This window comes from Rhipicephalus microplus, chromosome 5 (genome assembly GCF_043290135.1).
Source record: "Rhipicephalus microplus isolate Deutch F79 chromosome 5, USDA_Rmic, whole genome shotgun sequence".
NCBI lineage: Eukaryota > Metazoa > Arthropoda > Arachnida > Ixodida > Ixodidae > Rhipicephalus > Rhipicephalus microplus.
Window position 1 is genome coordinate 76,432,296 of NC_134704.1, and position 72,089 is coordinate 76,504,384.

Here is a 72,089-nt window from a genome sequence, read left to right on the forward strand (position 1 = left end):
CGGTGGTTACGGTACTGGAGATGTTACGAAAAAGTCGCGAGGACTTAATGCTGTCGCTTTAGTTGAGTGTAGAGGGAATTCAGGGTGTTTTCTTGTCTGTTTAACGTCGCACACTGCTCCTATTAATGATTTCGTGGAGTGGACTTCTATACCATCTTTGTTCCTTCTCGCTGTAGTTTCCCGATTATCATTTACTTTTATTCATTATTGTTTGTAGAGTCCTTTCTGAAGTTGTTGCTGTTTAATCGGTTGCTCCACTGTCCCTCCAAGATTCCGCTAGCAAAAAACAGGCTTCGCCCTTTCTGTAGGGCGCCACCGTTCAGACGGAAGATTAAGAGCAGCATCAAGGCCGCACTATGCCCTTTTTTGCTCCTCTATCTAGTGCGATGGTTCCCGACAATGGCACCACTCTTTTGCTTTTCCTTCTGAAATCCCACTGCACTTATTTTTATTTATGTCTCCCGACAGACTTTTCTTTGACACGCTTCCCACTCGGCAACTTCTTTTGTGGGCTCGCAACATTGGTAATTGACGTTGGAAAGTTCCCCACCGCTAGCCTCGTTTTTTTCTCTATGATGGCACTTTGTCATCGGCCTTGGGAGCAACTTTGCCCCTGTCTCCCTTTTCCACATAATTAGTGCTATTGACATTTTCTTGGGGTGCCGTGAAACCAAAGTAGACTAGCCATTGAAGGTTAATTGCAATATTGGTATCGAAGTTATAAAGTGAGCGTCTTGGTTTCAACCTAGGTCTCTTCATGAACAAAGGCCACTTAAGAAAGTGGAAACTTCGCTCTCCTCTTGTGAACTCCCCTGGCCGTTTACGACTGAAAAATATGGCTGATCTGCTCACAGCAGCGTCTGGTTTTCGCTGTATTTTAACGACAAAGCTATTCAAGGTGGAGGCTAAGTGGTAAGGTGGAGGTAAAATCAGAAAAGGTGGTGGTTAATTTTTGGCCGATCGATGACGTCATCTAGCAAGACGTTGGAGCAAAAAAAAGGAGAAAGAGGAAAGGAGGAGGGCTACACCCCTAGCTCTCGTGCATGAACAGTCTTGGCGCATCTACAGTGCGAAACTCCCCCAACTTTTCTTCTTTCACCAAGCACGACCGACGTTTCAGGATCCGTTTAAACATAAAGTGTATGCTGCTACAACAAGAGCAACTTCATCGCCACATATATACAGTCTTAGCGGCTCTACTGACACTACCAAGCACAAATACTAAGCGTGTAAGTACAGTACAGCGAGTGTCAAAGTCCGTTCCTTGTTCGTACTTTTGCTTGCGTTTCTTCGTGGTTATAATTTCTCAGCTTGCATTATGCGTTCTCAATAGGGTAACCATTCTTTATCTTCAATTAAAGAAACAATGCTATTTTTCGCACTTATCTACCAAGTCTCAGTACTGCTGGTGTGAAGGCTCAATTTATTAAGTAGGACTTGGCGTTAGGTACCGTATAAAAGTAGCATCCGCCAAATGTGTTTAGGCGGTCACGCCTGAGCCATTTGGTCAAGCTGTTTTTGCGTGATTCAGAAGTCTGCATGTGCTTCGCGGTGAAGTTACCACTGCTACGTGCATTATAAACTCTCAATAAAGCTTAAATAACGCTTACAGTTAAGCGGCAAGCGCAAACTGCATTGTTTGTCGTAGGATTAGCTTGTAATTGTTTTGATTTGAAAATGGGAATCAAGTCGTTTCAAGAACGTTTCCACCTTTTTTTTCTGGAGAATGAGCCACAGCGCAAAATATAGTTTTGTGAAGCTTCGTGTGCGGAAATAACTTGTAGTTGCTTTCCTTGCTATTTAACTGTTTGTCGGTGCTTCCAAAACTTGCGCCCGATTTGACTCATGGGCTTCCATTTGATTTCTCGCTCAATCTGTTACAAAAGTTCTTGACAGTTAAAAGAAAAAAAAAGATAACTCCTAAAAGTCCGAGTAATACTGTTTGCAGCTGTACAGAAATGTTGGTGTTTTCCGGTTTCTAGTTGTATGATTCTTAAAGCTAAAAAAATGACAAAAAAGTTAAAAGAAGTACCTAAAGTGGTATCTGGTAGCTCGGCTGCCAGACTTTCTCTCAGGTTTTAAGCAGAAAGCTTCAGCTACAAAAAAAAAAAACTAAATTCGGGCTGGTTACCTAAAAGAAGGGTGGCATGTGTTTTATAGAAGTTATTATTTATTCCGCACTTGAACTTTTATTTGCACACCTACACCTAAGCTGCAAGAAATTATTACCGCAGGCCTTCCTAAAATGCTATGCACCGATTCGACCGTAAAAAGTCATAGACTATCACTTCATGTAGCCTTCCTGATAATGATGTCGTGGATTTAGATTAGGACTTTTTTTATTTGATGTAAATGTAAAAAAGAATTAAACATGGATGTCTTTTCGACCTCGTGGTGCACACTGACAGGTAGTCTACAGCACGATTCATTATATTTGAAAAAAAGGGATTTATATGGCATCTCTTGCGCTCAAATGTAGTACTACAATGCATAAAATATAAAAAAACAGTGAAAATACCAAGCGAATAACAGAACAAGCTAAAGCATGTAAGTGAACAACATCGCTAATTTCAAATCCCAGACCAGAAAACGAATGCGAATGTCCCAGCCACTTCTAAGAAGCCATCGACCACCACCTTGGTGATAACGAACAACGTTTGCGAAAGAAGTAAGGCACTTCAACTTTGGTATTAGTCATTCAGATATACTTAGAAATCTTTTCCTAGAACTTACGCAAACTCATATTTGCGGATGCGTATTCACCGAAACCACCGGGTAACATTCGATTTCCCTGGAAAAACTTCGCCACGGTGCCACTTTTGTGCATTACGAAACCGTCCCCACTTACTTTTTGACGATGATTCTTGAAAACCTTCCTTTTTTTTCTTCTTTTTTGTCAAGACAATTTACGTAATAGAGAGAGAGAAGATAAACAAAAGGCCCTTTTCTCAGCTTTTTCGTCATGTGTCAAGCCGAAGACGGACGGAGAGACATAGGCTCATAGCCATGTTCTTCGAACTGATTAAGCCACAAGACTCCCATCCGATGCTAAGTAGTAAAAACTTATAAGCGCTTTCTAATCGCGGAGCTCGTCAGTTAACTCTTTTCCCTTCGCTGCATAATTTTCTCCCCTTCGCCCCTGTCAGCCGCATCCTCGCAACTTAGTCTTTATCGCGCACGTTGTCAATAGATGAATGTCGGTTGCAGCTATCACATGTCGTGGACAGAAGACATCGCAACTAAAAGCGGCGAAGGCACTACTGAGCTTTTAGGGGCGAAACTCCTTATAGCGGCACCCGTTCGTCCCCCGTAGTATCTAACAAGTATAACATTTTGACCTCCAAGGTGGTGCCGGTGAGAGACTTCTTCTGTGCGTTTTTGAACAATAATAAATAGTGCTCAATGTACATGTCAATGGCTGCTAGTGAGGAATGAGAGACAGGAGCATTCGGCTTTTAGTTAACGCGCAGGCTGCGATCATAATTAGCAGCCATTGGCATGTACATTGAGCACTATCTGACAAGAAAGGGTTGCTACGTTATACTCGCTGGGGTGTAACCTCCTTAGCTTTAGAAAGGTTTAGCGAGCGTTGAGCCGCAGTGCCATGAATACAATGAACTTGTATATACCATGAATGAACTCGAGGTGGTTAAAAATGGGAAGTAGATAAGAAGCGCAAGCCGTAAGAAAGTAAAAGCCGAATTTTCCGCCTCTCATTTCCCGTTAGCAGCCATTGGCATGTACATTGAGCACTATCTGACTGAAAAAGTTTGCTACATTATACTCGCTGGGCGTAACCTCCTTGGTTTTCGAAAGGTTTAGCGAGCGTTCGGCCGCAGTGCCACGAATACAGTGAACTAGTATATACAACGAACTCGAGGTGGTTAAAGGTGGGAAGTGGACCCGAAGCGCAAGCCGTAAGAAAGTGTGCGTGTGCCACCTCTCGTTTAGTCCTTGGAATGTTCGGTGGATGGCGGTGCTTCTATATGGGGAATATATGATGAAAAGATGCGAGATGGTGGTACTTGGAGTGTTGAATAGATGGACGAACGGACACATAGACAGATGCATGGATGGACGCATGAATGGACGCAGGGTCGGCTACATGGACGAACGCAGGGACGGACGCACGAACAGACGCACGCACGGACGAGCTGATGGACGCATGGATGGTCACACTGACGGATGCAAGGACAGACGGAAGCCAGAACGAATGTACGGACGAATTCTTCGCCCCACTCTCCATCATTCACTCCGTGGATATGCTGCCACTTTTTAAAGAAAAATGAACATGTGGCTGTGACTAAGAAGTTGCGTACCACGCCAGAGCGCCGGACTGTGACTGTTAAGCCTAGTTCACACTGAAACATCCGCTTTCTACAGCGACCGAAATTCCCCTGCCGCCAAAACGCAGCGTCTTTCGCACTGGACGCGCCCCGCGCCGCCGAATATGCCATCTACTACGGGGCGAATGCGGCATGGGTGGTGGTGGTGAAAACATTTAATAACCATTAAATGGTTACAGAGAGGTGATTGGGTTGGGGCCTTATTGGCCTCCTACCCTCACAGCACTAGGTGGAACCCCTATTCCGGGGCTCCATTGGCAAGCAACGCCGCCCGCGCACGTTGAACCAGAGCCTCTTGGGCCTTCAGGTCTTGACAGCCGAGCAGGGCCGCCTCCCAGTCCTCTCTCGTGGGATTGGGGTTGGGGGGGATAGATGGATTAGACTGGCACGCCCAGACGATGTGAAAGGTGTCAGCCACCTCACCACAGAACTGGCACGTGCCATCAAAGGATGAATTGAAATGTTTTAGCACCGCCGGGCACAGTACAGTATTGGTAAACAGTTTTAAAAGGAGGCGCTCGTCAGCGCGATGCAGTCCCTTACAAGGGTCTGGATAGCGCCGGTGCTCCTCCTTGTAGTAATTGGTAATATCTTTGAATGAAAGGGCCGAATTGTCTGATTGCGAGTAGGCTTCCAAAGACAGGGAGATAGCCCGGGAAGAGAGTGCGCGGGCGGCCTGATCGGCCTGTTCGTTACCCCTGAGTCCTTGGTGACCGGGTGCCCAAACCAGATTTCGCGGAGTTGGATTAACGTATCGGCAGCTAGGTTCCAGTATGCGCTGAGCAAGCGGTGAAGCCCACCCTAGCTGATAGTTCCGACAGGCCCCTCGTGAGTCGGTGATGATATGTTTAGAAGAGGGATAGGTGAGAGCCAGAGCGATGGCAACCTCCTCCGCGTGTGTTGCGCTGTAGGCTTTGAAAGTGAGCCCGTTTACGGTGTTTGCGTTGTGTATGACTGCGGCAGTATACCACCCCCCATGGTGCGGGCCGGCAACGTCCACGTAGCACACGTGTTCCTCTTGACCAAAGTGTCGCTGCAACGCTTCCGCGCGCGCCTGGCGGCGACCACTGTGGTTTTCTTTGGACATGTTGCGGGGAAGGGGTCGGACCCGGAGGGCGCGTCTCCAAGGTTCTGGCACTCTCACCCTTTCCTCAATATAGTAATCGTGTTTGATGTGTATTCGGTCCAAGAGGCGGCGACCGGAATGGGTCTGTGCAAGGCGCGTGTATTGGTTAACGAGGTGGGCTTCTTGAAGTTCCCGGTAGGTATTCACCACGCCTAGGGCCAGAAGTCTCTGGTTGGACGTGGTGATAGGGAGGTCGAGAGCCCGCTTGATAACTTTACGGTGGATGACCTCGAGTTGATCATCCTCGTGTTTGCGTAGGTGCAAGTAGGGAGTCGAGTAGAGTATTCTACTCGTTACGAAAGCATGGGCAAGCCGCATTGCATCCCTGCTTCGTAATCCGCCCCGCTTGTTGGAGACCCGGCGGACCATACGGCCCACCTGGTCTCCCACCGTGCGAAGTTTGGCTATTGTGGTGTCGGCCTTGCGTTGGTGGTGTATGAAAAGGCCAAGGACGCGGATCTCCTTGGCCTCACGGATCGGTCCCGAGGGAAGACTGATATGGAGCTGAGTTGTGTCCTGAGGGGAGGGACGTACGTGCACAAATTCTGACTTAGCCGGGGCACACTGGAGTCCGCAGTAGGTTGCGTAGTCGTCGACTACAGTCGCTGCTGCTTGCAGGCATGACTCCATGTGACCCAGGTTACCTTGCGTGGCCCAGATCGTGATATCATCCGCGTAAAGAGCGTGATGTATCCCTGGTAAAGAAGCCAATTTGGGGGGAAGATGAAGCATGGCTATATTAAATAGGAGAGGAGATAGGACCGCGCCTTGAGGAGTTCCCCTCGAGCCGATGACGTAAGGCCCATGTTCCTCATCTTGTATGCGTATGTAGGCTCGACGGTCTGTAAGAAACTGTCTAACATAATTGAATGTTTTATAACCACAGTTGGTCTGACTGAGGTGGTCAAGGATTACCTCATGCTTCACGTTGTCGAATGCTCCTTTAAGATCCAAGGCCAGGACTACCTTGTCATTGTGGGGGCATTCAACAGGATCTAATATGTCATGGTGGAGCTGTAGAAGTATATCCTGGGCTGACTTCTGAGGGCGGAATCCAAACATGGTGTCCGCAAAAGTGTGCTGTGTTTCTGCGAATGCGGCATGGATGCGCTGTCACCCGGTTGTTGTCGCGGCTCGCAAACGCTACTACGCTATCCGGTGGTGTATGCTTCGACGATTCTCGTACGCAAGAAGCAAGAAAAGGCAGTACTGCTTACTTTGCTGGCAAGTGGCTGTCTTGTAATGCACGAAGAGCAGAAAAACCGCCGACGCCAGCGGCGTTGGTGGGTTCGTTTTGCTCTGCAAGACCGCAACAAGCTCGGTCATGCCAACAGCAAGCTCGGTCACCTCTTTCACGAAATACGGAGGCGGAGTAGGCACAGAGTAGGTTAAGCTCCCGTTGGTTTCAACATTCAGTTACGTGCACTGCGGCATAACAAGTGAGTAGGGCTTGGCCGCCATTTTTCGAAATTCCTTGACTAGCGCTCCTATTGGTCCGCGGTGACCGATTCGGCGGCAGACGCCGCAAAAATCGTTCCGAGAGCGATCGGCGCGGAAAGGGCCCTTTCGGCGGATCTCGCCGCCGCCGAACCGGATTCGGAGCACTTTCGGCGGCCGGAATGCTCAGTGTGAACGCAGCCTTAGGCGCGGCTTTCTTCTCTGTCTCCTTTCTGTCATTTCCGTCAAAGAACATCTCCCATGCTGTTCCCATGTGTGGGGTAGCAAATCGCACTTATCAAACTGGTTCATCATCATTCCTTTTCTTCTCTTTTATTTATTCTTTCTTATTGTAGCTTTCTTGAAGGTTTGAGCTATAGATGATATATTGGCCACAAAAAGTTGTCTGTTATGTCTTTGTGACAGCACAAAACACCAAAAATTGTGACATTAGGACAAAGTATAACGGTGCCACCTCCGCGACATTGTCTAGAGATGAGCAGCCATAAAGAACAATGTAACTCCTAATCACTTCGTTGCTTGCATTGCATTTTTGTTTTATTAACCTGCAATTCTTACCTCGATGTCTTCAGTTAGTATACGTAGAACTGCGATAGCAATTATATGCACACTTTCGCTAGCGTCTCGCCGTCGCTGTCATGTTATATATATATATATATATATATATATATATATATATATATATATATATATATATATATATATATATATATATATATACATTAGCGAAATCTCACAGACAAGAACGCCAAGAAATGTAAAGGGAAGTTATCAGACCAATTGTTTTGTGAATGTGGAGAAAGAAAAGTGGTTGAAAAAATGACTTGCCGTGGGCAGGAACCGAACCTGCGACCTTCTAAAAATGCGTTCGATGCTCTACCACTGAGCTACCACGGCGGCTATCCTCCCAGCCTCTTTATTGGGTATATGTGTGAATTGAAATGTGGTAGTGCCAGTCAGCGCCATCAGTAGCAATGGCGGCGAGTGTGGCACACTCTTCTTGAGCCTGTGTGGTGTCACGTAGCACGTGAACCTATTACGAGCTGGCAGCTGACCAATAGTCCCTCGTATACAACCTAAGGCACCAAGTTTGCCAGTACAAAACCCTCGTTAATGAATAAGAAAAAGAAGTGTATACTTGAGGGCTCGTCGTTTTTCCGTGTCTTGGCACTATAATAATGAAATCTAACACAAAATAATGCCAATGAAAGTATAGGGAAGTTTATAACACTGAATCGTAAAGTAAATATGAAGAAAGAAAAGTGGGTTAAAATATAACTTGCCGTGGGCAGGAAGCGCACCTGCGACCTTCGAATAGCGCGTTAATAAATAAGTATGTATATATATATATATATATATATATATATATATATATATATATATATATATATATATATATATATATATATATATATATATATATATATATATATATATATATATATATATATATATATATATGCAGATGAAGCGACAGAGCAAACGAAAAACGATGCTTTATTGCCAACGTTACGGCCGGTCCCCGGCCGTAACGTTGGCAATAGAGCATCGTAACGTTGGCAATAAAGCATCGACCAGCCTTCTTCGGAGGATGTAAGTGAAATTCACTTACATCCTCCGAAGAAGGCTGGTCCACCAGCCGAAACTGTTAGGATTGAATAAATATTTTATTGTTTTGTTTCCTATACTGCACTATTCTCGAAGTTTATAACTATATATATATATATATATATATATATATATATATATATATATATATGCACAACGAATATATTCTTGCTTTCGCGAAGCGTCAGCATATGAAGTGAGCTCTAGTTATCTTAGTTCTTATAGTTGTAGTTAGAGTTGCCGCTGTTTTTGTATGCAGGGAGTGGTATATGTGTTCTTGTGACAGTGTGTACTTCCGAGGCTCATATCTAAGTTGAGAAAGAAGCCTAGAACACAAAGGCCACGGGTTGAATACCACAGTTAGTATGGGATAAGCGCCCGCCGATCACACAGTTATAGAGTTTCCCAAAAAAACTAGAGGGCACTCTGGCGCTGCGATCGTTCAGCGACCATGCGAACGATGGGTAGTACGCACATTTGCCTAGTCTTCGTACTTGCGGGTGGCGAACCGTACTTGCGGCTTCGTTTATTGCTGTGTTTCGATTTTGTTGTGAAAGATGGATTCAACCCTTTTAAACATTGCGACCCAATTTGAAAAGGTAATTAAAAAGTAGGGTGGCGAAGCGCAATCGCTGAACATTTGCCCATTTTTGTTTCATGAGAAAACAGCTTCAAGCCACACGAACACACGCGGAGTCAAAAGCATGCCAGAAGTACAAAGTATAGACAAATGTGTGTACTACCCATCATTCCCGTGCTCGGTGAAGTGCTGTGTACTGCAGCTCCCATAGACACTAGCGCCAGAGTTCCCTCTAGTAAGTATTGTGAGAAACTCTATGCACACAGCTACTCCGTGCTCACATATCGAGTACTCAGTGGTAAGAGCTTGCACGGTGGTCATAATTTTTGTTCGATTTTTTTTTCTCGCAATGTGACAGCACATCATATAGAAAGAGGCATTCAAAAAAAAAGAAAAAAGTATGTGACCGTGGTCTTTGATTTGAACGTCTGGTGGTAGCGGTGCTCTAACGTCGGCGTTCATATATGGCCTGGTGCATTGGTTAACGTGATGTCTCGTGGCAATGCCGAGGTAGATCTCAGAGACCATGCAAAGAGACGCGCGTGGTTGTGATAAGCTCCACCAAGGTCGCACCGATCCCAACGGCGCATAATAAATTCACCTGCTAATTAAACACTTTGATTCCATTACTAATAATAAATTATTACAACAACCAATCGTTTATTTGTTCTGCGGTGTACTTGCTGTCCAGTATAACATATATCGGAACACAAATTTCTTTTCCGGTCTTTTTGTACTATGTGAGCACTTCTAATGTGAGTACTGACTGCCGTAGAATTCGTTCCTTTTTCATTGTTTGGCATATCTTACGAATGTCGTAGGTTCGAGAATATTATTTCATGTATTTTTTTTCTTTGCGATTTGCAGTGCTATTCAATACTTCGAGCTTGTATTGTGTTACTGTGGTGTCTATTTTTGCTCCAATCTTGCATAAGTGAACTATAGAAGGCGGGCAGTACGCAACGAAATAAATAAAAAAATATTTATTTTTACTTTTTACTTGATTCAGAACGTCAGTTTATGTGAGTTTTATTGTTTAAAATACTTTCTTTAGAATATTTGGTATGAGCTTGACCAAAAGTGCATGAAAACAAAATTATCTAGTGGCTCCTGCCACTGCGCCTAGACATCAACAACTTTAGCGAGAACAAGCTAAAAATACCCGGGATATACTTTTTCATTTATTTCATTTTTCTTGTTTTCGGTCGATAAAGGGTGAAAGGCTGACAGCAAGACAGCAAGACTTCTATATCTTGACCTGGACGAGAAAGAAATAATGAAACTGCGAATAAGCGAGAGGCAACCGATCTGAGGCGACTGATCATTTAGAAGCATTAGGCACTACCATCGTCTCTATGAGCTCTACTTGACTTAAATGACCGGATAAAGTGGAAGCAACTTTTTTTCCTCTTTTGTTACATATATATTTTGCAGTACTTGTTATAGTACACTCATCTGATGTTTTAACGTTAGCCGAAGCAGTCGAGGCACCCTTTGACATCTGAGAGTCACAATCGAGAGAAAACGATGATGCATGGATGCTCTCTCTGTAGAGAAAATAACAGAACTGCGAACGTAAGGATACTATAGTGGTGGCGCTTTATGACTAAATAAAAATAAAATAAAGGCATGCGTTAGAGGACTTGTGGCACTCGTTGAGAAACTTTTGAAATTCTTGGGGGAAGTAGTGCGCTTATTGATGGCCGGTGTTTCGCGCTTCTTATATCTTTCGTTGCTCTATAGATGTTTATTGGGCTTTACCAGATGAAGTTGGCGTCTCTTATTTTATTATTTTGCCGTTCGTTCTCGATAAAACATGGGAATAGACATATTTTACGCATATTTCATCGTATATACACATTAGCAGGCTTCAGCCTGTCTAAACGTACAGAGCACTCAACGAAGTTATCGATTCCAGCCTAGCCCACCATATGCAAGAAATTGTTTTTGTAGGTCTAAACTGGAGCGACATAGTGACGAAGTAGTTGGAAATAGAAGCTGGCGCCAACAGCAGTCTTTTTGTGTCTCTTGTTTTCTTGTTCTTTTTTTTTAGTTTACCGCCCAGTTCTTTTCCCCGGCACTCGTACACTTTTTGTGCATTTTATCTTCTTTTTGTGAACCACTCTATTGACCACATGTCTTTTCTCATCAGGTTGGTTGTGTTCTGCTCACATTTTTGTTTACGTTCACTGTACGTTTGACACAGCACACTCTGTTGGTTGGTGATCTATATTGTAAAAAGTATTTAGCCCCATCTTCTGCCTTATACACACCTGTATACATGGCAGACAAGCGCAGATATGGCGAGTTTAGAGCAAGAGTCTAAAACTCGCCTCAACTAGCCGGCCTCAGTACATAATTTAGTCACGAGAGGGCAGGGACAAGAGAATGAGAGGGAGGGGGCATGAGCAAATATTCACCTAAAGCTGCCTTTCTCAATACTGATCTTCAAGATGGCTGAAATAAAGACGCCTATAGTGAAATAAAGAGATTTTGTTGCGTGGGTATCCTTCAAAATATGATGACCACATGGGTAGCCTCACGGAAAAAGAACAACATTTGGGACCTGTTGAGTGTCTGCAGCTCACCTCAACAAAGTGTTAGGGTAGAGTGGGGTAAAATGAGACATGGGGCAAAGCGACATTTTTACTTTACCGGTCTCTGTACGTAATACAACTACTTTCTTAGAGATGAGTGGCGGGTCTTGTCACCCTTTTGATGTGCCAAAGTGTTCGCGCTGGAAACATTATGGTGCTGGTGTCAGTGTGTTCGTGACGTGTCAAAAAGCGGCCAAATACTGCTCGACCAAACTTTCAGATACGTGCATATAATAAAATGAAATCAGTCTATATTTCAGAAATGTATAAATAAAAACATGGCTGTGGAGAAGGGGCTGCTCAGTAGCGGCTTGATGAAGCTCTCTTCTCCCGTACACATCTGTAGAGCAGAATACACGGGGCACAAATAGCACGTACATAAAAGAAAGTAGATGAAACAATTGAGAAAAACACGGTGTACCACAAAAGTGGACAATTATACAAGTGCACTTGTATAATTGCTTGTAAAGAACTCGTGCGTCAGCACAGCAACGAAAATACTCATTGTGTTACTCTAAACTACAAGCCCCGCCAAGGGGGTCTAGTGGATAAGGTACTCGGCTGCTGACCCACAGATCGCGGGATCGAATCATTGCTGCGGTGGCTGCATTTTCGATGAAGGCGGAAACGCTGTAGGCCCGTGTGCTCAGATTTGGGTGCCCGTTAGAGAACCTCAAGTAGTCGAAGTTCCCGAAGCCCTCCACTACGGCGTCTCTCATTATCATATGGTGGTCTTGAGACGTTAAACCCCACATATCAATCAATTATTTTAAACTATAAGCTACATAACACCGAAAATTTAGTTTTTTTGGTGCCTGGGAACAAAGCAAAATTTTTTTTTTATTCTGGCGTGTGAGAGGGGCAAAACACGACAAAAAACATCTAGTTACCTTAAAGAGATTCTTCTCAATTGAGAAAAAAAAAACGTACACTCGTTAGAAGTCGTATTTGTTGTTTAGGAGGATTCGGAAATAAGAGAGACAATCACAGAGAGCTTCCTGCGAGCAAAACGACATGAGAAAGCAGTGAATGCTCCTTCAGGACATGACTTCCTCCATTTGCGCTGCATCGAGGTTTTTCGTGTTACCGAAGATGCTCTCAAAAGATGCATAAAAATAGCGGAATCTCGAAGTCAAGTCTTTCAAAAACACGTCTCGGGATTGAGTTTTTACGGCGTTTCTACAATACCCCAATCGAGAAAAAAACAAGTGCTAAAAATCTGTATCTAACACAGTTTTCAGCCTGAGCATTTATCTCTCAAAACGGCAAAAAGAGGTAAAAAAGATACGTAAAAACATATCTCGCCTCCAGTTGTTGAATAACCCAATCAGGTGCAAGTGTTCAACAAAAAACAACATTAGCACAAACAAAGCCTCGCGGAGTTCGGTCTGCAAGGAGATTCGGAGAAACAGAACACCGTGTTCTATTAGATTAAATGCGCAGAATCCAAGGACGGGGCTCCTTAAGACAGCGTAAGGGCCCACAGAGCGAATTTTAAGTCTTTTTGTAACGAAAAACTACATGAAGGATTTTTTTTAACACTGTCTTATTTTGTCCCACGCAGCGTCTCGTTCTGCCCTGAAGGTTGGGGCATGATGAGACATCTGGAGCGTGTTTTATTTATTTTTAAAATGTGAACTGTGGCAACTTGGCAGTGATTATGTAGCACGTATTTTGTAGCTGAAGCAAGGTTTCTGCATTGATGCCTAATTCTGATAAGTGAAATATAAATAGATATTCACTGTTTAAAATTTTTTGTCGCATTTTACCCCACTCTACCTTATCAATCGCAAAAGGTGCGTAAACAAAGCGGGTTACACTATTCATCAAAGTCACGAACGTCTAATTTCCCATGAATCCACGGGCCACTTGAAGAATGCCTGCGGGCCGCATGTGTGAGACAACTGCTCAGAAGGCTCCTTTATTTTCAAAGTTTCTTTCACGTAATAAGGTCTGTTTAAGCTGATTTCTCATTCATGAGCTCGATCAAATGAGCTGAAAGAAACCGCTCGAAAAAAGCGTCATTTTTTCCCTGTAGTCTTGCAGCCAAATATTGGCTGCTCGTCGCCCCAGCTATTCAATAATTGGCTGCCCTCCGGCGCTCATGTTTAGCCCCCCTCCTGACGACGGGTGAAGCAGCCTTCATTGTAAAACCATCACCGCTTGCTATAAAGAAAAAAAAATCACAGCATATCCACGGAGTGAATGATTATGAGTGGAGCGAAGCGTCCGACCATTCGTCCATGCTCCCGTCCGTGCACCCGTCCGTCTGTTCGTCCATGCGTTCGTCCATCCGTCCGTCCGTGTGACGTCTTTGCATCCGTATGTATGTATGTATGTATGTATGTATGTATGTATGTATGTATGTATGTATGTATGTATGTATGTATGTGTGTATATGTGTATGTATGTATGTATGTATGTATGTATGTATGTATGTATGTATGTATGCACGTATGTATGTATGTGTATGTATGTATGTATGTATGTATGTATGTATGTATGTATGTATGTATTTATAAATGTATGTATGTATGTATGTATGCATGCACGTATGTATGTATGTATTTATAAATGTATGTATGTATGTATGTATGTATGCACGTATGTATGTATGTATGTATGTATGTATGTGTGTGTGTATATGTGTATGTATGTATGTATGTGTGTGTGTATATGTGTATGTATGTATGAAGGTATGTACGTATGTATGTATGTATGTATGTATGTATGTATGTATGTATGTATGTATGTAAGTATGTATGTATGTATGTATGTATGTATGTATGTATGTATGTATGTAGTGATATCTCTTCCAGTCTGTCTGCCTGGCGACAAGCACTTGTCCCCACGGCCCTCCACGCCCACCGCTCCGCTTCGTCCATGCCCCACCAACGATCCGACACGCACGGTGACGATCCAGGAGACTGAGAGAACCACTCGTTCCCCGCGAACCCAGCCAGCGACGACGTGAGCCGCTGCGTCCCTCCACACCTGCCGGTTCTCTTCGTTCATGTCCCACCAATTATTCGACTGGTACGACGACGACCCAGAAGGCTGATATTCTTTCCCAAAGTAAGCAAAATTTATTTTCTAGTGCTGCAGTGTTTCGAACCCACTTCTCCTCGCTCCGAAGTCCGTGGCGCTAGGCGACCCTGCCAACAAGCGCACTCTCTACAGCACACTAACGGGGAGCTATTCATGTACATCCTTTACCGTTGGCAGTACTCGGAATTCGGTGGCACTTCAGCATGTTCTCGTTATCACCAGCAAGATGTCGCTTAGAGAACGTTTTAAAGATCGTCACCACATGCATTGCGATGGGCGTGCGCCTCCTACCCATACAACCAGTACATTGCCCTATTGCCCTACAGGGTGTGGTCAGCCGTGTGCGTGCGCTGATCTCGCGATTGAGATGGTTTGTACGTCTCGCACATTCATGAAACTGCCTGCATTGAAGTTACCGTGCTCAAGAAGGCCACTTCACTCGCTGCAGTGGCCGCTGCAGTGGCCGCGTTTGGCAAGGAGCGCGCTGCTCAAGCACAAGCAATTAACAACTGTGACACTTGTTACTTCGTGCTCGTTATTAGTGTCCCTGTGCGTTCATGCGTCCTTTAGATTTGAGCAGTGCGATTTGAGCTGTGAGAGTTGTTAGTTCGCACTTGTTTTGCGTGTTATTTTGGTCCGTCCGTTGTGTTGTAGCGGAATAGCAGGAAGGCAAAAAGCTTTCTTTAAAGGACGAAGACAGAGAGTCAAGACTTCTTTTCAGTACAAACTCATCACGACGACTCGTTTATTTAACGGTATGTACACCACACTCGTAGAGAGGGAAGGGAAAAGTAAAAAACAAACATGCAGAGAAACACAAGCGTACATATAGTAAAAAAGAGTTTTTTCTGCACCCCGCACGTGCCACGTTTTCCAGCGACTCGGGTAGCTAACAGAGTCAGTCCCTGCGGCTTTAAGCCTTTCTTCCACGGTAGTCGTGTAGCTCGTAAAGGCGCACCGACGTTGAGGACGCGCTCCCCTTTTTCTGGAGCGCAGCTGCTGCCCGGAAATGCGTGTTCTCCAAGTTGCCCCTTTTGTGCCTTTTCGCTGATGGTCGTTCACGGGTCGTTCAATTAGTGCCTCAGAAGCAATGGTTTTGTTTCCATTTTGCGACAAACACAACAACGTCCCCCAGATGAGTGAACTCTTGAGCTCATTGTACGCCGACTTCTAGGGGATAAGGCATCTTCAAGAGTCGCTTAACTTCTGTTCCCCCGCTTAGCTGCAATCTGCAGGCCAGCACTGTGCCGTCTCCACCTTTAAAAGTTTCTTAGATTCTGGCCAGGTCTTCCACATTAGTCGTTTTAGAAGATCTTCTTTTAAAAGAACCAAATCGTATATCTTTAGGTCACTCGTTCTCGTTGGGTGGGACAAATGTGCTGATCTAAGCTACAACAAGTACTCTTTCCGCCGCCGCTTCAAGAATCCTTCAGAGATCGCTAGGTGGCGTCGAGGAGCGCGGACGTGAAAACGTCGGCTCCCGCTTTTCTAAATGTTTTCGGTCGTTTCTATGCTTCAAGATCACTTGGCTTTGTGCTTATTCGAACAAGCAAGCTCTGCGGTTTCAGTGGAGACGCCATTTTTGGCGGTGAGTGAACTCTTATACATATTTTTGGACTTTATTGTTGCGACGTGGCGAGCGTCACCGCTAACCCTAACCACACCTAGGGTTAGCGAGGAGTACGGCCGTTACACGTAGCCAAGGGCTCGGCCAGACGCGGCAGCTACTGGATCAACCTCCGTACGTCGCAGCCGACAACCAGGCACTGAAAGTGCCTTCCACCATAACCGTGGAGGTAATGGAAGTAAGCGCGGAGATCTTCGACGGACCAGGATGGGCCACCGCCATGGGACGCCGAAGACAGACGACTCCGCCGAACGAGAAGCTGGCCGCTGGGACGGTCGAGCACAGCAACCAGCCGAAGCACCCCAGGGGCTTTAAAAAAAGTCAATCGGCACTACACCGTACGGTATCCGCTTCCAGGCTACCCCGCCTACCCAAAGACCAGATCAGGGTAATTATGAGACCCAGAGGTGGATTGGACGTAGCCCGAGTCAACCTCGTTCTGCTGGCGAGAGCCGTCATCATGGCCGCCCAGATCACCGACGAACAAGCACGGGAGGACACGATCTGCCCCAACAATATGCAAAACATCATTGTTATTTCTACGCCGTACCAAAATAATGCCACATCATACGTGAACGTGCAGAAACTGCACACAAACCAAGGCTCGTTCGAAGTTGCCGCATACGTGGCCGCACCCGATAATACATGCAAGGGCGTCATCAAGAACGTTGACCTCTCCCTTGACGATGCAATGCTCAAACGCCTGATTGTGCACGACCGAAATCCCACTGCCATCGAGGCAAGACGCATTAAAAAGACCAAAGTCGTCGCAATCCTCTTTGACGGGTTGCGCGTTCCGAGCACAGTGATATGCGGAACCGCCATGGTTCCCTGCTCGCTCTACAAGCGACAAGTCGATGTTTGCAGAACGTGCGGAGGAGTCGGCCACCGCGCCGATGTTTGCCGGCACACAAACGCAACGAGCAAGAAATGTCACAACTGCGGTGAAACGCTACAAGAAGACGGCGTGCATCACTGCGAGCCGAAATGCAAGCTTTGCGATGGCAATCACCCCACCGGAGATCGCGAATGCAAAAGACGCTTCCACATTCCATACATAGTGAGAAGGAGAAGAAGACGCAAAAAGCAAGAGTGGCAAGCACAACAACGTCAAGACGCACCAACATCTGTTACGTTTAAGGAACCCTGCCACAACCAGGTGCCGGGACGGGAGAACGCCTCGAGCGTCCATCACCGTTCTCCATCCAGGGGGAGATCCCGATCCAGAGGGCGTTCCCGATCCAGAAGGCGCTTTCGATCCAGAGGCCGTTCTCGTTCCGGAGGGCGCCCCTCGACCCTGTCGGGATCCGACAACCGCCTGGCATCTCGGGAGTGCTCCAGATCCCGATCGAGAACGAGGCCAACAGCCACGCAGCAGCAGCAGCAGCCGAACAATGGCTCCTGGGCCAGCAGGGTTGCAGGTGAATCACGAAGCACAAGTAGCCAGCCCAAAGGTAAGGCACAGCCAGAGCATGCTCCCGATTCTCGTATTGTAGCGCTTGAACAAGAAAACAGAGCCCTCAAGAAGGAGCTTGAACAGCTCCGGGCCTCAATAGCTAGAATAGAGAGCTGCCACGGAATTAATCTGTCGAGCTCACCGGCACCACCGGCAACACGCTCACAACAAACGATCTATAAAAAACACAAACGCAAAGCCGTAGACAGCGACAGCGACACGACGGAGGAGATTGAGATGGTCTCGATAGAAAAAGAAGCCCTACTGAAAAATGTCAAGTCCGTGACAACTAAGCTCAACGACAAAATTGATACGTTGGCGAACACGCTTGCCAAGTTTATGGAAACCTTTAAGACTTACACTGACAAAGCTGACCAGAGGCTCGTGAGCCTAAAGAAGATGGCAGCCAACCCACCTGGGGCAGGTGCTCCTCAGAGCCTAAGCGCGGACAAACCAGCGGTTGCGGCAAGCGTGCCGAGCATACCTTCTAGAGCTAAAGTCCGACCAGTCAATGCACGCAATCTCGCGGAAATAACGAGCCGCGACGCACACAAGCTACCAAGCCAAAATGGCTGCTGACCGTAACGAGATTAAGATCTGGCAGTGGAACTGTAACTCACTTCAGAAAAGCAAAGCAGCACTAACACAACTATTGCTAGCCTGTAAAAAAAAGCCGCATATAATATTGCTACAGGAATGCGGAGAAAGCAAAACTGCTAAAAGCATTGGCATACAGGGGTACAGGGTAGCCAGGCCGACCCTGCACCCCGAGCAGAACAAGACGCGAGGAGTGGCTACCTTCATCCGGAAGGACATAATGTTCGCCGAAAGGGACGCCCCCGTATACAAAAAAGGCCTGGAAACGGTCCTGGTGGAAATCTTACCACACAGGGCTGTTAAAAGAAGCATCTTCGTGCTCAATGTTTACAGTTCTCCATCAGATAAGAAAAGAGATTTCAACAGACTGCTTACCTCGGCGGTAAAAATGGCGGGTGACAATCCGCTCATAGTAGCGGGCGATTTTAACGCCAGGAGTACCGAGTGGGGATACTTAAAAAGCGAAGGCAAACGCACCAAGCTAGCAGAAAGCGCGAATGCGCTGGACCTGCAGCTGATAAACAACCTTGCCCTCCTTTCAAGAAGAGTTAATTCGGTACAGCGGGACACGATGCCGGACTTAACCTTTACCAAGAACGTCAGAGCTACCTGGGATAACCTCGCCGAAGAGCTAGGTAGCGACCACTGCATCCTAGAAATTACCATTGAGAACGAGGCGAAAGCGCCAAGAAAATTCAAAATCACAGACTGGGACCAGTTCCGTAAAATACGGGAGCAGAAAGGCAATACAGAACTATCATATGAAGCTCTCTTAAATGAATTAAAAATGGCAGCAAATGAGGCCACCAAAGAAGTCGAGACTGATGAATACATCCAGGCAATGTACTCTCACCTGGCCAGTTTGCTGCAGAAAAGGCATGACCTAAAAGAAGCGTGGCGTAAAAACAAGCTCAACAGACACTTACGCACAAAAATCGCGGACCTTGGCCGCGAAATCGAATCTCACGCCAAGACAATCTGCGCCCAGCAGTGGAACAACACATGTGACGAAGCAGATGGCAAAATGAGGAAGGGAAGCAAATGGGGGCTGCTGAAACACCTTATGGTGGACAGCGACAAACCCACCAGAGGCGGCACCCAGCTGCAAATTGAACGATTGGGGCACAAGCACGCCCAGGATAGTGGTGGATCCCAAGCTCTCCTCAAAACGCTAGGCCAAAAATATCTCCCACTGGAAAGCAAATCAGTAGCCTGGGAAAACAAAAATTCCTTATATGAAGGTCGACCGCAAGAAAAGCTAGACGAACCATTCAGCGAAGCTGAAATACGGTACGCTCTACAACAACTCAATGGCAGATCGGCGCCAGGGCCAGATGGAATCGACAATAAACTGCTACGAAATCTAGACGATAAAGCAATCGTAATCATTACTAAGAAGATAACTGAGGCATGGAAAACGGGTACCGTGACTAAAGAATGGCGTAGTGCCAAGGTTTCGCTCATCCCGAAACCTGGAAAACCACTGAGCATCGATAACTTAAGGCCCACATCACTCACATCTTGCGTTGGAAAAGTAGCTGAGCATGCAATACTCAACCGTATCACAGACCACATTGAAAGCAATGGGCTCTTTCGACACAACATTATTGGCTTCCGCAGGGCACTGTCCACACAGGACGCCATGTTGATGTTAAGAGAACACATATGTTACGGCCTCCTCCACACGCCCAAAGCCATATTAGCCCTGGACCTCGCCAAGGCTTTTGACACCGTTAAACATGAACACATACTGGGTGAAATATCACACATGAACCTAGGCGAGAAATTCTACAACTACATTAAAGGCTTTTTGGCGAACCGAACCGCCACCATACGCATAGGAGAGCAATGCGGCGAACCCGAACGACTCGGAAATATCAGCACCCCACAAGGGTCAGTGCTCTCGCCATTGATCTTTAATGTGGCGATGCACAGGTTGTCGGAGAAGCTCGCTCAAATCCCATCTGTGCACCATGCCATATACGCGGATGATATTACCATATGGGTCCCATGTGCCCACTCATATGGTGCCTTGGAAGGAATCCTTCAACAAGCACTGACTACAACTGAAGAATTTCTTAAGCCAACTGGACTCGCACTGTCCCCCACTAAATCTACTCTAAGGCTCTTTCACCCTCGACGGAATTCAGGCAAAGAGGAGCCGCAAGTATTGCTCAAAGCTGAGAATAACCAAACGATACCGCAAGTATATACGGTCAAAGTACTAGGGCTAACGTTAAGCGCCAAGGAGGGCCACAACAAAGAAGCACTCAAGCGCCTTGAAAAAAGCACGAACAATTTTTCAAGAGGCATTGCTAGAATCGTCAACAAGAGAGCAGGCCTCCTAGAAGACAACATCATGAAGGCGTATCACGCCTTTCTCGTAAGTCACGTAGCATACGGGTTCCCGTTTCTGAAACTTACGAAGGCTGAAATCAAAAAGGTCGACTCCATGCTCCGCAAGGGACTGAAAACGGCACTCGGCTTGCCCAATAGCACGAGCAACGAGAAACTCGAGCAACTTGGTCTGCACAACACAGCCGAAGAAATTTTCGAGGCTCAGAGAGTGGCACAGATCACACGCCTGTCGTTGACGCAGGCAGGCCATCTCATCCTACGAGACGCAGGCATTTGCCCAATTTTTCAACCAGAGAAAAGAACACAGCTTGGGAATGACGTGAGGAAACACATTAGGGTTGAGCCAATCCCCCGCAACGTTCACCCTACGTTCAACAAAGGGCGAAGGAAGGACAGAGCGAGGGCGCTCATAAACAAGGCAAAAAAACACAACACGCACGCGCTATTCGTAGATGCCGCCCGCTACTATGGCAGGGAGGCGTTTGCCATAGCGGTCGTTGATATAGACGGAAACCTCATAAACGCGGCAACCGTCCAAACAAGCCATGTCCACGAAGCAGAGGAAATGGCGATCGCGCTAGCCTTGCAAAGCTGCCAAGCCTACTCCACAGTATACACAGACTCTAAGACGGCGGCACGAACGTTCGCGGCTGGCCTAGTAGCTAGAAGCACAGGAAAACTCACCGTCAACGCAATAAGAGAGTACGAGAGCAAAGAAACCCTTGTTAAGGAAGAGAAAGCTCAAATCTACGTATCCTGGTTCCCAGCCCACATGGGACAGTTAACGGGACTCGACCACTGCAATCCCAACGAAGAGGCCAACCGCCTGGCGCGTGAGCTCACACGCCGCGCCGCGGACAACGACCCCTCGATGAGTGAGCGGTACGAGAATTTCTGCAGCCAAGACAAAGCAGTCACATACCACGAGATCACTTCACATTACAGGGGACAAAGACGTGCCTTCCCAGCACCGCACCCAAAACTTAACAAAGCACAAGCTCTAACTCTCAGAAGATTGCAAACACGTACGTACATAAGACCATCCACCTTACACAGAGTCGACCCCGACACACCGCCCACATGCTCCCTTTGCAACCATCCCTATTGCAATTTTGAACACATGCTCTGGCTGTGCCCTACCCATAGCGCAGCACAACTGAATACCCAAGAGGCTTGGCAGGAAGCTCTCAAGAGCAATCAATACAAGTTGCAACTACAGGCGGTCCAGAGGGCCCGGGACATCGCTACAAGCCTTCGGCTGCCAGCGCCATCCTGGGCGGATCCTCCAGGCTGAAATAAGGGTCAGAATGGCCCTTTCTCAGCCTCCTCAGGATATGTTTAAATAAAGTCAATCTCTCTCTCTCTCAAGAATCCTTCAGCCACGGCCAATCGGTACGTCCAGCGTCGTGAGAGATGCGTGTCACTACCTGGAGTTTCGGCTGGCAGGTAATCTGGAGGAAGGTTTGTCAGCTTTCTTCCGACGAGGAAATGTGCCGGCGACAGTGGCTCTGGCTCTTGAGCATCATCGTAGGTGAAAGTCAATGAGCGGGAGTTTATCACAGCTTCCACTTCGTGCAACACAGTTGTGAGTTCTTCAAAGCTTAAACTGCTCTGACCTAACATTTTGCGCAACGCTACATTCACTGATCGGACCAACCGCTCCCAGAATCCGCCCCACCAAGCTGCCCTTTCAATAATAAACTTCCACCTGATATGCTTTCCGGCGTAGTACGACTGCATTTGCTGTGATTTTACCAGTGCGAACATTGCTCTCAGATCGTTAGCTGCTCTCTTGAACGTTAGAGCGTTGTTTGAATAAACAGTCGAGCAGATTCACCTGCGATCCACGAAGCGCTTGAATGCCAGGAGAAGGGCGGTGGTTGACATGTCGCTGAGTAGTTCAAGATAGATGTATGGCACGTGTCACAGTGCAAGTGAAAATAGCAATGTACCACTTTTGGACACCACGCGACTGTTGACAAATCAGACGTCCAGTGAAATCAATGCCGACAGTGTCGAACGCAATTTCCATTGTTACTCTGTCAGCTGGAAGGGGTGTTACTGATTCTGTAACTAAAGGGCAACTTTGTTTTCGACAGACGAGGCACTGCTTGATGACCTTCTTTATACCTGGCGCCCTCGGATTATTCAGTACGACTCTCGCAGTTGTGCCAAGGTATCACGCACCCCGGAGTGCTGCATTCTCACGTGCTTTTTCCTTATGAGCAGAAGCGTGAAGGGATCAGTGCTAGGAAGAATGATCGGATGTTTAGTTTCTTTGGGGTTTCCGGTGAACTGCAAGCGTCCACCAACTCGCATGAGACCCTCCCCGTCAAGGTAAGGGCTCAGTGGCAAAACAAGAGAGCCTTTGTGCAGCGGTATTTGTGCTTTCGTGTTGGAAATGTCGTCACTGAATGACTCTACTTGAATTGCCACCAACCAGCACTTCTCAGCATCGATCACCTCTTCAGCTCGCAGTGGTCCACCTTATCTTTCGTCCCCGTGGCAGCAGTTGTTAACAAAGCGGCGGATCCATGCATTTACGTGCACGACTCTGCTGAATGTGCTGAACTCCCCTACTTTTAGTACTGCCTCGAGCAGCGATGATACTATTATCATCACCGTCATTTTTCGCTCTTCCAAGTGGCATTCTCCTGCCCCTGAGCTAAGCTCGCTGGTTGTTGGCCAATGCTTCTCATTCTTCTGAAGTCAATGGGGTCCTGTCCACCACAATTCACTTTCCAACAAGGCTGATGGCAGGATACCAATCAGCGGAGTTGTCCACTCCGGGGCAGTGCCGACAATTCAGTGTCGACAAGCCGTCGTAGCCACCCCCGCTAGTACACGAAGTGCTCACTAGATGTCACTGCAGCTCTCACTCCAACCACTACCTCGTTCACGCGGCAGCGATTCGAAAGTGGTAGCTGCGAGTTCATGAACGAAGTGCTCCACCGAAACCCGGCCTTCATCTGGGGCATACCCAATAGGGTTCAAGCCAGTATTGCACCTCGCAACAGAGTGCAATTCTGGCATGAACCCCGCAACGAACTATTTGCAATGATTCTCCAGCTGGGCCAACCGCGTGCGTTCTTCACGCTTTCTGCCACGGAAGTACACTGGGAAACGCTCCTCGAAGTTGTATGTAGAACGGCTGGCAGTGAGATTTTCAGTTTACCGTTGCACCTCCGAAGCTTCAGCCCCTCATCATCATTCACGCCGTGTATATGCTGTGATTTCTTCATTCTTCTCGATATTATCAATCACTCCCAATTTCCGCCACCTTACCTGTAGGGTAGCCAAATAAGCCATAGCTTGGTTAACTTACCTGTCATCGTTCTTTGTTTTTGTCTTGTATTTCCTTGCGAAATTGTAATTTCATGGGCGTAGTCACCCTTGCGTGGTCTGGGAGGGTCATTTAGACGAGGCCACTGGCAGGGGCTTTTGCCCACATTTCCTCCAAGGTTGCATCGATCTATGATCTCTTCTGACTGTCCATAAATGATTCTCTAATGCTCCCTCATGAATCGGGTGATGGGATATAACGCTCTGCCGAGCCAAGTGTTGCTGTAACATCTACGTGTAGCATGGGAGTGTCCCTTAATAAACTGAAAAGGAGACACCGTGGAAGGTGATGCTAATAGAGTTTTGTTGTACCTGCTATATTTTGTGTTATTTTGTGTCTATAATAATAACCCTCTCCTATTTGAACGGCGACTCCGTTTAACGAGAGATACCTCAGCCCCCCCCCCCCCCCCTTTTTTTTACACTGCCAGCGTTGTCACATTTCTCCGGCAGTTGGTTTCTCCATCAACTCCTTTAATTAGCTGTCATAGTTTGGTCATGCTTTCAATTACCCAGCAACGTGGTTGTTTTATTTAAATATAATTAGTGGCTGACATCAGTGAGTTCTGCTTCTCAAAAGAAAACAACACAACCTTTTGCGATGAAACATTTCCGTGCTGCGATTAGACTTATCTACCTGAAGAGTCTTTTTTTCTGCTTTCTTCTCACTAATTGACACTGCAAATATTTGCTATGCTTTCGCCCCTGGAAGAATGGTTAGCTGGTGTAAAAGACTAGACTCATGTCTAATAACAATGCGGGCTGTTTGCGTAGAGAGCGCAGTCAAGTTACCTTGGATCTATTCTGAATACGACAGGAGTGCAATTAAACTTACGTCGCTATAGGCAACGTGACAGAATATTTCACCCTAATTGACGAACAGGCCAGCTACGTCATTAGTTTTCCCCAAACATTTTTCAGAGCACAAAAAAGCGCGTGCGAAAAACTCGCAAAGCAAGTCGAGCTTTCTGTGCATGTTATGTCGCCGTTCACATTCAGTTTACCACATCGTTGCATGCCCACTCCCACAATTGACAGCCAAGAATATTTACCAGCGCTTTCACTTTCATCACTTCCTTCTCAAAGCACACCCGGCGCTCATTGTCTAACTTAGCTCTAAATGAGGCATTTGTGTCTTTCTATCAGTAACAATACACAGAAGCTGTTTGGTAGCTTGCTGGACACACCGCGAAAGTCATCGACTGACACACACCAGAGCTACCACGAGCATTGAACGTTAAAGAAGCAACAGCGAATTGAAATGATGGAGCAGTGTGTACATGACTGACAAAATCAAGCAGATAGATAGAAAGGCTCAAATAGATACAAAAGTCATCCGTTTCACAGGAAGCAAACTACCCGGAAGCAAATACACCTAGGGGAGAGGTGTATTGAAAAAAGAAAAGCAAGAAAAAACACTGGCAAAAGTTTTTATGGGGGTCATTTCAGAAAGCACACGCCTTCGGGTTCGGGGAGACTCGAACCACGGATCCCAAAGTGGTGCCCATTTGTTGGCATACGTGCCATTTATTTTATTAGAAAGTGAATGGCCCGCGCGGATGCTATGGTGGCACTGTATCCCCCACCATCATTTCCGCAGGTACGTGGACGTATTGTGAAGAGTTTAGGTTCGTTTTCAAAAAAAAAAAAATCTTTCCCTTTTCTCTTTCTAAATGCGAAGCATCTCTTAGCAAACTAAACTTCGGCGACATTGAGCGTGTCTATATCTATCTATCTATCTATCTATCTATCTATCTATCTATCTATCTATCAAGCCGCCTACGACTTTTAGCTCTCCTGGCCAGTCCGATAATGCTATCAATACAAAAATTGGTATGACATAACATGACTGTATGACGAGCATAAGTGACTAGTCATAACATGAAAATCAAGATATGCATGTCATGAATGTCATGACTTACATGTCATAATCTTGCTGATCTTGCGGTGGTTTCGCTCATATGACATGTTGGAGAACTGGTATTGATTCATTGATTTGTGGGGTTTAACGTCCCAAAACCACCATTTGATTATGAGAGACGCCGTAGTGGAGGGCTCCGGAAATTTCGACCACCTGGGGTTCTTTAACGTGCACCCAAATCTGAGTACACAGGCCTACAACATTTCCGCCTCCATCGGAAATGCAGCCGCCGCAGCCGGGAATCGAACCCGCGACCTGCGGGTCAGCAGCCGAGTACCTTAGCCACTAGACCACCGCGGCGGGGCAGGAAAACTGGTATGGTCTGACAAGACTGCATGGCAAACATAAGCTACAGCCCCTAACGTGAGAATTATGACATGCATGTCATGTAACAACAAGACTACATTCCACACTCGTGACCCACTCGCGGCCGTTTCACTATAGTTTAGCATAGCCCAAATTTCGTTTTACGGGACGGGAATAGATGACAAAGGTATGTGACTGGTGCAAACAATGATAATGATCAGGTGCGTGCCATGTAACAACATGACTACATGCCACACACATGATGCGCTCGCGGCCGGTTCACTAGCTTTACATATACCAAGTTTAGGATTACGGGACGTGAATGGATGACGAAGGTATGTGACTTGTGCAAAACATTATAATAGTGAGATGCATGTCATGTAACAACATGACTACATCCAACGCTTATGATTTGCTCGTAGCCGTTTCGCTTGCTTGACATGTAACGAATTCAATATTACGTGACGGTGGTGGTGGTGGTGGTGGTAAAAAACATTTATTTCAGAAAAAGTTTACTAGAGAGTGCCGACGTGGCCCATCGGCGTGCTAGAGTGGCAAGACCCTATTCCGGGACGCCAGTGGAGCTGGAAGCTGCCCTTGCGCGCTCCACCAAGGAGCGTTGTGCAGCCAAGGTAGAGCAGCCGAGCAGGTGCACCTCCCAAGCCTCTCTAGTTGGGATAGGAAAAGGGGATGAGAAAGGGACGGGATTAACTGGGAACGATGCTACGACGTGATATGTGTCGGCGAGCACATGACAGGTCGAGCAGGTGCCATTGATTTCCGGCAAAAAGTGCCTGGCGACCGCCGGACTGATAAAGGTGTTCGTCTGCAGGCGGCGTAGCAGTCGTTCGTCCGCTTTCTCCAAACCGCGTGCGGGGTCCGGGTAGAGGCGGCGCGAAGCCCGGTAATAAGCCAAAATTTCGCGAAAGCGCGTCAGGTTGGTATTGCCAGATTCCGTCTCGGGACATGGAGGGGCAACGGCCCGGACAGGAGAAGCGCGGGCAGCGGCATTTGCCGCCTCGTTGCCGGGCAGGCCCGAGTGGCCTGGGGTCCACACTATACGAATGGGATGAGGGTTAAAGCGCCAAGAGGCTGCCTGTAGTAGGCTAGCCGCCAGCGGAGCAATAGAACCCTGAAGGTACTGAGAACAGGCCGAGCGCGAGTCCGTCAGGATGGTGCGTGAGGCAGGGTGAGAGGCGGCCAAAGCTATGGCAACCTCTTCAGCGTGCGTTACTGTGTCTGCTCGAAAGGAGAGGCCATCTACGTGTTTGCCCTCTGTAATCACGGCAGCCGTGAAGTGACCCGAGGGGGAGAGACCCGAGACGTCCACGTAGAAAACACCAGGACGATCAGAGTGTCGCGTATGAAGGGCCGCGGCGCGTGCTAGTCTACGGCCAGGATGGAGGTCGGGGTTCATATTACGGGGTAGAGGTTCCACCCATAGCTTTTGAGGCCAGAGCTCTGGTACCGGCTCCAGAGGGTCTTGGTCAGATATCGGGTTAAGGCCAAGTCTGTGTAGAAGACGGCGCCCTGAAGGCGTCTGCGACAGTCGATTGATTTGGTTAACGCGATTAGCTTCGCGCATCTCTGCAAAGGTGTTGTGTACCCCCAGAGCCGTGAATCGGCTGTTGGAAGTTGCAATAGGTAAGTCCAGAGCGCGTTTGTATACTGAACGAAGAAGGACGTCCAGCTGGTGCTCATGTCTACGACGCAGGCGAAGGTAAGGCAAGGCGTAGAGGACGCGACTGGTCACAAACGCGTGGGCCAATCGGAGGGACTGAGACCCGCGGAGGCCGCCGCGCTTGGTAGACACTCGCCGTATCATGCGGCTCACCTGTTCGCTGGTGCGTCTGAGGCCTGCTATTGTGCCCTTTGGATCCAAGGACGATGTGAGGTGAAGGCCAAGAACCCGAATATTTTGCACTGACTGGACGGGCCCGGACGGAAGAAAAATTTGAGGCGGCGGTAGCAGAGAGACTGAAAGAAGAGCCGATTTAGCTGGAGAGCACTCCAGGCCGCATGAACCTGCGTAGGTGTCCACCAGAAGGGCAGCCTTTTGCAGGCGTTCTTCGATTTGCGCTAAGGAGCCGGTGCTGGTCCAGATTGTGATATCGTCCGCATATAGTGCGTGTTGTATTCCCTCGACCTCGCTTAGAAGAGAGGGGAGGTTCATCATCGCCAGGTTAAAAAGCAGAGGAGACAGGACTGCCCCTTGAGGTGTACCCCGCGTGCCTAATAAGTAAGGGCCGTGTTCGGTAGAATTAAGGCGAATGAAGGCGGTGCGATGTGATAGAAACGTGCGAATGTAGTTGAAAGTCTTCTGCCCGCCGTTTGTGGTAGACAGGTTAGTGAGTATAGTGCTGTGTTTGACGTTGTCGAACGCCCCGCGGAGATCGAGAGCGAGCACGGCTTTATGGTTATGGCGCATAGTAGTCAGCTCTATGATATCGTGTTGAAGCTGGAGCAGGACGTCCTGCGCCGACAGATGTGGGCGAAAGCCAAACATCGTGTCGGCAAAGGTCCTCCTGGCCTCCAAGTAGGCGGAAAGGCGTTCGCGAACCATGGTTTCCATGAGTTTGCCTGCGCAAGACGTACGTGAGATGGGTCTCAGTGCCTCAATACTAATGGACTTTGCCGATTTGGGAATGAATGTCACGACCGATGTGGTCCATTCCGTTGGAAGCGGAGAACCGTCCCATATCGAATTTATAAGGTGGAGTAGCGAGAGGTGTGCTTGGTCGGGAAGATTTGCCAGGAGCGATACTGTGATTCCGTCGCGTCCAGGGGCCGTGCCCCGTCGCATTTTCGTGAGTGCAAATCGTAAATCAGAAAGTGTGTATGGGGCGTCGAGGTCGGTGTTCGGGGCGCCGGAATACGTATATGCTGGGCCTGCGGGATCAATTGTGCGGCAGATGTAGCGGTCACAAAGTTCTCGCGCGAGTTCATCCGTAGTGCCCTGAAAGGCATGCAGAACATGGTGGAGCTGGCGTTGCGTTTCTCCCCTGGTGGTGGAGGGATCGAGAAGGCTTCTAAAGAGTCGCCACGCACTCTTAGAGCTCATCTGCTTTGCAGCATTCGAACAGGTGTCTGCCCAGTTAGCATCGGAAAGTTGTGCGGAGTATGCGGCCGCCTCTGCAGTGAGCGCCTCAATGCGAGCGCGAAGTTTCCGATTAAGTTTGTTGCGTTTCCAGCGCCTTATGAGCCCGCGGCGAGCGTGCCAAAGATGTAGGAGGTGTGGATCGATTGCAGGAGTCAAATTAGAGGTTGCAAGGATGCGAGTGTTCGCTTGTTTCATATGAAGAGCGTATGATGCCCACGCTGCATATTCGGTCGAGGAGAGGCCGGCGGGGAATGGTTGCATTCTGAACCGAGTCCAATCGGTGAGACGGGCTTGGCCCCAGTGTTGGCGCATTTTCTGCCGCGGTGTGAACGAAATGCGGAGTAAAAAGTGATCGCTGCCTAGGGTTTCGCCTAAATTCTCCCATGTAGCATCGCGGATGTGACGGGTGAGGGAGAGGTCGGGGCATGTGTCTCGCGTGACTGAGTTGCCGGAACGTGTGGGTTGTGCCGGATCGGTAAGAAGCGTCAGGCTCAGCGAGGAAATGAGCTCCTTGAGCTCTCTGCCCCGGGCCTTCTCGTAGTGGTAAGCCCAGTGAGGGCTGGGGGCATTAAAGTCCCCGGCAATCACCAGTGGTTGTCGGGCCGCTATACGCAGCGCCCGGTGGAAGAGATGCGCAAACGAAGCCCTTGCAAGGCGAGGGGGACAGTACACGTTTAGTATATGTATTGATGGTTGGCCCCTCCGCTGAGACAGCACTGATATCATGCAGTAGTCGTAAGGAAGATCCAGATCGAGGTCAATCTGTACCGCCGTGTAAGCTTTATGCACGAGGAGGCATGTGGTGGTGCCGCCTACATAGGAGCAGTATCCAGAAAGGGATGGAGCAGGGCCAGATTCTTGGAGCGCCAAGACGGCCGGCTGAGAGCCAAGTGAGCTGAGGAAAAGGGAAAGATGTGAACGCTTTCGCCTGTTCCCGAAGCCTCCAGGGTTCCACTGTATGATCTCGAATTTAGACGCAATGTTTGAACGGGACGTACGATTGGTAGCCATCGTGACTGTCTTAGGTTTTATATTTGGTCCTCCATGTCCCGCTCGGATTCCTAAGAGGCAGGGAGGGGCACGGAGGCCGGATTGTCCGACGGCGGGGTGGTGGTAGCCACCTTACGACGATGCCGTGGAGCTGTACTCTCACTGCTCACCGAGCAGGAGCGGGAACGTGAGGCCTTGGGTTGAAACTGGGTGATTGCCCAGGCTTGACTAGCCTGGGTAACCTCTACTACTATGCGTTGGACCAAGAAGCTGGTGAGGAGGTGATTAATCGAAGCTTCGACGCGCGTGAGGCGTTCCCCTACGCGCGGGGTGCGCTCTTCGCTAGGGAGAGTTTGGTTAGCGGGCAAGATAACCTGAGGTGCCCCAGGAGCCTCTAGAGCTTCTGAAGTAGATGTGGCACCGGTTCCGAGTGCTGCTGGAGTACACATGGCTGCTTGAACCGGCGGTTTAATGGGAGTGGGCTTAGCGCTAGGACTAAGCTTGGACCTAGCTGGCGTAGCCGCCTGGACAGAGGAGGCAATACCGGATGGCCTTGCAGTGCACTGTTGTTGGGGTTGAAGTCGCTTATTTAAGAGTTCGAGTTGTTTAGTTAAAAGAGAATTTTGCTTTTGAAGTGCCGCAACTTGCTGGTGAAGGGCCGCAAGTTCGGGAGAAGGAGGATCGACAGAAGGGGGTGAGAGAGGCTTAGAAGCAGCTTTCCCTGCCCAACTGCTCACCTGAGGTACCACCGCTGGTGCTTCGAGCGGTGGGAATGCCTGAGTGTTGGCGTGGAGTGGTGGAGCCGACTGATGCAGGTTGGTGCCGCTGTCTGGCTGTGACGAACATGAGATGGTCCCTCGAGCAGATGTTGAGGGCTGCTTGCGTTTCCGATATTTTCGATATTTTGCCGTGCAGCCACTGGTCCCAGTCTCATGGGCGCCGTGGCAGAGGAGGCACTTGGGGTGGCAGTCGTGGGCATTGAGACCTGCAGGTGCGGGGGTTCCACATTTGGCACACTGCGTTGGAGCGGGGTGAGGACACTGAGGTGGTCGATGGCCGATGGTACCGCACTTGGTGCAAACCGAGACCGTTTTCTTGTAGGCGCGGATGTACGTCACCACGCAGTGGTAGAAGAGGAAGCGGGGTAACTTCGTGCCCTCGAAAGTCACCACCGCCGCCGCGGAATCTCCGAGTTTGCGGACCGCAAGGATAGTACCTCGAGGCCAATACAGTTCAGACTTTATCTTTTCCGGGCTTTCAGCAGGGTTTACGTTGATGACGCCCCTGCATGTATCTCCTGGTGCCTTGGCGTGGCCTCGAACGGGCAGCTGCTGATCCCCCACTTGCAGCTGGAAGTCCCCGAGGAGTCGCTGTGCCATAGGCAAAATGGTGGTGCTACAGACCAAGATGTTCTGTTCCCAGATTGGCCACACTTGAATTTGCGTGGTAGTCCGGTCGCCGAGGTAGCTGCGGATGGCGTCGCCCGCGCGATCGGCCGGGACAAATGTGCGTAGCTCGCAGGGAACGCGAGGTTTAACTACTACGATGTAGTCGTCGCGAGAGAGGCGAGGAGTCTGACGCGGACGCCACTTGCGTTGCTTCACTGGCATCGAGGACGGAGCAGAGGTAGGCACACCACCGGAGGGATGGAGCGCCGGCGTTCCTTGCAAGGCTGGGGAATGGCGGCCAGCTGTGGCGTCTCGTTGTTGTTGAGACGCAGGCTTCGATTTCGCTTGCTTGCGTTGCCACCGTCTCACCATGTCGTCGAGGTATTCATCTTCTGATGGCATGGTGTTTTCGGAGGATGAAATCTCCATAGACAGCATTTGGCTTGAGGTAGGATCATAGCCCGTAACCACGTTAGCGGCCGCCATCGCCGGGCTGAGAGCCCTTAGCGAGGCGGCGTTGTAGCCGGGAGTGAAGGACGTCCCTCAAGTTGTCAAAACTGGACCCACCTGGACGAAGGTGTTGTCTAGGCGAAGCGGAGAACTTGGCGGTGACGATAAATCCAAGTTTCAGGGGTACCAAGGTGGATGTCCGCAGAAATAGCATAAAATCTACGGAGGCGATGTGGAGTGCGTCCGTCACCATCGAGCGCTCGCAGCGCCCCCCTATTACGTGACGCGAACGGACGACACAGGTAAATGACACATCCAAACAGGATAATCACGACATGCATATCATGTAACATCATGCCTGCATGCCACGCTCATATTGCGCTCGCGGCCATTTCGCCAGCTTCACATATACCTAAATAGGTATGACGTCACGTGATTGGTTGACGAAGGTACCTGACTGGTGCGTACATGATAATCATGAGATGCGTGTCATGTAAGAACATGACTACATGCCACATTAAAGGTGCAAATACAGTCCGACGTGACCCGGCGCGCGGGAGCTCCGGCGTTCGTTTCGTCGCGTCACGCCAGTGATGCCATGTGGTGCCGATGTGGCGCCCACCACGCCGTGTTGCTTTGACGCATGCGCGCTTGAGCGCGCTCGACGTCCCTCTGTCGCGAAGAGAGGCAGACGCGGTGCTGTCCGGGTAACGTCATCGGCGCGAAATGCAGCATGCCGCATTTCGCACTGGTTACCACGGGGCCGCGCCGACAGACGGTGGTCGCGCCGCGCCTGGCGTCAGGCTATAGTGCTCGAGTTTTGCTAGCGTAGCGTCGCTGCGTCCAGCGAGCATGTGCGGCAACGTTCCGTCGGAGTATATTGGGGCCCCGATGATGCTCTTGTCGCCGTTTCGCTAGCTTCCCATATACCAAGTTTGGTATTATGGGACGCGATTGGACGATGAAGGTATGTGACTGGTGCAAACAGGATAATCATGAGATGCGTGTCATGTAACAAGATGACTACATACTACGCTGATGATGCGCTCGCGGCCGTTTCGCTTGCTACACATATACCAACTTGGTACCACGTGACATTATTGGACGACAAAGGTAAATGACACGTCCAAACAGGTTAATGATGACGTGCGTGTCATGTAAAACATGACTTCATGCTACGCTCATAGTTTGCTCGTGGCCGTTTGTCTAGTTCCACATATAACAAATTTGATATTACGTGATAATAATGGTCGATGAAGGCAAATGGCATGTCCAAACCTGATAATGATGGCATGTGTCATGTGAAACTTTAGGACATGCTATCCTCATAGCACGCTTGCGGCCGTTTTGCTAGCTCCACATATAACAAATTTGGTATCAGGTGACGTGAGTGGATGGCGAAGGTAAATGAGACGTCCTAGCATGATAATCATGACATGGAAGTCATGTACGACATAATTTATTTTCGCCTCGTAACGTTGTGCTGATGTTAAAGTGACATATCAAGCTTCCTCATTTGTGCTTCGCATACCATCGAGTCCCACTGTACATCGGATCTGCCAATTTTTAATGAAAGGCAACTATATACAACCAGTCCAATTCACGGGATCTATAAGCGCTTGTGCTTTTCTATCAATATGGCCTCAAATAGGCCATCAATCTTACAAACATGTGTGAGTAATTTGTCTATTTGACCACGAGGAGAGGGGCTATCGTTGTGCAGTGTTTTCCATTCCGCACTGGATAACTGCAAGCGTGGAGCTTGTTTTCCCGCATTGTTATTTAGTACGTACTAACAGTTACTGAAATAGTGGACTCACTCGCTGAATCAAATTTCAGGCTCTTGAAAGCTCATACAGCAGTCTGCCTATAGCTTTTTTCAGTCACTTGTGGTTCACTGCTGGCTCGTTGGTAGAGGAAAAATGCCAGCGCCACCTGTGCTAGGCTTGTGCATAAGTTGAAGAGTTCCAGGTGGTGAAAGCTTTTGCAGGCTTCTACTATGGTGTCTCTCGTAATAATGCCCTCACCTTTGAAAGGAAAACTATACAGTTATTATTATTAGGTGTCTCTACCTTCCATCATGACATGAGGATCGAATCATTGTCGAATACTTTTCTCTCCATCGCTGATGCTGTGGCGGATTTTCTTTGTCTTGTATAGTGAAATATTTTGTCTTCTTACAGATGAGAAAGTGGGTGTGTCACAGTGAGAAGCTATAGTACAGAAGGTATTATTAATCTCATAAACTGGAATGCTGATAATTGACATTCCAGGGAGAACTAAAACTCTTCTTTTATGTTTGAGAACAGCAGAAGTCTGAAACAGAAACAATTACACCCTCTTATACTAGGTGTACCGCGACCCCAATCTCAGAAATCTTGCTTTCGTCAAACAAATTTACATCTATGTTTATCCATTTAGGCCTGAAAATAAAATACACGACGCTGTTGAAATAAAATAAACGACGCTGTTGATCCCTTAGAAGCTTAATTTGTAAAATTATTAATAAAATAACAAGGAATCTTTAGAAAGTTGTACTAATAAAAACGGGTAATTTCTTAAACTCCATTTTACACAAAGGTCCATTGTGAAGGTTCTTACTTCCTCTGTACGACCAAAATAACTGTAAAAGTAGCAAAAACTACTCAGAAACCTAACAAAGAACCGCATGAATGAGTTAGTGACGACTTCTTTTGTACGGGGAGCTGAAGTCGCTTGCTCGCACGTTTCAAGCGACTGAAAAGCCAATCGACGTCACCTTTTCCTCCTCGTCGCTCTATTTCAATTCAGCGATCTGAAGAAATAATGTCGGAGGGACACAGAAATTGTTTTTAAATGGAGCGACCTCAGTTATGGAGTGCGCACTTATCATGAACCAGCCGCCCACAAACCTACTCTTCAGCGTCCCCGTTGAGAATGAGTTCTCCGGGGATTTCAGGGATGTTGTGCTTTCGAGATAGCAAACATAAAGTGACCTTTGCCTTCATTCTCTGAGTTGCAAAGTTCTTTCTTTTTTTTTCTTCGTTGTCTCGTACTTATACGCCGATTACCGGACCGCCCTTCGCAACTCACAAAGAGAAACAGCAATGTAAGCGAGAAACAGCACAACGTTATGACGGACTGTTCTGGTAAACGCATACTCATATGCATTTTGCGGATTTATGAAGGACACGATGCCTTTTCCGCGACTGCAGTTGATTTAGTTATCCTTTGCACGCTCTTAGACATCGGCGTACCTTTCACAGGGCGTAGCGTGCACGAAGGTAATACGGCTGCACCTCCAAGCGCTATGACAATCGGGAAATATGGCATATCGGAGCAACTGTAACTTCTCCGACGTAAAGTCCCATGCATCGCCACCTGTTTGCTTAGATTTAATTTCACTGAGAAGTCACGCAAAAATGCACGAATGCTTCGTATGACGGTAGTGATGCAAAGCCACAAAATATACCATTTGCAGAGCACTTAAGTAAGGCCGGCCTGTCGTACGGTGTCATATGCTGTGGCAGCGCCCCCTCTGTATTATAGGAAGCAAGGAAGCAATAGAGAGAAAAAAGGAAGAGAATAGAAACAAAGAGAAATAAAGAGAAAAACACAGGAACTGCAAAAGAGAAAAAAAACGGAAGAGGGGATAAAAAAAAAAAAGTGAGGACCGAAGAGAAACAAGCAAGGCTGCCCCGCCCCGCGCTTCCCTGAAGCTTCGCGCTCGAAGTGCGATCTGGCTTAATTTCGTTTTTTATTTTTATAAAAGCGTACCAACTTGAGAAATTACTCAATGATAAGCATCGATAGTAGTATTCCTCCTGAGAGGTCACGCATCGTAATTTAAGTTGGTCTATTACCATTGCAGTGTTTAAAATCGAACTAGTTTCGGGTTATACTAAAAAAAAGATCCTGAATTGCCTTTGCTACAGAACGTCGGTGCCTTCATAAATCTTGAAGTAGCTATTACACTTCATTGTTACTTCCTGACATCAAAATCACCGCATAGGTGGAATAAGAAGACACTGATTACAAAATTATGCAGCTTTACGCCTTTCCTCCCTAATTTAGGCGGTAACTATGTGGATAATAAAATTACCTTTCACAATGATGGTATGACAGGTGATTATAAACAGGCATGACTTTCGCAAAGTGCGTTAATTATGGTGAGGAAGCTTTGATAAAGAGAGTCGAGCTAGTGGTCATGTCATGCACACAATCGCGCAAGTTGTAGTTTCTGTTCCAGTGCTTTAGCTACTGAAGTGTATTCACAGAAAATTTAGATTTTTTTTTCACAATCCGCAGTAATGTTTTCTCAGCTCTGAAGGTCGGTGATCGTTTTACGTGTCCCACAAAATACTTAGCCAGTTCACAAGTAGTATGTCTGTAGCCTTAGAGATAAAATCAAGTATTTAGCAATTTTTAATGGTTATTGCATAATCAAAACACTGAAACGAAACGTAGATCACAGAGGAAAAAAACCACAAGTCAAGTATTAATAACCTATGTCGTTCACACCCTCTCTCCACGTCCTCATTTTTTAAAGAGTCAAAATAAAGTCAGCTGATTCATTCTTCGCATAATACAATAACTGTAGTGCACTCGCAGTACTAAAACGGGTTTAGAGGTTTACGCATAGAAACTTTTTGGCTGCTGTTATAGTTGTTTCTGTTCTCTGCTTATTGTTCTTTTTTCCTTTGCTCTAAAGGATAGCTTACGTGACGTGCTTCTATACCGGGTCATAAGAAACTGCTCGTCTTAAGTTCACTGTTTGCTAACTCAGCCTCAATAAACTAAAGATCTGAGACACCTGCGATGTTTGCAACGCTCCACTCAATTTTGTGGTCCAATGCTGTGCTTGGCCTTGCTCTAGTGCTCTTTGAAAGATGACGCTGCGCCGGCAAGAGATCCACGTGAGAGAGACTCTTCTGACTTATGTTCGAAAGCATAGCGTGCTTGACAGAACAGCTGGCTTGGGTCGCCACATATATTCGATGATGATTGCGATTGCACACGTAACAAAAATCGCGAATTCGTTCTGGGAAATTGCGCAAGGTGGGAGAAAGGCTGAGAAAGTGAAACTGACTACCACATCTCTGTAGCCCGAGGCCACAAGGAAATTCATTCGAATTTCGCAGAAACAGAGGTTTTTTGTAGCCAAAAAAAATCGTCCTGATCCGCGAATCAAAGCCGTAGGACTAAGCTTGCAGATCAAATTTTAACATGGGAAGTACGCTATTTAACCTTTGTAGAATGCGTCCATAGAGACACAAAATGACAATATGATCATTTCGTAGTTGCGTTTCTCACGATATGTAAAGTGCCTTTGTCATGTGCAGCAATGGTGCAGTCTAATAAATTGTTATAGCTAAAGATGGTAATCATGGAGCAGGTTTGTGATGCGAGAAAGAGATGCTCAATTTGACGGAGGCTAAGAAGTCGGCCTGCGGGCCTGTGAGAAAGTTGTGGCCTGCTTTGTACTCGGCCCATGAAAGGAATGAAATAGAAAACTAAGTCTATTGGGGAAATACGATAGAAGTGATGCGTACGCACATAACCATCGAAGTGGTTACGTTAGGATCTAAAGCGTAGCTCAGTGCTCTTCAAATATTTCATAACAGTGCTTGCGGTTCTTGATAATCTTAAAAAGCACATCCCGTTCCAGTAGCCATCATCAACAGTTGCTGTGAATCTAAAAGCAATGACAGTCACAGGACAGGTCCGTAGTATTTCAGACAGATGACAGCATCTATAGTTGGGGCTGTACGCTCGTTCGATGTGGAGATGGTAGCGTCGAGAGAAGGAAATACAAAAATGAATCCCGTGAAGCAAACCTGCTTGCATTTGGTTGATTTTTTTTTAGAAGATGACAAGACCAGACATAACTTATTTCGTGAAAGCTACTGTATAATATTGGTTTGGTTAAGCCATGTAAACTTTTGAGCAACACCGTGGTAAAGGTGTCAACAAATAGTTTACGTGGCCTCGCCTGCTTTTTTTACATTGAAATGTTTAAACAAAGATAATCTCACTTGTGTTTCCGCTAGCCTGCCAAGGCAGAGTGAAAGTGTTTTACTTTTATGTATCTCAATCACTGCGCAACATAGAATACTTGCATGACCTGTATTGATCCCACAGTTTCAATAAGATGTCAGTACATTTTTGTCTTTATTATACAAAGGGCACACTTAGTTGGCTATCTAAGTTTAGTACTTAAGAGCGTCACCTGTAAATATCTCAACTAAGCAAGATGAGGGCCCGGAGAAAAATAAAATCGAACACAGGACGGAACAGTGATTTCGAAAAAAAGAGACATTAAAGAAATGTGTTAATGCGGCCTAATAAGACAGCCGTACACTTATATATAATTCCGACTGAGACGGTGACGAAGGTAATGCACGTTCAAATGAATCTATACAGTGCCAGTGATTTTGTGACGACAACAGCGATTAAACTTTTTCCAATTCTGGCAACCTCAACATCTGTGGCAAATAGAGGCGGGTGACGATGATATCAACATTTAGTTCGAGCATATGCCAATATTGAAGTGGTGCATTCTGTCTATGTCCTCTACTCTTTCTGTTCCCCCCCTTCCCTTCTCTTTCATGCACGAAGACGGACTAGCGATGTGTGGAGGAGATAAAAAGCTTCACTTTTCCCTGTCTTCTTGTCTGTGAACGCCTTTTGCCTACATATCGCTCTTGAATATTGCGATGACGGGTTTCCATGTCAATGTCCATGTCATGAGACAGTTCCGAAGAGCTCGACAGCCCATAATAGTGACGTTCAAGATTCGTGAGGGCGCGAGCATGGCGAGGGAGAGAAAGCGAGCCACGGTATTGAGAGTCTGAACGAAGAAGCCATCGCATTTGTCTTGACATCGCGGTACAGGAGGTCTATCCTATATACCTATCTACAGCCGCAAGGAGCTTTCTGTCCTCTCATGAACCTGCCAACGCGAACCGAGGAACAAGCCTGTCGACGAGTGTTGGCGGCGTCGGGCGTTCGCACCTAATATTGATGACACGGCCTAGAGACGCTGGCTTTGGGAAGAAGAGATGGTAGAAAGCCTAGGCGAGCTGACTTAACGAGGAGGAGACATTTTCCTGCCTTCGCGAGAGAGTAATTGTTTCAAACTTGCCTTTGGCAGGCATGGCCTAGCGCCGATGGCGCAGTGGGGCTTTAACCCGAGTCCACTAGGCGCCAGCTCAGTATTCAACCACTGAGTTACTCCGGTGCTTGCGACTTGTTGTCAAACTTGCCTTAGGCAGGCTTCATGTCGGGAAAGCAATCGCGTTAATACGGCTTGATTGATATGTGGAGTTTAACGTCCTAAAACAACCATATGATTATGAGAGACGCGCGTTAATACAACTTATAAAAGCGTTTTACATCAGCGAAAGAACAACCAGTCCTCGCACAATGTAATTAGCGTAACGAGTGTTTCGTCATATGCTCCAACCCATTAGAAAAGCTTGTTCTTGTTTCCCTATTAACTGTGGCGCATACCCACTACAGCCATTATTCCTCATCGTCGTCAGGTACTGCTTGGACGATTGGCTCAAAATTCCTAGCAGGTGTTAAGCACTTACCACGCTTCTCAGCAGAATGACGAAAAATAGCATGACGAATGGCGGCCTACTACCCGAAAGTTTATTTTTAATGCCCTCGTGGATACCAAGCAAGTGTGCTTGCAGTAGTTACCCAATGAGTGCTTTAAAAAGGCTTTGAAAGGCCACTATTCTAGCTTTCGCTGTGACTGTGCTCCGCCTACCACGCAGGCCTGGCGTTTGTTTTTTTTTTGATTGATTAATATTTGCGGTTCAACGTCCCAAAACTACCATATGATTATGAAAGATGCCGTAGGGGAGGGCTCCGGACATTTCGACACCCTAGGGTTCTTTAACGTGCACCCAAGTTTGAGCACGCGGGCCTACAGCATTTTGGCCTCCACTGAAAATGCAGCCGCCACAGCCGGGATTCTATCCCATGACCCGCAGGTCAGCAGCCGAGTACCTTAGCCACTAGAACACCATGGCGGGCAAACAGCCAGTTTTGGGGGGCTGGATTGATAGATAGATAGATAGATAGATAGATAGATAGATAGATAGATAGATAGATAGATAGATAGATAGATAGATAGATAGATAGATAGATAGATAGATAGATAGATAGATAGATAGATAGATAAAAATGCAGACTGTGCTTTTGGGTCGCTAAGAATGCTTCACATTGAATTAGGGACGAAGAAGAGGTTGCGCTGGTATTAGGTTCATTGAAGGCGAGCAAGAAACCATTCTCTCGTGTTCATACTTGATGTAGTTTAGTGGCTCTTTCCAGCAGCAGTGATGAGCGAAAGCAATGTACTACAAACGATGTTTGATACAAAAGATTGCTTACGCCAAGTTTACGATACTGTTCTCAGTGGTTTTGTGTAGGAGTAATAATATCTGCGGTTTTACGTGCCGAAACCACGATATGAACGTGAGGCATGTTGCAGTGGAGGGCTCTGGAGGTTTTGATAATCTGGCGTTCAGTACCATGCATTGAGAACGCACATCACACGCACCGCTAGCATTTCGCCTTCATCAAAATGCGGCCACAACGGCCGGTATCGAACCCGCCACCTTCGGCTCGGCGGCTCAGCACCGAAACAAGCACACCACTGCGGCGTATAAACGAACACGAGCCTGCTAAAATTCGGGAAAAGCGATACTTCGCGTGAGACACACTGCTGCATTGTCACTGAACAAAAACATACTGAATGCATTGCGGTTTCTCAATGCCAGAGATAATGTATGATCTTCTAAACAAAAAAGAGTTAAGAGCAGCCACTAGATATACACATGAACGATCGAGGTATATCGCGTTGCTGATTAATTAGGATGCCGACAATGTTGCATTAGGTTGTTTTGCGCTGGTACTACACACATATGTTACTGCTGAGTCATGATAATGGGCATGCGAGCGCTACTGGCTCTGTTGTTTAAAGAAATTATCCGCCAAGATTAACTATAGTCTATAGAGAGCGTTGATGAAATTGGCGAGAGCCATACTGGCTACTACCACTTGTCGCGGACTGTGTATGGCGATGTGGAAACTTGATAACACAGACATATCTGAATCATTTTTTATGCGTGCTACTCTTCAATTTTTATGTGGGGATTAACTTCCCAAAACCACCATACGAATATGAGATACGCCGTAGTAAAAGGCTCCGGAAATATCGACCACCTGGGGGTTATTTAACGTCCGCCCAAATTTGAGCACACGGGCCAACAGCATTTTCGCTTCCATCGAAAATACAGCCACCGCAGCCTGGATTCCATATCGAGACTTACGGGTCAGCGGCCGAGTACCTTAGGCACCAGACCACCACGCCGGGGCTATGCGCACTGCTTAATCGTGTGTCGCCCATACGTAAACGAAACACGCTTCACAGAGTGCACCTCGTAGAACGCCTCTTTCCAGCAACATGCAAATATTGTCTTTCAATATCGCATGAGGCTTAGGGCAATCCGCTCAGCAAGGCAATAGGGCCGACGCAAAACCACTGCCGCAGAAAGCACAGCCTTATTGTGTGACGACCGACGTTGGCCAAGCTGCTCCAAAGTGATTGCGCCATGCCACTCACGCTAGTTCTTTCGTGGAAAACGCTGGAGAGACTACTGGTTGTAAAGAAGGGGGCGCTGAATTTATACTGTTGCTACTGTAGAACTCTCCTGCTTCGTAGAAAGACGTAGTGGTTAACAACTGAAGCACTATCCCAGAGGGTCGTGGAATTCAAAGTAGGTGTAAAAACACAAATAATATGTTCCAGATGGCTGAAACTTAACAAAGAAGGGAGAAGAACGTGTCTGAAATAATAAAATAAATAAATTGGATGTGAACGGCGTTCTGGGGCAGGGCGTTGAGACCTTAGTACTTTGGCCCGCGAGAACTCACGAGACTGAGGGGAGAGACGAAAGAAATTCAATAGCGCGGCCCGCTCGGTATGATTCAGGCGAAGCCGCCAAGAAAATTACGGTAATACATCTCTGCGACCATGCGTCTTCTTCTGCGCTGACGAAGGTTCATCCTGTTTGTGTGTCTGTGTTTTCATCGCTTTCTGTTCGCTCCCATTCCATCATTCTCCTAGTCTTGCAGTGGCAGTGTCCCTTATGGCTGCATGCAACGCTGGTACAGTGCCGAACATACAATTATGCCCTTTCTTTTCCAATTGCATAGTTATCTCACGTAAAGTGTGCCCTTTTCATGTGTGATTTGTCGCCCTTATAGACTTGACTCATACGCTTACAGTCAGAAATATCTCATTGTTAAAAATTTTCCCATTCTTAAGGGAACAGAGTAAGCCCGAAACACGCCATGTGTTTTAGGCGCAGTTTATGTAACATTTACTTAATATCCAGAAGAGTTATAGTATTTGTATTACTATCGTTGTGATTGTAAGCCATACCGCTTTTTACTGAAGCAGAATTCGCACTGAAAGTTATAACGCTCAGTTTTTGGTAAACATAATAGTTCAGGTGCCTATTTGCTGCTCGGTAATAGCCATTATATGTCCCGTTGAAGATGAGCCCTTCCTTACACAATGATATTTCTACTTCAGCATATTTCCTATTACGTTACCTTAATGCTGGCCGAAATCCATGTTTCTAAATACAGTGATTTTTGAGATAAAGAAACAACAGTACAAAAAGGCGTGTCTTGAGAAATTTGCAATAAAGTAGAAAATGTGTATTATTTCAAAAGTACGATGAGATAACAGCAAATTGACCGACCTGTTCAATAAAAAGCGGCCATATACTCCCCACTAATATCATTTTTTTCTTTTTGTGTTGAACCGCCTTTCCTGGCACCTGCTGTGCAGCCCTGTAAGCAAAGTACTGCCAGTGCAGGTCTAGGGTGAGTAGGCCCTTCACTGTGCATTGCCCTGGTAAAATTCGAAAGGAGGTTAGCACATTCGCACGATCTATATTGCCCTAAAAGTGAGAGCAGCATCAACAGTGCTTATTTTTAATGTTTACTGTCCAAGAGAGATAGTGAAATAAACGTTTAGTTAGAAACAGTGTTCCGAGCGAGGCCCGGTGTCACCCTAGGGTGGGAGAGTTCCCTAGTTTAGGAACCCTCTGGCTTCGACTGCCCTTTTGGCCCTGGCGACGAGTTGTCGCTGGTCTTTCAGGTCCTCGACGACAAGCTTGGCCTCCCACGTTTACATTAGGTGGTCGTCGCTTATTCTTGGGGCTTGTTTCCGCTCTAGTTGCACGCCGTAGTTTCCATGTCACTGGCATTAGCAAGTGTGCCAAGGTGTCTGGTACACTGCAGAGCGGGCACATGTAGCCATGTGTCGTTGGGTAGAGGCAGTACATTATTATGCCAAGTATGTAAGTGTTGTTTTGTAGGCGTCTGAAAATTCTTCTTTGGTTAGTCTTGAATGGGGTGGAGGGTACACGCGTCGCTCCAGTTTGTAGTGTTGAAGTAGCGACGAGTAGGTGTTTTCTACAACCTCCATCTCTGCAGCCAGGGATCGGTTATCCTTTGGTCCCAGGGCAACGCGGCCGACGTGCTCGCGGCCAGCGGCGTGAGCCGCTTCATTTCCCTGTCGATCCTCGTGTCCAGGAACCCGGATTACGCAGGTATATGGAAGTGGATAGCTTTGCCGTTGCAGAATGTTAATTTTTGGAGCACTCCCCCACACAACAGTTCAACGACGCGTTAAGGTTTTGACTTTTTCCATAGAGAGATTTAGTATGTACTTCTGGCTAAGGTAGTTCCGAATAGCTTGGCTTAACAGCCTCAATAACATATGCTGGAAGGTATTGTTAAAAACGAATAATTCACCATTATGTCCTTCGGATATAGGCCGTGGGAGGGATTGGTATCCGTTGATGCCCTGTGAAAATATGTCGCCCGGACATCTTTTCACATGTAATCCAAGCTGGCTCTATTTATTTATTGCACAAAGAATAATACTCTTGGTGCTTGCCAATGATAATACCAACAATACGTGTCCAGCCACATACCGATTTCTCGACAGAAAGCTTGTTGCTTCTGCTTTCTTTTTTGAGATTTCCAGCAAGACGGTTGTTTTTTCTCCGGTGCTCTGTCCTTTGTGCGAGCAGCTCTTTTCGGGGTGACAAATGCGACCCTCGGTCCTGAGACACCGGGCCAAAGTGGACACAACGCTCCTCCAATAGATGCAAAATAATGCATTTCTTAGTTTTTGGAAGCCAAGGGCCTAAAATCTCAAGGCTTAAAAGACGGAGAAGTCGTGTAAACAAGCTCAGTAAGAGCCGCTAGATAGCGCTGACCAGCAAAGCTCGCCAGTACGGGCGCAGGGGAAGCAACATGTACCGGGCGCCCCTTCGCTCGCGACAGCAACGAAGTATGAAGCTTCGTCCGCCTCCAGTTCCTCCTGAGAACATCGCATGCCGCCCTCGTCGTCTCCAGCCAGCTCAGACGCGACATGAGCGGAATCTGGAGCACCTGCGTTCCGCTTTTCTCCAACTCCTCTCTCCACCAACCCGACCGTCGACAAACCCTCGGTGCCCGAGACGTGGTCCCTGGCCTCTCCTGCAGCAGTGGGAGGAAATGGTGGTACCATTATTTCCTGCCCAATGAGTAAGAAGGCCTTCGCGACGCAATCGTGGCTTTCTTTTCGGGGTTCTCCTCCACTCGACGCGTGCGCGTCAGTTTCCGACGCAACGTCATGGCAGCGGGCATCGGGTACTTCGTGAATCGGGTCCTCCATTCATCATAATGGACCAGCTCTTGACCTGGAGACTCCTGACTCGGCTCCTGACCCGGAGGTCATGGGAGTGAATCTCGGTGGCGGCGGCCGCGTTTCCGAGGGAGGGGAAAATTCTTGAGGCCCTTGTGCTTAGATTTAGGTGCACGTTAAAAAACCCCTCTTAGTCCAACTTTGGCCCTCCACTACGGTGTGTCTCATAATCATGCGGCGGTTTGGGGACGTTAAACCCAAACAAAAAACATAGTCTATATATTACTGCAAGAAGCGGACGTGTATGCCAGTTAAAATTAAAGGTAAATAAGAGCATGGACACCATGTGCAGCAGGGTAAATAGTATTTTGAGGGCAACATGGGAAGGTGCAAGTGAACACAAAGGGATTATGTTTAGTAGTTATCCCTGGTGTTCATGCACTGACAGCATCCATGGTAGTCGCCAGTAAGTCCACAGTAATTGTCACACACAGTTTGCGATCGCGAAAATAAAGCTATAAAAACAGAAACAGGAATGCCCCAGGAAGCATTAAAATAAAGTCTAACTAAACCTCACACATTGCTCTCTAGATAAGTAAAACAATGTATCAGTACGGTTACTGCCAAGGTAGAATATACATACTTCTCTAGAATTCTTTGCCAACGAAATATTGCGTCAGGCTTTTCTAACGTAAAAGAAGAAGAAAAACTTTATTGTTCAGTGCTGTGTAGTTTCTAGTTTCTTAAATGTGACGGAATTTCGGAGCACTTATGGAAAAGTGGTGTGAATACAAGGAAGTTTGAAGCATTGAGCGTCTCATGGAAAAACAAAAAACGAAGTTGAAGCACGTGGGGAATCTTCACTCATTCATCTATGCCCTGAATACATATTAGAAACACTTCTTGAGAAACCTGCCCTCTTTCGAACAAGTAAAGATTCAATTTTAAACGTACGAGAAAAAAAAGTAAGACAAGAACGAAGCGAGTGCCATGAATGCATAGCTCAATTTGTCTACGCAAGAGCTCGTATATCATCCTCGTTCAATACTGCCGTCTACATCAAGACAGCCTCTTTCACCAACTTGAAATACATGGCATATTCATGAGTATGTGCGGACCCGTAAGTAATGTAGGGGCTGATAGGGAAAAAGTTTGAAAACCGGAGCAATATGCACTACAACGTATTCGTTTCCCCGAACAAGCTCACACAATAACTCTCACATTTTTGGTGTAGGTGTTACAGTAGCTTCAAAGCATGGCCGTCTCCGTCATTTTCACTTAACACAGAGTCTGCACCCGTGTCACACGACAAACATCTGGCATAACTGCACCAGTCATGTAATCTTAGGAGTACGACGAATGACTACAGGGCCCACATTATTTTCCAATTTGGACACCTATACGTTCGCACAGTGGCGTTAAACAGCTGACAGTGGATGACAACCAAATGAACAAAAACAAAGTGCAGGCCACACAGGAGCGGAGAATAAAAAAGTAGGCTCAAACTGCCGTTCACAGCGCCACCTATATACTTCGAGATAAAACGTGATGACCGTATTCAGGCCCGTTCATGGTGATGGCGCAAAGGGACGATGCCTGCGATCTTTAAGACCAGAGAGGTAAGGTTGCGTTACAATAGCACCGACGCCATCGTCATCAGGAACCGCGTTAGAGCCAGGGATGTTCTCTCGCAGCCAGGTGTGTCGCGCGGGGGCTTCACGACAACAAACAGTGGCCGTTACATGCGTCCACCAGAAAATCGCCCACATTTGGGGCATAGGAACGATGGGGTGCTTGTCATAGGCCGTAAAGTCTGGTAATAGTTCTTCCCTCGTTTTCCTCCTTGTCTTTTTGCTACGTCTCCCCCTCATCAAAATGCAAGTGTTACGTACAAGCGATATAAAGCATATATAGACGGGGTGGCAGACAAGAGAAGACCAACTAATGATGAAATGAATTTCGGGACATATATGTTACGGCCAATGCCTTCCGCCAACGCATGTCAAGCCCATTATACACTCAGCTTACGTGAAGCTAAATAATTGCTAGCGTTCGGCACCTACACCTGTGTTTCGTTCCCTGGTCGTGTGCAACAACTATGCTCATTTTTACAATCCTTCCATTGCGGGGTACGTAGACATACTTCGGTGTCATAACGGGCGTTAACTATTGCGTTAACCAGCCACGAACTTGAAGAAGTGATCCTGCAAAGTGAAAAATTGGGTAAAGGATAGGAAGTGTGTGGTGGTGCTTAACACTAAGTAGCAGTAAGGAATATAGTCATGACATGGAGTTATGACAGCAAAAGTGTACTCATGGCAACCGTACTTTAAAGGTTAGTGATGCGCATTGCGTCGTAATCCCACTTTGCGGTGTGGGTAGAGGGTCCATTATATTTATAACCGCGGAGATCACGGTAGTTGAGCATAACCTAATGACATTAGTTTGGTGCCATGTGCATGAGTTGGTGTAAAAATCCTTTGTTATCTCGCGCCGCGAAGTGGCAGCCGCCTGTCTCCTCTGTTGTTGCCATATATTTATAAAAAAGACTTATAAAGGTAAAGTGACAACTTGCTTTTCGACGTGAATGTTTATGATGACGCTGTCTGAAAACTTCTTTTTCCGACCTTAATCTCCCAAGAGCAGCTTCAGTTGTGGGGGAGGGAAAGAGACACACTTTGATGAAGGCTGATTATGCGCATCTGGTCATGCGATCAGAGCTTTCAAGTTGAGGTAGCAGATAAGATAAGGGTCAGCAGCCGAGCACTGTAACCACTGTACAACCACAAAGTCCGGCTTTCTTCTTTCCTTTCTAGAGCTGCCGGCATCGTCCTCAATGTAAGTTGAACCCTATTACTAAGCTTCTGTATTTCTGCCCAGTGGGTAAGCACCAGTAATAATAATATCTGATATTTCGTGTGCCGCAACGATGATATCATTATGAGGCTCACCGTAAGAGAGAGCTCCAGAAATTTTGATCACCGTAAGAGAAAGCTCCGGAAATTTTGACCACGTAGGGTTCAACGGCGAGTATGGCTTGTTGTTAGGATAGTTGGTTCATACCATCAGCAGACACGTTTAAACTGTGCGAAAAAGACAACGAAGTGCAGTTTCTTTAACCTTCACCAAAATCGCACAGTGCACGAGCGTGTAGCATTTCGCCTCTATTGAAATTCAATCGCCACGGCCGTGATGCAAACCACGACGTTTAGTTTGGTGAGTAGGTGCAGTTGTTGTATACCTTCCTCTTGATGGAGAGTGGCAATCGACCGGTCATTATTTAGAGAATGCTTGCCCAATGTGCTCCACCCCATTCTCATTCTTCTAGTCGCTGCACTCTCGTGGTTGCAATGTGCGGTGCCCATTGACCTGCGTAAAACGTATTGCTTTGTCCTCTTCCAAGACTGCTGAACATTACCTTAGTTTTATAAAGTACACATCAATTTTAAGAGTTACCGCTCTGCTTCGCCTGTCAAATTCGTTAATCAGGCTTTCATGTCGTCCCATAAGTTACTCATCAAGTCGATGCCATCAGGCATTCGAAGGTTACTAATGTGTTCTAACGTTACTTAATCGTTCACAGATCACGTTACATGAAATAAAGCGCTCACGTCAAGAGGAAGATAAAGATATTTCTGATGCAAAGAGGTATGTTTCCTGTTGCTTAAAATTTCGTCAAAATTGGAACAAGTAAATGACATGCTGCAGAAAGTAATGTGGGGACAAGCATGAAAAGTGCAATAAATATAACGAAAAAAATGAAGCAAAAATACCAAGAACACCATGGTGCGTTCACAGCGGAGTAATGACTGTCAGACATATTTTTCTCGATGCATAGAGTCTGCCATATACGCCACAGTGCTCTTCAACTTTAGCCGTGAATGCAACACAAAAAAATATAAGGCAGCTTTGTTGATTTCTGACAAAGTGAAAATGATCAGGCATGTAGGTCACAAGAAAGCGTTGACAATATAGAGCGCATTATATATTGCGTGTGTACATGCGTGTGTCTTTGTGTGTGTGAGAGAGATATATAGAGAGAAGCCCTAGCAAGGGTAGAACAACTCTTAAAACTAAAGCTGCTCATCAACGATGTGTGTACATGAAACACTCCATAAAAGGAAAGCCTGCAATACAAATTACTTAGCGCAAAAGCAGGCAGACAAAACAATCGCCGTCACAACAGGCGACGAGGGATTCACCGGACGTATTGCTCTTATCAGCTGCGCCCATGCGGTCTTATGTTTGAACGATGAAACGCTGAAGAGACCTGTCGTGAGCGAGATGTTGGGAACTTGGTGCTCCCACTCAACTCTTCCCGGAAAGTCCACAATAACTCGAGATCGACAAGGAGCAGCCGCGTATAGAGGGAAAGGCAGCAGTGGCGTGGACTCGGGCATGTCATTTTCCTTTCGGCACGGATGAACAAATCCGTTGACACATCAATGATTCGGACAGTGGCCTTTCGGCATCCCTGTTCTGCCTCGGTCGAAACGCTTGGCCAATATATCGGCGCGCATTCCCGCACAATCACATCTCACCACACACGAACGAGAACAAAAACACGAACAGTGATCGACGTGGCATTGAACACAGGGTCGAACCTCAGCCGATGCGCCTGCTCATTCCGACAAGCCGAAAGCCACCACCGAGGACTAGCTTCCCTCGGTCTATATTCGAATACGTTTTCCATGTTTGAGATAGCATTCGAGTGATGTCGCGTTGCGGTCTAGCGAATTCAAGGCGCAGACTTGCGACATATAAGTGGGGCGTTTTTGTTGTCGATGCGTTTTCTCCGACGAAAAGATGAAACATGAATCGCTAATGTGAGGTGGCAACCTCTTGGATCGCTGGACGAAGTCGACAATGCTTTATTGGCTCTTGTATATCTTCAGTCTTTCCATCGGTCTTTCCATCGGTCTTTCCATCTTTGAGGCACATTTTAGTCTACACACTTATTTCTCAATTTCATTAGTGACATTGACCTGCCAAGTGATGCAGTGCTTTTTCATGCAACCGGGTATATTGATCTTTAATACGGCTGCCCAGTTTCCTGTGGTTTGAAGGACTATTGGCTTTCAAATACCTAAACACGCCACCTAAGCGTGTTTCGACGATGTCTGCACGCTCGAGCTCTCATAAGTATAATAATGCGTCGAATAAATTCTAGCCTCACATAATCATTCGCCGTCCTCGACCATGCTTGTTATGTATTTAACACTATCCATTGCTTATTTGGGTGCACGTTAAGGAAACCCAGGTGGTCGAAGTTTCCGGAACCCTCCCTTACGGCGTCTCTCATATTCATATGGTTGTTTTGGGACGTTACACTCCACATATCAATCAATCAATCAATCCATTGCTTTTATATATATTGAAACGCGCTGGCGAAGATTCGGCGAAGAGGAGGAAGAGACTGGACTAGCTCGCGAGCGACGCTGTGGATCCTTGGCTGAGCTACACCTCTGCATTACCCATATTGTAAATAAACGCGTTCCATCGTCACAATTGTGGTGGAAGGTGCTGGGTAAGCTAGCTACTACCAAGTGATACCGGAGAGGCACCGTCCCCTAACGACGGAACCGCTACACGAGCTTCGCCGCTGCCGTCGACTAGCGGGCTTGGCACCATTACCTCAAGAAATGAGCTCGGACGGAGACAACCAGCAACCAGCCGCAAGGACGTCGCCCTACCACTACAGGGAGCCGCGAACCTTCACAGTGAAACCCGGCGATGACGTGGACGAATGGCTAAGCTACTATCAGCGGGTGAGCCGTTCGAACGGTTGGAATGCGGCTAGCCAGCTGTCTCACGTGGGGCTCTTCCTCGATTTCACGGCGTTGGTATGGTTTGAGAACCATGAAGACACATTGACAACCTGGGATCAGTTTGTGGAGGAAATTAAGAAATGCTTGGAGACCCAGCAACGAAGAAGAAATGTGCCGAGCAGACGTTGTCGCAGAGGGCTCAAGTCACCGGTGAGACATGCAGAACCTACATTGAAGAGATTCTGAAGTTTTGCAAGTCGGTAGATGCGCACATGACGGAAGAAGACAAAATCGGCCATATACTCAAGGGCATCGCCGATGACGTCTACCACTTCCTCATTGGCAAGGAGAGCCTGGAATGCGTGGCCGACGTGATTAACCACTGCCGAACCTTCGAGGCTCTTAAAACTCGTCGCATCACATCGAAGTTCGGACGTCTGGCCAACGTCACGACTGTTGCCACCGTCGATGTCTGCCAGAATTCTCTACCTGCCGACCTTTCCTCCACCATTCGTCAGATTGTACGGGAGGAACTGCGTCGCCATGTCTCTGTTCCCATGCAAGCTGGAGACCCACAGTGTGATACACTATCCCTAAGCATCAATTCTGCGAGTTTCGACGAGCGCAGTTACTCCACCCGCAGTCCACGGCTGAGGGCTCCGCCACCACAGGCTACTTACGTCGAGTCGTCTTATGCGCCCCGCAGCAGTTATAGCTACGACAGCCAACCGCCTCCATTTGTGTCCGAGTGGCAACAGTTCCCTGAGCATCCTCTCTACACCGCAGCATTCAATGTGCCTCGGGAACGCCCCGTGTGCTACCAGTGCGGTGTTCGCGGTGTAGTGGAGCATACGCACCAACGCGTATGCGCCTTCGGAAGACAACAAAAAGCCCGTGCTCTGCTTGCGCGAGAGTTTGTGCCGCCTCTGCCAGACTTGCCGTACGCCCACTTTCCGTTGCGACCTCGCTGCGACTTCTCGGCTCGAATAAACGTCATCACATTTGGTGGAGGGTGCTGAGATCCCCAAGAAGACCTGGAGCTCCGCTCTCGCAAGTTGCCTGAAAGACTACCGCGAAACATGACTGACGCAGTCGCCCACCAGCCCGTCCCAGCCCAGCCAGCACCATCGGCTGCCCCGTCGACCTGCCCCGGTGCTACCCGTCAGCGGGACCCACCAATCTTCAGCGGCAGTGGTGAGCAAGACGTCGAAGACTGGCTCTCCTTGTACGAACGCGTGAGTGCCAGCAACAAATGGGACAACGACTCCAAGCTTGCCTATGTCATCTTTTACTTGGCTGACGTCGCCAAGCTATGGTTCACCAACCGCGAAACCGCCATCGCCAGCTGGTCCACCTTCAAGACCCTCGTGACCGAAGCGTTCGGCCGACCAGAGGTCCGCAAGCTCCGCGCTGACCAGCGTCTGCGCCACCGAGCCCAGCAACCTGGTGAGACCTTTACTAGCTATATTGAGGATGTGCTCGACCTCTGCAGGCGTGTTAACTCATCCATGCCTGAAGAAGAGAAAATTCGACATATTCTCAAAGGCATCGAGGATGGCGCATTCCAGATGTTGCTGGCGAAGAGCCCGACCACGGTGGCGGTCCTCGTAAGCCTGTGCCAGAGCTTCGATGAATTGCGTCGTCAGCGTTCCATCGCCCGACAGAGTGTTCCATCACCAGATTCCATCTCGGCCGTCGCACTCGCCAATGGCAACGTTCACCAAAGAACTCTGTCGAACCAGATTAAAGACTTCATCAGGGAGGAAGTCGCCCGACAGCTTTCCCTGCTGCCGCATAGTGACGCGCCCACGACAAGCCTCCCTTCGAATATGCAGCAGGCCATACGCACTGAAATTTGCAATGCACTCCCTACAGTTCCGGCCTCTTACCCGTGCACTTCGGTGCCATCTGATCTCTCAACTGCTGGCTACGCACCAACTGCGCCGCCTTCACCTCTCAGCTACGCAGCTGTGGTCGCGCGGCCCCCACCGCATCCAGTCGCCTTATCGGCTCCAACTCCTCCGGCAGCGCCACCGGTTTACAGGCCCTCACCTCGCTTTTTCCGTCAATCTAATGAGTGGCGCACCCATGACAACCGTCCTATCTGCTTCGCGTGTGGCATCGCTGGCCACATTGCACGCTACTGCCGCCGCCGTCCCACACCTGCGTACGCCTCCTTTGGAACTCCTACCTATGCGTCGCAGCAGGCCACCTCGTCTGCATACGAACAGAGGCACTCTGACTCGGATCGTCGCCCATCAACTTCTCGTTTCCCATCTCCTCCTCGCCGATCACCATCTCCTATGCGTCGTAGACCACCTCCTGAGGAGGGAAACTAATCAGTGCAGTTCCAGAGGCAAGAACTGCAACTTCTGCGCAATTATCAAGGCCTCCATTTTCGCCGCGAAATGTTGTTGATGTCAATGTTGAGGGAGTCGCCACACAAGCGTTAATTGATACTGGGGCCGCCGTTTCTGTGATGAACGCAAAATTTTGTCGCAAACTGAAGAAAGTGACCACATCTCTCTGTGGCATCGTGCTGTCCACGGCTAGCGCGCAACGCATTCAGCCCTCGTCTGTGTGTACGGCGCGCGTCGTCATCCAAGACGTTTTGTACATCGTCCAATTTTTCGTACTACCATCTTGCTCTCATGACCTCATCCTGGGTTGGGATTTCTTATCAGGTCATGAAGCTATCATCGATTGTTGCCGTGCGGAAGTGTCCCTAGTGCCAAATTGTGAGTTTCCATCGCCCGACCATTCACCACTGCTCGGCAAACTCATCGCTGACGACGACATCACCTTGCCTCCGGAAGCTTCAGTCCCTATTAGCCTTTCATGTGTGGCGCAACCTGACGCCACGGTGGTATTTACGCCATCCCCTGTTTTTACTGAACGCAAGGGCATCGTGCTCCCATTTGCCGTTCTTACGATTGCGTCTGGTTTAACCGTAATGCTGGTTACCAACCACTGCAACTACCCCATTGGCTTGCTTCGTGGTGAAACGTTAGGATATGTGCAACCTGTCGACCATATCAATGATATTATTCTTCCCGACGAAACGCCATGTCAGATTGCCGCAATCACTCAGGCGTCTGAGCCATCAAGCTCACCAGCCTTCGACGATGCTATTGACGCAGACCTTCCCCCCTCGCATCGCAGCCAACTTGTTGCTCTCCTCAACAAGTTTCGCTCTTCTTTCGACTTTCAGAAACCTGCTTTGGGCCGCACCACGACTGTCACTCATACTATTGACACCGGCTCACATTCGCCTCTGCGACAGCGTCCTTACCGCGTTTCTGCCGAAGAGCGCCGCGTCATTACGGAGCAAGTAGATGACATGCTTAAACGTGGAGTCATACAGCCTTCTCAAAGCGCTTGGTCGTCACCCGTGGTTCTGGTAAAGAAAAAAGATGGCACCGTTCGATTTTGCGTGGACTATCGCCGCTTAAACAAGATTACAAAGAAAGACGTCTACCCGCTACCACGAATAGACGATGCTCTTGACTGTTTACAAGGCGCCGAGTACTTCACATCCTTGGATCTGCGTTCTGGGTATTGGCAGGTGCCAATGGCTGAATGTGATCGCCCTAAAACAGCCTTTGTAACGCCAGATGGCCTGTATGAGTTCAAAGTCATGCCATTTGGGCTCTGCAACGCGCCTGCGACGTTTGAACGCATGATAGATACTATATTGCGGGCCCACAAGTGGAAAACTTGCTTGTGTTACCTAGATGACATCGTAGTCTTTTCAGCTGATTTCCCGACACATCTTCGTCGTCTCCACGAGGTTCTGGCGTGTCTAGCTTCTGCAGGCCTACAACTTAACACCAAGAAGTGCCACTTCGCAGCCCGCAAACTAACCATCTTGGGACATGTCATCACAAGAGACGGTGTTCTTCCGGACCCCGATAAGCTTCGAGCTGTCGCTGACTTCCCCATGCCCACATCACTGAAAGCCCTAAGAAGTTTCGTTGGTCTTTGCTCTTATTTTCGTCGCTTCGTGCGCAACTTCGCGTCCATCATTGCACCTCTGACTAGTCTGCTTTCCAACAGCAAAGGTATATCTGCATGGTCACCTGCATGTGACGACGCATTTCACCAGCTGCGCCGCCTGCTGACCTCGCCACCTATTCTTCGCCACTACGACCCTACTGCTGCCACAGAAGTTCACACTGATGCAAGCGGCGTTGGTCTTGGCGCAGTTTTGGCACAACGGAAAGGTACCCAAACCGAATACGTAGTCGCTTATGCAAGTCGCACTCTTAAGAAGGCTGAATTGAATTACTCCGTGACAGAGAAGGAGTGTTTGGCCATAATCTGGGCGCTTACGAAGTTTCGCCCGTACCTTTACGGCCGTCCTTTCGATGTGGTCACAGACCACCACGCTCTATGTTGGCTGTCCACCTTGAAAGACCCGTCCGGACGTCTGGGCCGTTGGGCACTTCGATTGCAGGAATACGACATCCGTGTCGTATATCGTTCCGGTCGCAAGCATGCGGACGCCGATGCACTTTCCCGATCGCCATTAACACCAGATGTGGCTTCTCTGTCACCCCCTTTTACCACCTTGTCACCACTCGACAGCACTGACATGCTTTCGGAGCAGCGTAAAGACCCATACCTTGCCTTGTTAGTCGACTACCTTACCGATCCATCTTCTGTCCCTTCCACGAGAGCGGTACGCCGGCAAGCAGCCCACTTTTCCTTACGTGACAACATTCTGTACCGCCGCAACTACACGCCTGGTGGTCGGAAGTGGCTCCTTGCTGTCCCAACTCATATGCGCTCTGACATCTGCATGAATTTCCATGCAGATCCCCAAAGTGCTCACGCAGGTGTCCTGAAAACCTACGAACGGCTGCGCCAACGCTATTACTGGCGAGGAATGTATCGTTTTGTGCAGAAATACATTCAGTCTTGCACCACTTGCCAACAGAACAAAACACCTCCGCGGCACCTTACCGGCATGTTACAGCCGCTGCCGTGCCCGGCTCGCCCATTCGACCGCGTGGGTATAGACCTCTATGGCCCACTCCCATATAGTAGCTCTGGAAACCGGTGGATTATTGTCGGAGTCGATCATCTGACACGCTACGCTGAGACTGCAGCTCTACCGGCAGCGACCGCCCACGAAGTTGCACTCTTCATTCTCCGCAGCTTCATTCTACGCCATGGTGCTCCGCGGGAATTACTCAGTGATAGGGGTCGAGTGTTCCTGTCGGAGGTCATCCAAGCTATCCTCGCTGAATGCAACATTATCCACCGGAAATCTACCGCATACCATCCACAGACAAATGGTCTTACTGAGCGGTTCAACCGCACACTTGGCGACATGCTGAGGATGTACACCTCCTCCGACCACACTAACTGGGACGCTGTATTGCCCTTTGTTACCTTCGCTTATAACACCGCGACGCAAGCGACTACCGGTTTTTCTCCGTTCTTTCTATTGTACGGCCGCGAACCTTCCCACCCCCTTGACACTATACTACCGTACCGCCCTGATGCATCTGAGTGCTCCCCGCTTTCGGAAGTCGCCAGATACGCTGAAGACTGCCGTCAGTTGGCTCGGTCTCTGACAAGTGAGGCTCAAGGTCTACAAAAGACTCGACACGACGACGCTCACCGCATAGCTCCTACATTTCGTGCTGGCTCCCTTGTGTGGCTTTGGGTGCCCCCGCACGTTCCTGGCCTATCTTCCAAACTTCTGGCCCGGTACCATGGTCCGTACCGTATCATTGACGCGACCTCCCCGGTGAATTACATCATCGAGCCGATAACACAATCACCAGATTTGCGCCGTCGAGGACGCGAGACCGTACACGTCGACCGTCTCAAGCCCTACTACGACCCCATCATTGTGCCTACTCCCTGAGTCGCCAGGATGGCTACCCTTCATCCCGGGGGTATTGTAGTGGAGCATACGCACCAACGCGTATGCGCCTTCGGAAGACAACAAAAAGCCCGTGCTCTGCTTGCGCGAGAGTTTGTGCCGCCTCTGCCAGACTTGCCGTACGCCCACTTTCCGTTGCGACCTCGCTGCGACTTCTCGGCTCGAATAAACGTCATCACAGCGGACATATCGCCCGGTTTTGCCCATCGCGACGTCGCCCACGCACGACGTTTCCTGACCGACCAGCGATGCTTGCACGGCGAAGCCAACAGCCAGAATACGCCTACTGGCCTTCGGATTCAACTGCCCAGAAGCACGGGCACCAGCCGAACATCCGCAGTGACTCGCCTGCCTCTGTGAGGAGCTTGACGCCACCTACCACGCGCCAGCGACGGTCCCCATCTCCCCGTCCCCGGCCGCGGCTTTCCTCTCCGCCACCGGGAAACTAGCCGGCGCGGCCGATGGAGACGAGGTCGCTGGACGTACCGCTTTGCACACAAGTATGCCTCCATTAGTTCGCATGCTTCACAACAAGGTTCATGTATTCATTGACGATGTTCCCACGATGGCTCTGGTAGACACCGGTGCAACAGTTTCTGTAATGAGTTTAGTTTTCAAGGAGAGACTTGGCCGCAAGGTTATGTTTTAATGGGATAAGTCTTCTACTTTTCGAGCAGACAGCGGCACGACTTTGTGTCAAGTAGGTGTGTGCACTGTGTCTGTTCGTGTTGCTGGTAAAGCGTTCAAGGCAGAATTCGCAGTGCTCGCTCATTCCACGCATGACGTTATCCTTGGAATTAACTTCTTGCAAGAGTGCCGTGCGACTGTCGACTGCGGGGCAGGCGAGGTTCTGTTTTCCGCCCTCGCCCAGCAGCCTCAGCGTAGCGGAGACGACAAACTCGTTGTAGTTAAAGATACTATTCTACCGGCATGGTCTACTGCCAGCGTGCCCGTTGCTGCTTCGAATGCCGACTCGAGTTTCAGTCCTCCTATATTGTGATTGAGCCGTTGCCTCTGCCTTGCATGAAGAAAAACATCTTTCTGCCGTGCTGCGTTGTGTCTCTCACCGAGGGAAAAACTAAATTATGGGTAGTTAACTGCTCATCCGAGTCTGTTGTACTACCAGAGGGAATGCGCCTTGCCATGTTTGAAGGGCAGTGCAGTATCTGCATAGGAGCTCTCAGCAATGCGGCCAATTCGGACTACGCTGATGTATCCGGCACAGAATACGAATTTTATAAGATGGTTAGCAAGTCTATTCCCTCGCATAAGCGCAAAGTGTTGGTTACACTGCTGGCCAGGCACGCTAAAGTATTGATTTTGCCCGGAAGTCGCATAGACCTCAGACGCCCAGCACACGCACTCGTCACAAGATTGACACCGGATCTGCGCACCCCCTCAGACAGAAACCTTATTGAGTTTCCGCGTCAGAGCGCAAGGTAATTTCAGAGCAAGTCAGCGAGATGCTAACCTCTGGCGTAATTCAAGAATCGTCAAGTCCCTGGGCCGCGCCTGTTATCTTGGTCAAGAAAAAAATGGGTCCTGGAGGTTCTGCGTTGACTACCGACGTCTCAACTCTATAACTAAGAAGGACGTGTACCCTCTTCCTCGCATCGATGATGTCATCGACTGCCTGCATTCAGCGTCCTATTTTTCATCGGTGGACTTGCGATCCGGGTATTGGAAGATCCCCATGGATCCGGCTGACAAAGAAAAAACGGCCTTTGTTACACCCGACGGTCTGTTTGAGTTTATTGTTATGTCATTCGGCTTGTGTAATGCCCCCGCCACATTTGAAAGATATATGGACACCGTTTTACGGGGCCTCAAATGGGAAATTTGCCTGTGTTACCTGGACGATGTGGTGATTTTTGGCCGAACATTTGAAGAACATAATCATCGCCTTGACCTCGTTCTAACCTGTCTCGAGGAAGCTGCGCTTACACTGAACTAAAAAAATGTCGCTTTGGAGAACGTGAAACCTTGGTTCTGGGACACCTGGTGGATAAAAATGGCGTGAGACCGGACCCGCAGAAAGTCACCGCTGTCAGCAACTTCAAGCAGCCGCAGTCCCCCAGGGAGTTGCGTAGCTTCCTGGGCCTGTGTTCTTACTTTCGTCGATTTGTTCCGAATTTCGCTGATGAAGCACAACCACTGACTGACTTGCTGCAAAAGGATGTCCCTTTCCACTGGACACTGGATTGCGAAGCAGCCTTTAAGCAGCTTCGGTTCATACTGACTTCAGGACCGGTACTACGCCATTTCGATCCTTCTGCTGAAACGGAAATTCACACAGATGCCAGTGGAATCGGCCTTGGTGCAGTGCTCGTTCGGCGCCATGACAATGCTGAACACGTGGTCGCTTACGAGAGTCGTTCGTTGAACAAGGCAGAACGAAATTACACAGTCACAGAACAGGGGTGCCTCGCAGTTGTTTTCGCCGTGCACAAGTTTCGCCCATACATCTACGGCCGTCGCTTCTCGGTAATCACCGACCATCATTCTCTATGCTGGTTGGTAGGCCTCCGAGACCCATCTGGACGACTGGCGCGATGGGCTTTGCGCTTACAGGAGTTCGACTTCACAGTACGCTACAAGAGCGGTAACCGGCACGCAGACGCCGACTGCCTATCGCGCCTTCCTCTACCGACGACGGAGTGCGACGCTGAAAACTTCGACCAGTATATCGGCGCTATTGCCGCTGAGTTCCCTGATCTCGCGACTTTCCGGACAGCCCAACAAAAGGACCGCTCCTTAGATTCTCTGTTCACCTCCGCAAATGAACACGCAAACCCAAGCTCTTTTGTGGTTCATGACGGCGTCCTTTACAAGAAGAATTATTCCGGACAAGGCGCCCGTCTGCTTCTAGTTGTTCCACGCACTTTACGGGCTCACGTCTTTCGGTCCTTACACAACGACGCAACCTGCGGCCACATGGGCTTCGCCAGAACGCTTCAACGAATCCAGCAAAGGTTCTATTGGCCCAAGATGTGACACGACAGGGAAAAGTACGTTGCTGGATGCGAACAATGCCAACGACACAAACGTCCCACGGCTACGCCGCCAGGACTTCTCCATCCTGTTCCACCTCCTAACTCTCCCTTCGAGACTGTTGGTGTCGATCTGCTTGGTCCATTTCCACGATCGAGCAGTAACAATCGATGGGTCATCGTCTGTGTTGACCACCTAACGCGCTACGCAGAAACTGCTGCAATACCTGCTGCAACGGCCATGCACGTGTCGCAGTTTATGCTTCGCTGTATAATTCTCCGCCATGGTCCTCCACGCGTTGTCATAAGCGACCACGGACGTCAGTTCGTTGCCGACGTCGTTGAAGAGATCCTGCGTCTGTCTGCCTGCAATTTCCGCCATGCCACACCATACCACCCGCAGACCAATGGTTTCTTAGAGCGCACGAACCGGACTCTCACGAACATGCTGTCTATTTATGTCGATTATAATCACAAAAACTGGGACGAAGTGCTACCTTACATCACGTACACGTACAATACCGCGAAGCATGAGACTACAGGTTACTCTCCATTTTACCTGCTGTACGCTCGCTCCCCACGATTTTGTCTCGACACTATACTACCTTTTACACTAGACGTGGAAACCTCGACAGCCGAGACGCTCTGCCGCGCAGAAGAAGCCCGTCGCATCGCACGCCTCCGAACCTTGGCATCCCAGCAGCGTTCTAAGAAACGTTACGACGCCTGCCATCGCTCCGTATCTTATAGTAAGGGCGATCTCGTGAACACAGCCTCGCCGCTTCTCTCGTCTAATAAAAGAGAGAGTGAAAAAAACTCGTAGTATACCGAGGCTGCTAGCGTGGTTTATCTCCATCGCTTATCGCATGGCTGAGTTCAGCGCCATGAAGTCTAGACGGAGGAAAGAAGTGACCGCAGCGCGTGCTCGAACTTATTTCACAACTCGCTTCCATGGGTTTGTGTGCGCTGCCGCAAACCGGTGATGCCACCGAGCAGTAGAACCATGTGGGCTATGCTGCGTGGTAACTGCAACGAAACATTTAGTGAGTGTCGGCGCTACGTCGTTTTTTTTCCTTTTTGTTCACCAGACGACTCCACAGCAAGCGCCGTTCTTCGCTAGTACTGCAACTACTGTCCAATGGCCCATGGACGAATAACTCAGTTGGGTAAGTGTATTTTGTTCCAGATACACTTCAACGTCATTTGACGTCTTCCTTATTTCAGCAACTGTCAAACCGGGTCTTTTCTGAGCTGTTAGAAGTTGCCTCATTTGCGGAGTTTGTTGTTATTGGGCTTTTCTTAGCAGTATACATACGAGGCTTACTTCGTTTACCATTGCGCATGACTGACCTATTGCTCGCAACATCATGTGTAGGCGGTTATGTTTCTCAATATATCTGCCATCTGTGCGCCTGCTTATAGCTGAGTACTGGTGTAGCTGCCTCTTGTTATGGGCTACTTTTGAGAAGTACGCGGATTATACTTATTCAAGTAGATATCGGCTGTTCATGTGCACTCATGCCCTGCGGTGATCACGGGCTTTGGTGTAATCATAAATGCACATGCTTCCAGTGCACGGATGCGGTATCAATATTTTAAACCTTTGTTCTTGTACTGCGTGTGCTTGTGAATTGGGTTCCGTGCCGTAAGATTTTGACTCTATGCTTGGGGAACGAGCGAAAATGCCTAATGTGTCGTGCTATAGAATTAGGTTGTATGCAACACATAAACGAAGTTAGTTGACCGAGGGCTCAGCGCACCATATGGACCGTGTGCAGACGGCATATAAAGAGCGTGACAGAATTTCAGATGTGGTTACGACACGATTCTGTCGCTTATATCATTGCATATTATACGTAGGTACACGCGTTTTTGCCGGAAGCACTGAGTAAATTGTATGGTTCTCAATTACAGGGTGGGCTCTCATTTTTGGCCAGTGACATATAGGTGAGAACTCTCGAGTATACGCCCTCGATATCACACTAATTGTTGTGCTGCACAAGAGAGTACGGTTGAAGTACATTTAGATAGAGGATGCTTCAAAAGTAACATATGTATTTTTGATTGCCGTGCACCCCTACAAAAGTTACATTCCCCCAAAAAGACGTGTATTGTTTCAAACAAAATGTAACCTTTGAATTTGTAACCGTTGAGGTTATAGGTGTACAAAAATGTGAAAATGAGCACCTTCGCAAATGTTATCGAATTTAGAGCGATAGCAGCCTCTGACGCGCTATATCGAGGCGGGAGTGTCAACAGCAAGCGGAAGTGCGCCGCCTTTTCCACTTTCTTTCCTACTCAGGCCACTGCGAACAAGCGGATGCGTTCGCAACTATTTGCCGCGTGCTCGCTTGTTTGAGCTCATATTTCTCACGATAGTACGTCGTTAATGTAGTGTATGACGGCAAAACATCACGTTTAAATGTGGCGGAAATGCAAAAATACGCTTAGTTTCGATTAGTTATGTGCCTAGAGATGAAATAAACCCGAACTTCAAAAGTTTTAGCCTTCCCTCTTAAAACCTGTACTCTTATGCGAAAGCACGCATTCGACGGCCTGACCACGCCCTCGGCTTCCTCCATCTTAGTGCTATCAGGAAGACTAATATATCATGATAAGTAGAAACAGGCAAGTGGGAAGGCATACCCTGACCCAGGAATCTGGTAAAACTGCTTTTTCCGGAGCCCTCCACTACGGCGTCTCTCATAATCATATGGTGGTTTTGGGACGTTAAACCCCAGAAATCAATCATGGTAAAACTGCTTGAAGCGTGATATTTGGGAAGAAGTACGTACCATTTTTCCGATAAAGTAATGTTTGCGCATGGTTTATCTCTTGTTTCCGGAAACGGGGACGTAGCAATGATACGCGTTGAGAGGAAGTATACCGGTATAAATTGGGGGCTTGCCAGCATGTGCTCGGCGTCCCGGAGTATATCAGCGATCGCAAAATATAAGGCTGGGCGGATCGCAACATGAGGGCAATAAAACAAGGAAATTGCTAGCTCCTGGAAAACGTACGAACAATCTACGAAAACAGGCACTTGTAGTCTTACCAGAAACGTCGTTACTGCTACAACGAGGAAGCGAGCGAGACAAAGAGAGGCAGAGGATAATACGCACAGCTTTTCCTCGTCAATGAACCGCGGTTACAACCTCGGTCTGGCGCTGCTCAACCTTAGCAGTTCCGTTGACCGGCCTTTGGGTACGGTGACTCACTCGTACAGCGAAGACGATTGGGATGAGTGGCGAGCTCCCAATGATACGCTTAACCGAGGGATGTCCGGAACAATTTGAACTCTGCGCGGAAAACCTGGGGCGACGTTCGCTCACTTGATTGGTTCTCGCACAGTCCCTGCCACAGGAATGCCGCTTATTCCTCTCCGATTGCTTCCTTTAGTACACAACGCGTGTAAATACCTCTGTCGCGTCGCAGCCTCTCTTCCTTCCTCCTCTTCCTGTTTTGAAGGTGCCCGACGCTTCATTCTGTAAATGTCACTTCTTCCTTGGTCTGTCATTTCTATCTTTTATTAGCTTCCATAGTCCTGATTGATTGATTTGTGGGGTTTAACGTCCCAAAACCACCATATTATTATGAGAGACGCCGTAGTGGAGGGCTCCGGAAATTTCGACCACCTGGGGTTCTTTAACGTGCCCCCAAATCTGAGCACACGGTAGCTTCCATCGTCCTGTGTCATGAATGAATGAATAGAACTTCAGGTCCAATAAGTCGCGCTAGCTTGTGGACAGTGTCGTTTGTTCTGATAGTAAGTCAGCGTACTAGCAGGCCCTTACCTGGGACTGCAGTATGTCATAAATAAATAAATAAATAAATCAACTTTTATAAACGTTACACACTTAGTACTATGATACGGCCACCATGTCAGGCTAACGTCAATTGAAGTGGGGCGCCATTCACTGAAGCTGATTTATGTAGCAGTGTTGAGGGCTGGCATATTCGTGAGCCCCATCGCAAACACCAATGCTTCATATTAGCTCACCACTTCTGATGTTCCTGATATCTATGCTGCTGTTCGCATCGTTACTTAAGTGCTAGTATAGAACATATGCGGCTGTTTAATGTATGCATGTGCGTGGATTTGTACGCATGGCGACACGGTTGTAACCGCGTATGACGACTCGGTTTATTCTCGGTAGCGAACAAGCGTCATGGATGTGAATCAGCAGACACCCGAAAAAGCGATGAGTATGAGCCCAAAAAAGACGAGAATGACCGACTGCTCCTCAAATGAGAATGAAGTGCATGATATATGCTCACAATATATAGAGCGACACTCCACAACATCTGGCTTTATATAAAAAATTAAAAAAATTTCACCTTGCATCCGCATGCTTCGCATAACACAGGCTCTCAATTGTCCGTGTGGTCTGTCGAATTATTTCGCTCATTCTAAACTTAATATCAGCACTGTTTATGTGCTCATTGCGTTAACTACTCCTAATAAGCATCATCTTGTGGAATAAGCTGTGATTATTACTTCACTGGTTGGGCCTCAATGCACTACTCGCGAAATAACTTGCTGCCGGAGAAAAATTAGGGTCGCGACCCCGGCTTCCAGGTACCACGACATTCGTCGCCAGTGCATGGCCTCCGCGATCTTGACGCTTCATCACAGGCGACATTGCGTACCTATGGGGGTCCCTCCGCCACCCCAACTGCATCGGCGACTGGCTGCGTGCCTTTGGATGGCGTAGCACAAAATTATTTTTTTCCCCTTGGAAACAGGTTAGTTCGTTTCCATAAAAGAAAAAAGCAGTGGGGTACCGCAGGGTGTTGAGGTACAAGTGATACACGTTAAAATTATTTTACTACAGACACAAAGATGCAGTTTTTAAATGTATCTTGACAACAAAATACAAATGCTGAAATGTATATATAAGATACTCTCGGGCTACTTTTGTATCATGATGACACGGCCCAGCTCTGCTTGCAAGTGTCAAGTTCCAGATCGAACCTCTAGTTCCTGTTGCATAAATTTGAGACAGTGACGTTGTTCCAGAAACCACACGTTTCGTAAATAGCGACATGCAACGGCGGCCAATTGTGTAAGCTTAGAAGTTCACTGTTAAAACTGAACCCGCATGTTCCCAGTCCACGCGCGTTCACTTATTGGAAGTTCTCTACGAATACTCCAGTGACCACCTGATGAGGACTTTGTGTCCTCGCTTAACGCAGAGTGATCGTTGTGTATAGAAAGGTCGCAGTCTTTGATGGGCTCTATCAGGACGACGAAGGAAACGATTTATCTCGGCTCGCCTGTATGCAATTTGCAAGACGGTAAGAAGTAAATGCGACGCGGGTACGTTTTAAATTGCCTCTGTCCTTTGGAAACAGCCTTTTCTGAGGCTGCGGTGCAAATGCTATGACCGAAATCAGTGCCGTTTTCAACTCATCTTATCCGGAACCAGTAATACCTTCCACGTTTCTTAATGACTTTCTTCAGTGTAAGAGATAACAAAAAGACAGAATCATAGTTCGTCAAAAAGAATTGGAGCGTATTCAGACTCACTCATAAAATGTATCCCCTTCACAAACGATAAACTTTCAGGACGATATTCCAGAATAGTTTCTGCCTTCATCGGTCTCTGATCTATCCGAGCTATAATGACCACGAATAAGTTTCTCTGCACATTGTAGCGAGGACAGTCGCAGAAGATGTGCTGCGATGTCATCTCCTTTACAGCTGTCAACAAAAATAGTTGCTTGCCATTTGGATTCGAAGAAAAAATCACTCCTTGAAACCCACTCTTAGACAAAAATGGTAACGCAGTGTGGAAACACCTAAAGAGAATCTAAAGGACAAAACAATTTTTCGCTGATTGGTAAATTACGATGTCCCAATTCCAAAAGTTTTGTTACCATTGAAATACGCATAAAAAACGCAGGTGTATGCGATATTTTGACATTCTCGCACCAAAAACCGTGACGTACGAGATTTCGAAGGCGTGTACTAGGTCCTGCGCAGCTTGTACTCAATGAAAAAGCATTACATTGTCATCAGTGGGTGCCGTAGACGTAGCATATGAAGTTTCAGAAAATTTCTTTGAGCCAATATCGTGAAAATTACGAAAATTACGTTTTGAAGTTTGTTACTTCACGCACTGCAATTTCGGCACGACATTTGAAAGCGAAACTTAAACATCGATTTTATCTGCTGATAATCAACCCACGATAATGAAACATGTGGCGTTATAGTTCACAGAGTGCAATTTGGCAATCTAAACCAAGGGTTTGTTTCTCTTTATTTTCCCTTTAACGTTACAGAATAAAGCTGTGCAGGCGCTATTGCGCTTTCTGTGTTCAACCAGTACAGTTCCAAAGAATTAAAGTACGTACTGAAACAACTGTGGCTCCAAAGAAACTATCGAACATATTTTGTTTCTTTGTTGAGCGTATGCTGATGAGCGTGCGCTCCCTTAACGTTGGATGCATTTGCTAACCCGAAGAACTTTGTTAACCGACTGTGTCCTAGGCACTTTAACCTGCCTCACGCAAGAGATGCACGTGACGAAATTACTATTGAGATATTTAGTGAGTATGGGTCAGCTCAAAAGAAGTTTAGTGGCCCGTTGAGAATGCGCGATAAGTCACTCTATCAACCCACGTCGCCACCCAAGGGAATAATGAACTCAGTTTGCGTTTTCACTGTTTTATTCCATTTGAGCTTTTTATACTTTTTGTCCCTCTCTTTATTTCTTCCAGTCCCCAATCTCCTTCACCAGTACAGTAGTACAGTAGTAAGTCAGCAATTTCCAATTACTGGCAAAATTCTCCGCATCTTAGTAACGAGTTCTCTCTCTCTTTCAGAACGGCTCTGACTGGAACGTCCTGCATGTGCGCGAATTTGTGGGCGTACGTGCAATCCTCTTATTTTGTTTCTATTTTGTATATCAATGTCTGTTCATTTTCGGTTCCTATTTGCCCGCCCCTATGCAGGTTAGCGTACCGGTTCTTTTACCGGGTTAACCTCCTTGCTTCTTGCTTTTCACCTGTTTTTCTTTCTTTCTCTCTGTCTTTGTGCCGTGAAATCAGAGTACCGGCCTTGAGTTAGCACTCGATATGAAAGCAATTTGCGTAATTCACCTGACAGAGGAAAGAACAAGAAAAGCCACGCATTATTCACCAAAATAATCCGTACATACACCTGCCGAGGACGTTGCAGTGTGAACTCGTGGTGCCTGGTAGCCACTATGAAAGGCGATTAGCATGACATTACTTTTGCCTCCACACTTTCGCCTGACGTAACAATATTAGATGCGAAGCAGCTCATTGACTCACGTGTGTAACGCCGTACGTGTTTGCATACGTACGAACGCGCCACAATGCATTCTCTCGCCACGGGTGGTAGAGTGGTGCCAAGTAGGTCATGCCGCAGCTGCGCGCTAACGTCATGCTCCCCTCGCACGCTTCCCTCGCTGGTGCGCACTGTCGTCACTCTCCCTCAGCTACCACACGCTCGCCGCAGCGCCCGCAGCAGCCGCCTCGTCTGTTCACCCACAACACCTAAACGAATCTTCTAGCGCTCACTGCAGCACCCGCGTTAGCGCCGTTTAACCCGTGACGCCACCCATGCACAACGCTGTTGCTTCGCATCCCATCAGGATTCCCTTTGCGAAGATGGTGCAATATTTTTTATGCAACGGACTATGAGTTGGAATTTCTTAAAAACGCGTTATTCAGAAATACGTGGTATATCAGAACAGACTCATGTAAATTGGGGTGTTAGTTATAGCCGGCTTTTGGTGTACAAATAGTACGGAGTTTGGTACACTGGAAGCATAAATATACAGAAGGCTCGAGCTTTTAAATGAGCTTCTCATACGAGCACACTCGCACATGTGACAGCTCGAAATAAGCTTGCTTGATATAGAAGTGAGGAAGTTTCGGACGCACAGAATAAGGTCGTGGATAGAAACCGTAATCAGACCGGCATATGCTCTTTCGAGAGGAGTGTCACAGTTGTTCGAAGTTCTGTTCCCGGTAGAAGCCGCAGTGCGAGAATGAGGTAGTTGTGTAGGCACAGTGTGGTGCTATATTCTGGAGACGCTCAGAAACGTATTCGTGGAGTGCATCCCTCTGTGTTTTTACGAAGGGAGTGCGCTTTCACGAAGTCAGCTCACGTAAATGTCCTGTCGTCTCATCTTCCCGAAGCGGTGTGAGGCGCGAAAACCTGATACCGCTAACCCTCTGTGATAGGCTCGTTAGGCCCTTCGGGTTGGCAGATTTGCCAGAGAAAAGGAGTTTATGCGGTTACGGTTAGGTACAACGAAAAGAACTGCACCACACTGTCACGGCAGGCACGATGGCTTGTTCGTTCTGGTTCTTGCCATCATGGTTCACTTGCATTTGCGTTGCTCGCACTGTTGCGCGAGTACTCAGGGGGTTAGCTATTCCTGGTTCTCCTGATGATGAGAACTGTTCTGCGGAACGTTTATTGGTGTTGTTATGGGTCATCGTGCTCTCGAGGAGCGCGATGTTTAAAATGTTCTGAATTACGGTAGTCCTAGAAACAGAGGCGTTCTTTTTTCTCCTCGCATTGTTATAGTGTGAGGAGTTATTTGATCAAGGTGGAAGGCGCCGCTCGCATTAACATTCGCGTAAAGTCCAGTTGGGGGCCTACGCGGCCGTAGTACTACAAAGGTTTGGTATTCTGTGGTCTACTACGCACTGCGCAGTAGTAGAGCATTAAGTACCAACTTGCCCCAACTAACATACCAACTACCATACCAACTAGCATAGAATACGAGAACTTACATATCAGACTGATGTCGAAGCTGTTGTTAGAACTACGGTTGACGTGAGATACTTTCCACAGTGTTTGCGGCCCCACGATCACTGGCGCTGTAAAGATTTATTCGAGCATATTCAAATCGCAAGTCGCCGGCTCTGTCAGCATTCTATGTAAGCGAGTGGCTGTTTTTGTCAGGTCCGCACTTAATTCAGTTTTTGGAAACGTTTTGTTTCCACTGTATGCAGGGATATGCCTCTCCGCCAGCATGGAGAGGCAAACAAAAAAGACCAGCTTTTTTTTTTGCCCAATTGCCCTCGTTACTTCTTTCCCCCTCTATTTGCAGAGCCACTAACTGCAAGCTTAGTTGTTCCTAACAAAGAAAAGGAGCCCTTAAATTTACCCCTCTTTCCTTCATTCATAGCGAGGGTCTCGTTCTGGCAGACCTAGTGCCTTAAAATGGCATGCGAAAAATTATTGATCAGCTGCCAGCTTCGAATAAGATCACGTATTACGTGATGCCAATAGGCGAATAGAAAAATGGCTGTTCCACAGTTTCCACGATGGCAACAGGTGGTGCTGAGCGAAAAATTTTCACAAAGAAGTGCTTTATGCACCACAATAGACAAGGATGAATCAGGTGGCGCAATGACTCCATTTTCACAAGAGAGGGAAAGGGCTGAGAAAAGGGTTCCTAGTAGTACATCAACAGGCCCAAATGGCATTCCAATTATGCTGATAAAGACATTAGGTCCGAAGTCTAAGCAGGCTTTGAGAGAGGCAGTGAGCAAAATAATAATCGATGAAGTTCCCGATGGATGGAAAATTAGCAGAATGAGCATGATCTATAAAGAAAAGGGGGACAAAGCTGACTTAAGCACCTACCGTCCTATAACAGTGACATCAGTGGTCTACAGGCTGGCGATGCAGATTATAAAGGAAAGACTGTAGGCATGCATAGCGGATGAGGGGGTGCTGGGGGAACTGTAGAATGGGTTTCGGAAACACAGGAGATTGGAAGACAATCTGTTTTCACTGATGCAGTGCATCGAAATAGCAAAAAAGGAACATAGGCCCATGTGGCTAGCATTTTTGAATATGAAGGGAGCGTACGATAGCGTGCTTCAAGAGGAATTGTGGGGAATACTGGACACACTAGGCGTGGAAGATGTAGTCACTAATCTTTTAAATAATATCTATAAATGTAACAAGGTAAATATAAACTGGGAAAACCAGGTATCCAAGCCTGCAGAGGTAAAACGGGGGCTTAGGCAGGGGTGTCCTCTGTCACCCTTATTATTCATGATGTACTTACAAGGATTAGAGGCCAAATTAGAGGGAAGCGTACTGGGCTTCAAGCTCTTTTTCGTCAAACAAGGAAAACTCATAGAACAGGCACTAACAGCATTGATGTACGCAGATGATATAATGCTAATAGCCGACAAGAAAGATTTGCAGAGATTGGTGGACATCTGCGATAATGAGGGAGATAGGTTAGATTTCAGATTCAGTAAGGAAAAATCAGGAGTCAAGATTTTTAATGACGATGAAGGTAGTGAGCTTAAAATACAGGAGTTCACGCTAGAGATAACAGATAAATACAAATATTTGGGCGTATGGATAAGCAATGGCGCCGAATACCTAAGGGAACATTAAATATGCGTGTCGACTAAAGGTAACAGGAATGCAGCGGTAATGAAAAACAGGCACTGTGGAATTACAATAGGTATGATGTTGTGAGAGAAATATGGAAAGGGGTCATGGTTCCTAGACTTACGTTCGGCAATGCGGTATTGTGCATGAGATCAGAAGTTCAAGCAAGATTAGAAATTAAACAACGTGGAATATGTTGGCTTGCCTTAGGAGCTCACGGGAATACACCAAATCAGGGAGTACGAGGTGACATGGGATGGGCATCATTTGAGGGCAGGGAAGGTAGCAGCAAGATAAAATTTGAGGAGCGATTAAGAGAAATGGGGGAGGAGCGTTGGGCTAGGAAGGTATTCAGCTACTTGTACATGAAGAATGTCGATACAAAATGGAGGAAGCGAACCAGAAAATTGACTGGCAATTACTTGGAAAACAGCAGAGGGCCAAACCAAAAAGAATTTTTGGTTAAGAAGATGGTGAAGGAAGCTGAGACCGATATGTGGGGAACTGGTATGATTAAGAAGCCCGCACTAGAGATCTATCGAACTTTTGAGCAGGAAATTGCCAAGAAAAGGATCTATGATAATACTCGGGGTAGTTCTCTACTGTTTGAGGCCAGGACGGGAGTATTGCGAACCAAGACATATCGGGCCAAATACGAAGGGGTAGAGACAGTATGCAGTGCGTGTGGAGAGGAAGAAGAAACTGCCGAACACTTGATAATGATCTGTAAAGGGCTTCACCTTATAGTTCAGGATGATGGCGCAGAGGTTTTCAAAGCGTTGGGGTTTAGGGACAGAGAGGGCAAAATAGACCTTAAGCGGGTAGAATTAACTGGAAGGAGGTTATCTGATTGGTGGCGAAGGTCAAGGCTCGAGTGAAAATTAAACCCTTCACTGCAAAGTAGGAATCCCCAACCTCACTATTTAAGGGGAAAAATAAATCTAGTTTTTTGTTCATTAAGTATTACGGCTTGGTGGCGCTAGCCACCGCCCGATCTAAAGGGTACAGCTATATCCCATCCATCCATCCATCCATCCATGCATCCATCCATGCATCCATGGATGGATGGATGGATGGATGGATGGGTGCATGGTCATGCATGCATGCATGGTGCATGGTCATGCATGCATGCATGCACGCATGGATCCATGCACGCATCATGCATCCATCCATCGATCTATAAAGTGGATGAGACATAGCGGCCGTCGTAGCTCAGTTGGTGGAGCATCGGACGTGATATTCAAAGGTCGCAGGTTTGGCCCCTGCACGTGACAGGTTATCTTATGATCCACTTTTTTATCTTCACATTTACATTAAAATTACCTCATATACAATTCCCTATACTTTACTTGGCATGATTGTTTGTTGGTTATCATCAATACTGTTTTAACAAAGTAAACGAGCCCATAAGTTTACCTTTCTCTCCTTTATTCATGAGGAGAGCACGGTACTACTACAATGCTTAAACCACACCGGTAGCGACAAATTTACAGCTGGAAGTGGTGGTACAGACATTCTGCACCATATCAACGGTACCAGTGTCTGCTAGTACGCGCAGACCATATTCGCACCACACCTATCTCCCGGGTACAACCGCACAGTGACAAGAGTGCCGTGGTATATGTAACACCTCCATCACAAATACCAACAAAATAATTACAGCCGTTGTAAAAGGCCCCCTTAAAGTAGTATTTCTTGTCAGCACTTTGTGAACGCACCAAATGGAAGCTCTAAAAGAGCCTTGCAACACTTTCTGAGCACGGTCAGAAAACCGCTGCCCATCGGCAGTCGAGGTTCTTGAGAACACGGGAGCGAAATATAGCCCAGGACGTGGCTTGGAATTCGCAATAAAATTGAAAAGTTCGCTAAAGTTCGCTTTTTCTTCTCCCGACAGGTGACATTACAGGCTGAAAAATTACGGCATCACAGGCGATGTGTTTGAGCATGGCACGCTCGGTCGTTACTGGGGCCGCCACGGGAGGCCGTGCTTGCGTGCGCACGCAATCGCGGTGAAAAAGCGAACTTGCAAAAA